At 33.1% G+C, this 54614-nt stretch overlaps 4 protein-coding genes across 8 annotated transcripts; all 4 read right to left on the bottom strand.

The window, feature by feature from the left end:
- Window positions 1–8608: 8608 nt before the first annotated feature.
- LOC111380765 (putative E3 ubiquitin-protein ligase RF298) lies at window positions 8609–12620 on the bottom strand. Of its 3 annotated transcripts, none has more exons than XM_023004400.1 (4): window positions 12472–12619; window positions 12174–12208; window positions 9767–11929; window positions 8609–9329 (listed from the first exon to the last, which is right to left on the bottom strand). In XM_023004400.1, exons 3-4 carry the CDS (start codon window positions 11927–11929, stop codon window positions 8805–8807), a joined length of 2688 nt encoding a protein of 895 aa, XP_022860168.1. In that variant the 5' UTR covers window positions 12174–12208; window positions 12472–12619; the 3' UTR covers window positions 8609–8804. The 3 variants fall into 3 exon arrangements, with proteins under 3 accessions (XP_022860168.1, XP_022860170.1, XP_022860169.1); XM_023004402.1 differs by having other exon boundaries at window positions 12178–12208; XM_023004401.1 differs by lacking the exon at window positions 12174–12208 and having other exon boundaries at window positions 12472–12620.
- Window positions 12621–18362: 5742 nt separating this feature from the next.
- LOC111380766 (putative E3 ubiquitin-protein ligase RF298) lies at window positions 18363–22372 on the bottom strand. 3 transcript variants are annotated; one of them, XM_023004403.1, is made up of 4 exons: window positions 22223–22370; window positions 21925–21959; window positions 19521–21680; window positions 18363–19083 (listed from the first exon to the last, which is right to left on the bottom strand). In XM_023004403.1, exons 3-4 carry the CDS (start codon window positions 21678–21680, stop codon window positions 18559–18561), a joined length of 2685 nt encoding a protein of 894 aa, XP_022860171.1. In that variant the 5' UTR covers window positions 21925–21959; window positions 22223–22370; the 3' UTR covers window positions 18363–18558. The 3 variants fall into 3 exon arrangements, with proteins under 3 accessions (XP_022860171.1, XP_022860173.1, XP_022860172.1); XM_023004405.1 differs by having other exon boundaries at window positions 21929–21959; XM_023004404.1 differs by lacking the exon at window positions 21925–21959 and having other exon boundaries at window positions 22223–22372.
- A 13701-nt stretch (window positions 22373–36073) lies between these two features.
- Window positions 36074–40164, bottom strand: LOC111380764 (probable protein phosphatase 2C 35). Its single transcript, XM_023004399.1, has 3 exons — window positions 38869–40164; window positions 37299–37430; window positions 36074–37003 (listed from the first exon to the last, which is right to left on the bottom strand). Exons 1-3 carry the CDS (start codon window positions 39778–39780, stop codon window positions 36998–37000), a joined length of 1050 nt encoding a protein of 349 aa, XP_022860167.1. The 5' UTR covers window positions 39781–40164; the 3' UTR covers window positions 36074–36997.
- A 4248-nt stretch (window positions 40165–44412) lies between these two features.
- Window positions 44413–48710, bottom strand: LOC111380768 (probable protein phosphatase 2C 35). The gene is made up of 3 exons (XM_023004406.1): window positions 47415–48710; window positions 46057–46188; window positions 44413–45761 (listed from the first exon to the last, which is right to left on the bottom strand). Exons 1-3 carry the CDS (start codon window positions 48324–48326, stop codon window positions 45756–45758), a joined length of 1050 nt encoding a protein of 349 aa, XP_022860174.1. The 5' UTR covers window positions 48327–48710; the 3' UTR covers window positions 44413–45755.
- Between the last annotated feature and the right edge of the window lie 5904 nt (window positions 48711–54614).

Genomic DNA, 54614 nt, shown 5'->3' with positions numbered 1-54614 from the left:
ATTCATTCTTTCATTCCACAAGAAGCAATCAAAGTCCTCTTCATCCATATTCAAATTTCCCTAGTGTTCTTCAAGTTTTGAAGAGTCACACAAGTGCTTAAGTGTCTGATTCTCTACAAGGCTTGATTAATCCTACAAACCATTTTCTGTAAGACCCTTTAAGCACCAAAATTATATACGAGATGGGGCAAATATCGATTTCGGACAGTGATATAATGTCGTGTTTGAGCCTTCATATTTATTTAGATTTTTTCTGTTATTTTCATCTTCTTGAATTTCCATTTCTCGGTTTCTTCTCCAAACCCCAGTGTGATAATTTTCCAACAATAAATTGCAACTTCCTTTTTACAAAGTAACTGCGAACAACCATCGTTGCTCACAAAAAATTTTACTTTTCTCTAGTCATCATAGCAAGAACCTAAGTATGATGTGCTTGATCTAACAATTAGTAAACAGAAATATAATTCACATTTGACCCATCCAATGTCTTTACAAATGAACATTAAAGTTCTTAGAACTAACCCGACTTAGATCTTGCATCCAAGCCTGAGAACGAACCGTGCATTTAAAATTGGCATAGTCAAACCCATTAATCCACTTCGAATTTTCAACAATTACATATTTACAAAACAAAGATACCCTATGTTATACAATTATAAAATAAAAATATAATTCACATTTGACCCATCCAATGTCTTTACAAATGAACATTAAAGTTCTTAGAACTAACCCGACTTAGATCTTGCATCCAAGCCTGAGAACGAACCGTGCATTTAAAATTGGCATAGTCAAACCCATTAATCCACTTCGAATTTTCAACAATTACATATTTACAAAACAAACATACCCTATGTTATATAATTATAAAATATCGTTTTGTTTAAAAAACAATATTACCCTTTTAGTTAACAAGTAAAAATAAAAAAACTTACTACTTAAAATTTCAAAATCAACTAACTTTTCTTATTTGTTTATTTCAACACAGATAAAAAAAAATTATTTTTCATCTGCTTGTAACCTCAAAATTTCATAAATTTATCAAACGTAGAGAGAAAATACATTTTTATATCTATCACTTCAAATAAGATAAATATATTTACATATGTTTAACTTCATTTTCATTAAATTAGTATACTTTTTTAATCTATAAATTTTATTTCAACATAGATTAATATGTAGATAGTTTTTAAGCTAAAATAAGAAGAAAAATTCATCTGCATGTATATGTTTTCAAATGAGATTCACAGCAATGTACTATTCCGGCTAGCCTTAACAACCAGTTGTTAATAGTCGACAACCAGCGATTAATAGCCAGTTTGACTTTTTAATTAAAAATTTTGTTGCCCAGTGGTTAGGCCAATTTTTCGATTATTTTTTCTTATAATTAAAAATTCTATTTCGTCATGCGGATATGGTTGTAATTCGATTTGTTACTTTAGTGATTTCGAATTGGATGAAAAAAGATTGATGGATATGAAAGTGAACGAGTGATATACGTGATGGTATTCTAATTTCCATAACATCAGGTATATCATATGTGAAAATGTACCATAATTTACAAAACGAGCTGAAAGTCGATCCCTTTTAGTATGATATCAAACTGAGATTTCAATTTAATAAGTATTCATCCATTCTGATTCCACCTATGAAGGTTATTTCTAATGTTGAAGTGAATTATTTATTTGAATTGAACAATATGCACACGACTCATTTTTGGGTGATTTTAGTGATGAAGATGTCGTTGAAGTTGAACACGAAGATTCGGAGGGAGTGGATCACAATAATAATGATTTTTGGGGCAAGTGGAGATGGCTCGTGAGAATGTAGTCATTATCGAGACAGTTGTTTCTCATCGTGATCTCGCTATTACGCACAGAATTTCCTCGATAGTTCATGACAACAAGATTGAAAATGAATTTACAAATGAAGATTTGATTGCTTTATCCCGAGAGTCATGAGCAGGGTGGGAGTTCAAGGGTTGAATCGAATGAATGGTCCTCCAATTCTTCGAGTGTGGTTCCCGATGATGAGGATTTGCATGTCGAGTAACAGCACCATATGACATTGAAATACAGTTCAAAGTAAAGAAATCAAACAAGTCATTGTTAACAATTGTCTGCATCAACGATGTTTTTTATTGGCATTTGTGAGCAATGAAAATGGACACGAATGAGTTATTTATAGCTCGCAAGTATACAGGAGAACATACTTATGAAGTAGATATTCGTTGAAATGATTACTAACAAGCTTGATCATGGTTTATTGTTGATAAATAATGCACAAATATCAGGACCCATGATAATCTACGGACCTTCGAACATCATTAACAACATTCGTCAAGAGAATAAAGTAGTCAAGAGCTACCAGAAGACCTAGGAGGCAAAAAATGTGTGATGAAGGATATAATGGGTTCGATCGAAATTGGCTAGGTATTACTATAACATGACAACAACTAATCCGGACTCAACATTTTTTATTAAGACAGAAAGCGATAGTTACTTCAAGTTTTTTTTTCATGGTTTTCGGACAATGCATTCGAGAATTTTAAAATGCAATGTGACCCTAATTTTAGTCGACAATACAACTATGAAAGCTAGATGCGGAAGCATGTTGATTATTGTTACATGTCAAGATGCTAACATCCAAATTTACAATTTTGCATTCAACATAGTTGATAGCAAGAATGATCTGCCGATGCGTTAGTTCCTCACAAAATTGAGGGAATTAATTGGGGAAGTCAAGAACCTTACCTTTGTAATTGATCGAGGATTGTCTATAATAAGAAAAATGCTATGGGTATATAATTTTTGGTACATAAGGGTGTCCACCCTCTCACATGGGTGGGGCCTGCTCGAATAAAATATTCGAATGGACCCCACGCCATATGAGAGGGTGGATACTTCTCAAGGCACATCATAGGTATTGTATGTACTATAGACAAGACAACTTAAAGAATAGGTATCGAGGCAAATACATCATTTTATTGTTTACAATGTTAAAAAATGTAACAAGTTCATGGTCGAAATAGGAAGGAAACCATTCTCGGCATGTGATAATCTAACAAAAATGGGGATTAAACATTGGGCGCAGTCATATTTTTCAAGACATCGATACAACATGATGGCATCAAACAATGAGGAATCTCTTAATGCATTATTCGAGAATGATCAAGAGTTATCAATCCCTGCAATGCTTGAGAACACTCATAACAATGGTTTCACGACTGATGTGCAAAATCACAAAGTTGTACAAGCGTGTTAGCCCCTATTCAATAGGACAAACTCTTTAAAGTTGTAGAGATTGCGAGAAAGTTGATTGCTAACACCTACAGTTGTAGTCAATTTCAGTTGGAGAGTTTTTCACATAAGCATACAATTGCAGTGGCTATGTATAGAGGCTTTTGCAGTAAGAAAACTTATTCTCTTCTTATTACGCACTGATTATTGAGGAGCAACGTATGCTGAGATTATATTTCCTCTATCGAATGAAGTCGAGTGGGAAGTTCCCGACCATCTCCTCCCACTTAATAGTTTGTTGTTGCTGAAGTTGAATTGCTTGGTCCTAGAACATCCACTTATGTCAAGAATACCATCTATCGGAGAGTTTTCTCTGTACCGCGTAAGTATGACAGGTGTAAAGTAACAGGGCATACTCGTCAATTTTGTACAAATTAGATTTCCTTAAATAACAATTAGACTGATGTGTAATCTATCAATGTTAATCTTTGACCACAATTTCATGTTCCAAATCAACTATTAAAAAGTTACAGTTAGGTCTCCATACTTTGTTTTCATACAGTTAAAATAATATACAATTTATTATGGATCACAATTAAAAGAATTGTATTTATATTTTTTAAATAAACAATATAAAATATGCAACGACTTTAAATTAAATAATCAATATTTTACATTTTCAACTGTAACAATATACAATATTCACATATCACAGTTGAATTCACACAAATCACACGCTAACTTTTTTCTCCAATTGTTTATCCAGGATTAGTTGATTTCATCAACTTTATATGTTATACTAGAAAATTCAATATATTTGATTGCAAACATGTCACAATCGCCCAGGTCGAAGTGGTCTCGATTGGCCTAAACACCTGACATAGTAATGTATCCATGATTTGCTCGTAGTATTGCACCTCTCTCAACTGATATAGGACATATCTCCATGCTGATCGTTAAACAACTCCAATACAGCGGTAAAAGTGTCAAAGCTTATGTTCCAAGTACATTTTCCCGCCATCTGTCTCAACTCATCATCGAGATGGTACTCCATCTTACAAAAATTAAAATGTTAGAACCTTCTGTAAGGGATAATGGAATAAAGAATGATTTCAGAAAATTAAGCGAATCGAATTGTAACTATTATACGTAAAAAATATATTCATTTTACATCGACGCTAATAATAAAAAAAGAAATGATTTAATAAATTAAAAGAGAAAAACATAAAAAAGAATTAGAGACAAAAATAAAAAAATAAATTGAAGATAATAATAATAATAATAATAAAAAATTTAATTAAATACAGTTTAATGACAAAAAATAAAATTTTAAAAAAAGAAAATTAAATAAAATTATAAAAAAATAAATCAAGAATATTAAAAATTAATTTAAATTTAAAAAATAAATTATAATAAGATAAAAACAATTAAGGATTTTTTTAAACTATTACCAAAAATAATAATAATAAAAGGAAATTATAAAAATTAAATAAGGAATATAAATATTATTTAAAATTTTAAAAATATAATTATTATAAAGAGAAAAAATTAATAAACAATAAAAAGATGAAAAAAAGTGGGACAAAAATAATTAAAGATTTGGGCCAGTAGTCGGCCCAAGTGATTTTTTTGTGACCCGACTATTAATTGGCCTAGGCCGGCTAACTTTTTTGTGATCTAATTGTTAATAGTCGAATAACAATTGGGTCCACATGACTATTGTACTGCCAACAGTTATCAACTCCATTTCTCTCGATTTTTTTTACAGGAGTAAGGTATTTTCGTTCAAAAAACTCTTAAATCACTACTATAGTCAATAATCTACCTAAACAATGAAAGATAAACATCATAAATGTTAAATTTAATGCATAAATTTTTGAAACATCATAAGAATCAAACTCATAATCCACAGAAAATAACCTTATTGAAGATAATGCCATCGACAATAGGCTGTGTGGTGGTCGGCCAATGAGGATGACGATGTCGACTAGATCTTAACTATTGCGTGAGTTTTTTTCTTTTTTCCTCTCCACTCAAATACTTTCACAAAAGATGAGGGTATTATTGGGTTTTGATATTTAAATTTTCAATTTTATTTTTTAACCTTAGTTTTAAATGGTCAAAGACCATAATGGAAATATGGTCGATCAACCGGCCATTTTCATTTATTTCCTTCAGTTAGATCTTATCTTGCTGAGCCAATAGGGTTTGTCTACTCATACACCCGATGTATCGACCCTTTTTCAGGAGGGAGGGCTCCCAACTAATAATCGTGGGCCCCCCTCTTATGAGGAGGGCGGTATATCGAGGTGTTAGTATGAATAGAAAAACCGAAGCCAGTGAGAGCTTGTTAGAGGTTTTCGATAGGGCAGCATTGAGGGAGTCGATCTGTGAGTGAAGGTCAGCAATCATAGCATCCCTGTTGGTTAGCTGCTACAGAAGAGTAGACCCCTCTAATTTAAGGGATGGAGACACATGTCGACAGCCTAATGGAGGTGATTTTCCTAGTCACATCAAGCTGTTCAAATGGGTTTGACGACAAAAATTTCCAACATCTCCTTGGGAGATCGAAATTTGAACCTGCTGATTCTTTGGACAGCATATTTTTCATCGAATTTTGGTCCCTTTCTTAGGATTTCATTTTGTGATTATAATTAGTGATTATAGATCCATGGCCCACGTATAATTAGGATAAAATATTCAGTAGTGTGGCCCACCACACACTCTCAAGGTGTGTGGGCCACTCGTTGAGATGGTGCCTCGACATTGGACGGTCACACCATATGGACGGTACGACCGCCCTACTGAAGATTTTCTCTATAGTCAGAGACAAATGAAGAATCTTGGATAAAGAATTTGTGTATTGGCAAATAAGCACTTCCCTTCCCTTTTTTATTTTTATTTATTTTTTCCTTGAGTATAGGCTATGAAATGGGTGAGACTCCAATTCTCTTTCTATAAAAGCCCTCTTCATCCTCTTAGGGGTGGCCATTCGAACCATCAATCGTAGTTAACCAAATCATATGAGGCGAAAACAATCGAATCGATGGCGCAATGGGATGGATATGATATTTGATTTTAATGACCTGGGGGGGTAGGGCGGGTATTTACGCCGTCGCCCATGCTCCGAACCGATTACCTGTTAAAAAAATAATAATAATTGGATAATTAGGCTTTTCTTTATTCTTTCTGTGATAATCTGTCTAGCCCAAAATTTTTGGCCCATTACCGACCTGTTAAGTACAATAAGGCAATAACCTAACCCAGTTACCAACTAGCGAAAAAAATTTCTTCTCCACATTGTGTTCTTTAGCTGCCATCCCCCAAATAGGAGGGTATTTTTCTTCGCTATTCAACAATAGTTGTCTACACTCTTTCACTGCTCGCTGTCTACACACTGTCTTCCCCAACAATCATCACTCGTTGTATCCATTTTTTATTTTATTTTTTTTGGTTGAGTTTGAGTATAGAATGAATATTGAATGAATCTCAATATCTTTACAACATATTACCTTATTCCCGTTCGTTTGCTGTTGTCGTAATCTATATCAATTTTATTTTATTTTTGTTGGGTTTGAGGATCTGATGAAATGTGGTTCTTATTCTTGGGTTTAAATTGATGATATTGTGATAATTTTATTACCTATTTATTTGTTGTCATACTTATTTTCTTACTTAATGTTATATGTTACATGTGAATATTTCTAGAACTTAATGAGTTTCTTACTTATTTTCTTAGTTTTACTATTTTTGAGCGTCATTTGTTGAGAATATAATTGTCCTTTGTCACATTTTGCAAAAATATAGGAGTGAAAATAAAAAATAATTTATTTTCATGCTTATTAACAACCGTAACCAAATTGAACCAACTTATATGGTTATGGTGCGATTATAGTATGGTCAAAAAATTGGTGGTTCAATGATGATTTTGATCGAACTGACCCCAAACCGAACAGTTGCCATCCCTACTCCCCTTTATTATTGTTGACTTTTTTATAATAAAAAACCCTAAATAAAATAATGATTTTGACTATCTTTAGAGGTGCCAAAAGGGTCGAGCAGTTCATCGGTTTGGCTCGTCAAAGCTCGGCCCATGGATGGCTAGAGCTCCTTTCATGATGAGCCCGAGCCGAACAAGGGATTTGTTCGAGGCTCGGCTCATTGAGCTCGCGAACGGCCTACGAGCCCATGAGCCGTGAGCTCATAAAAAATGTGAACAAAAAAGTCAAAAAAAAAAATATTGACCTCATGGGCTTGGCTCGGCTCAGCTCATGAGCTCACGAGAGCCGAACTCGTGGGTAGATGCTAGCTCAATCCATTGCCACCACTAACTATCATGGAATTTCGTTGTTGTGAGTTCAAGTCGTGTCTCTAAGCATATTTTATCAATATGTCGAAAATCTTAGACAATTTAGTTTTCTAAGTAATTGAAGTGTACAATTGAATTTGCTGCGATGATATCAATCGGAATGAATGTGCATTGAGTGGCCTAGTAATATTCTCCATTACCACTACCACAATGAAATAAAGTGATCGAATTTATGGGATTCAAGAAATACTGAATGTAAATTTCGTCTGTCGAAAATCTTGGACAATTGAATTTTCTGAGTAATTGAAGTATACAATTGAATTTACGCGATAATATCATTAAAAAAGAACGTGCATAGAGTGGCCTAGTAATATTCTCCATTAGCAATACCAAAGTGAAATAAAATGATCAAATTTATGGGATTCAAGAGCTAATAGGAAGATTTCATCTGCAGTCACCGAACTTCAGCAATATCATAATTGGGTCACAACAATTTTACTTTATCTCAATTGAGCAGCTCAACTTTAATTTATTTTCAAATTTCACTAAGGCACATCCCGTCACATATCATCCTCCAAATTGACAAGAACAAAATTTTGCAGCACTCAAGATTGTTCAATGGAAAAATTCTGGCTATCTCCAGCAGCATTTGACCGTCGAAAAAATGGCAATTGGATTGATATCAGAAGTATATATTACAAGAAAAAATTAACGGTCCACAAGAAAATGGGATGTTGCAACATAAGACCACAAATTTCAGGTCTTTTAAGAGAGGAAAATAGTCAGACTCTTTGAATTCAAATATAAATACTAACAACAAATCGGTGGCGGATGGTGGTTGAGGAGGAGGAGGAGGTAGTGGTGGTGGAGAGAGGTTTGTAAGGTGTATGATTATGATGAAAATGAAGATAATAGTAAGATGATAACAATTTAGGTGATAATTTGGATTCGACTGTGAATTTTTTTCCAGCACGAAGAAGGAATCCTACAATACATACTCGGACCATGCAATTTTCACTTAAAATGATTCATGCAAACAGAGAACACAAAAATTCAGCAAAAATTGTGAACCCAAATTAACTTATAGCTTCATTTGATGAGTCACACTGACAAATATATAACAAGAACACTGTTTTTTTCCCTGGAAAAGGAAACTGTCATTTACAACCTCACACCAACACAAACCTTCTGTAAAATGCATTATTCAATTTTTTGTTCCATAAAACATTATTCAAAAGCTCGTGTCATTTCAGAATTACTCAAGAGAGGGCATAACGTACACAAATGCGCCGTTGGATTTGGCACCTACAAGAAGGGCAGTCCTTCATTCCCCCCTTCTCATGCAGCTCGTTGCACATTGTACATACCACTTGATGGGCACACGGGAGGAAAATGACAGAGATCTCCTCGGACAGGCACATCACACATTCTCGTTCACGCTTCACACCTCCATTCGCGGTGATATCCTCGAGAATGTAAGGTATTGAAGAATCCTTTGGGACTGAAGAATTTCTCCAGTCAGCAAGTTTACCAGCATAACTCAAATCCATACCACATCTATGAGCAGCTATTTTCGATGAGTTATTCTTCAATCTAATCTGGGAAATTTCTTTTTGGAGCCTCTCAATATCATCTTTATACTTCTGCAGATTATTTGCTGCTTTCGATTTGATCATATTCTCTGTGGATTTAGCTGAATCTTGAATTTGTTCTCTTTCTTTTCTAAATGAACCGGCTTGTGCAAGTAATTCTTCTTTTGCCTTCTCTTCCTGTTTCCATCGAGCCTGTGATGTCATAACTTTTCTATGTCATGCCATAGTCAGCAGAAAATCCCGCAAGTAATGGCATATATTCCTAACTCGTTAACATATCATCAGTACATTATCTAGGGAGACATGTTAAAAGCTGATTCTTAAGAAATTACTTATTGATATATATGGCCTAAGTTTGAAAATTTTAATTGGATGAAATTTCATGATTAATCCAAATTTAATATTTTGCATAGATAAGTGACTGGTGAATATACCTCACGATTAATCCAAATTTAATATTTTAAGTACCAGTTTGTTACTGATTTAAATCAGATTTTAATACAAGTCAAAATCAAACAATCAATATTAACCATATCTTTCATAGATCCCACAATTTTTCAACCACACATTTCAAAAACTTTTATCAAAATCTACTAGAGGCTAATTAGATAAGTGAATGGAGAATTTACCTCTACTTGATCTTGCACGTCTTTAGCCTGCTTTAGTTCCTTTTGAAGCTGTATCAACTTGCGTTTTTCATCCCCAAGTTCCTCCTGAAGGAGAGTCTTTTGCTTCTCCCGTAACTGAAACTTCATGAGCGTCGACTTCTCCCTCTTTGATACTTCCTGGCACCTTGCGGCGGACTCTGCAGCGTGCAATTTCGCAGCTTCCATTTCCTGCCTTAATGCAGAATTCTCAACGTGGAGCCTACGAACAGCAAAATTAGCTCGCTCTACCTGTCCACTAGCCTTCACCATGGCATTCTCCATCTCTGAAAGCTTTTTCATAGTGTTTTCCTCCAATGTTTGCTTCTCTTTCTTGAGACGCTCGAATTCTTCTCTCTCTTGCCTAAGCGTCTTGAGCTCAGCTTTATCCTGGCTCAATCTGCCGGCAGCCTGCATGACCTTCTGATTTGCCCACTCTGTCCACTCGTGGAGCTGATTTTGTGATTCCCGCACTCTTTGAACCAGCTTCATAATCATTATATCCTTCTTGTACAGTGGAACCCACTGCCCAAGAGACTTATCATTTGACACACCAGCATAACTACAACTGACAGTCTCGACATCATAGCTAACCGGAATTGAATTGGAATCAGCATTGGCAGGCAAGGAGAGAGAAAGCTCGGTATCAGTAACAGGCAATGAGGATAAGAGACTTGATTTAGCCAATGAAAAACTGCCATTAGCACCTTCCAAGCTAAATGTTGGCATTGAAGTGAATTCAGTGCTTGTTGAAAGATTATAATTGACACTGTTTTGAGGCGCATCAAAGCAAACTGTCTCACTAGCCTTGAATGAGGGATTCTTAACATTCACACCTGTGAAATCTGCTACAGCCTTACGTTTCTCGTCCAAGACAAAACTACCAAAACTCCTTGGTTTTCTAGCTCTAGGTGCCCCTTTAGAACCCTGTGTACGGTAATGTTTCTCCAAGTGCATGGATTTCTGACGTAATATGTATTCCCTCTTGGTTATTCCAGAAACTTTTCTACTACCCACAAACTTCTCCTCAGCAATTGAGGGGCGGGATATTCCTGCAACACTAAAGAGTTTATCGTTAGTATTAGATACAGGGTTTTGACACACTTTGATTGGGTCTAGCCCATTAGGAACGAAAGAAGTTTCTAGTTTCAAGTTTGTAACATCTGCTGTAGCTGGTGCCTCAGATTGAAATATATGTCCACCATGACTTGAAACTGTATTAGGTGGTTCAGATGGAGAATTGTGAGTGTAAGCAACTGAAGGGTTTGGTGTATGGGTAATTGGGGTATTAGGTTCAGAAATTTTGGGTTCCGTTCTCAACTGAGGTTTCACAGAGTCGGAGGAATTTTCATTCGCAGTCGATTCATGGAGAAAACTACCCAAAGCGCCACTATCCATGGCACAAGCACGTGACACATTCATATCACATATCAACAAGCACCACATTGCATCCCCAGTGCTGAAAAAAGGTCTAACCTCTTTTAGAAGACAAACCAACTCGGCCAATATATACTTCTCCATTTGCTGCAAATCCTCAAAACAATGCTCCCTCGAGGGATCAACAACTTGATCACTTCTAAGAAATGCTAAAGTATTATCAACAATATTTGATGCAGTGTCCTTGCACCCATAGCAAAGCCCAGATCTCAAAACAGCCTTTGTAGCAATTTCTTCACTGTAACCGCTAGCAATTATTTTCTTAATAGCACTCTTCAAAATTGCATCCAAATCATTCAAAACAAGTTCCTCTAGCTGGGATTCTGTAAGATTACTCCAATCAGCACCATTGTGCTCATTTGATGATGCTTCTGTCTCCTCTTGAGGTTGTCTTGGCCCCATCTCCAATGTTTCCACCGCACATGACAATCTTAGATCGAGTTTCAAAGCATCAGATTTATCACAGTTCATGCAACACATGTCACAACTGTTTGCATGCCCGTGACTTGAGGGAATCTCCAACTTTTCAGCAGCGAATTCAAAACTTGTGCATTCATTTCGAGGTGAAGGGAAGATCTTATTAGGATCGGCTAAAGGCGGATCTGCTCGAAATTTTCTCTTGTTCCTACTTCCTTTTTCTTCCACTGTCATAACTGACGTTTGATTGGAACTATAACTACAATCCTTCACCTCCATTGACGCCATTTTCATCTGCAAAATAGAAGTATTCCAACACTTCAAGAAATCTTATATATTGCATGATCGGACGCTATCCCGAACAAGATTTTAACTCCATTTTCATCCTTAAACACGCCAAAAAAGAAGAGCAATAAAAACAATTATACCATTGCTATTTCATTTCTAAGCGAGCTCAATCAATATTAATTAATTTAACAACAATACAAATCAAGAACATACACAAAATCAAACAATCAGATAAACCAAAAATACTCACTAACTTCCGATTACAATGCAATCATCCAAAGTTTGCTGCATTAAAATCCAAAAATTAATCATCAAAATAAACAAAAGCCCAGAAAAAAAATATAAAAAAAATTAACCAAAAATGAAAAATTGAAATAATTCACTAACAAAACCAATCCTCAGATTGATATAACCAAAATTAACAAAGGCCCGCAACGAAAAGTCCTAAAAAATTCAATCTTTAATCATTTTTAAGAGATCCCACAAAAGAATGGGATCGTTCCCAGATTACTAATAAACCAAAGATTTATTACATGATCGTTACATACCAGATTTGAGCTTATAGATTCGGAGAAATCGAGGGTACGATGAATTGCAGCGTCAGAAGTAAGTAAAGAGATTATGAATAGTTGTGTCTGTTTCTTTCTTATTTTTCTATTTTTGTTTAGATCTCTTTTTCCTCTCCCCTCATGTATCTCTGTAATTTTGGGGAAAAAGATAAAAAACAAAATGTAGTTTTCTTTTAACAAAAATAATAGTAATAATAATTGTTTGAAACGTTTTTTTTTTTTTTTTTTTTTTTTGCGTCGTGAAATATCTTTTTGCAACTTTTTTTCACGGTGCGAATAAGCTTTTCACAACGTTTTGTTTGAGTCGCGAATAAAATTTTCGCAATATTTTTTGAACGTTGCCATTGACCTTTTGGCAACGTTTTTTAACTGTTACCAATGCTCATATCCATATTTTTTGTAACATTTTTTGACCGTTGCCGTATGTCATTTTATAATTTTTTCTTCAATTTTTCATTTTTTATTTGTACAATAATTTACATAAATCATCAACAAAACATGATAAAGATGACAATATCAAATAACTTTGATAATCATTATTAATTGAACTCCAAAATGTAATAATACCCGTACAAAATTCAAATATGAAATTCTAAAGCACCTAAAAATCTAATACATTTAAAAATAAAAACAAACTACAAATTCAACAGTGAGTAAAACAGCCTCATCACCCTCCATAATTTTCTTTTCAGCAATCTTCCACACGAGCTTAGCCTTAACAACCACCGACTAATTTTTCGACAGAACTCCATTATCCAAAACCTTAAAGTACCCGAATTGTATAACAATAATCATAGGCACTTTTTCCTCATTGGCAGAACTGTTTTTAAGGCATTGAAGAAATTGAGCAATTAATCAAATGGCAAGCCTAAGAATGTAAAATATAAATTTATGCATGTACAAAGACCAAAGAAGCAAGTACATTAATTTTTTGTACAATTGTATTTCCTCTGAATAATGCAACAAATTAATTCTACAGAAAGTAAAAAAAAAATGTTTTTAATTGTTACTCTTCCATGGATCCCACTTTTAACCATAAGCAAATAAGATTTAGTACCTATTGTAGGAAATATGATAAATAACACTTAATGGACAAAACCTATTGAACAACGACTTACATGAAACAAAAAAGTACATTATGCTACTTTTAATATGTAGCCTAAACCAAGTTAGTTAATATAAAAGTAGTTGAGTTAAAGTACATTAAACTTGAATATGTTCCACTTAGTGTTGTTTACTTGTCAACATTATATATACAAAATCTCATCTTTTGTGGATAGTGGATTTAAGAGCTAGAAACTCACTTTATAATGAAGATGGAGTGGAGTTTTATATACTAATATTGCAACTTAGTGTTCAAAGTGGAGAAATTTACCTCCTATTTGATATTAAGTTAGTATCAAGGACTTCACTAAACTTGATCTTAGTTATTGATCTTCAAAGAGTGATCTCTTACTTGAACTTATACATGGTAGTTTTTTTCATACTCATAGTAGCGATGGTAATTATGGTTTTAGATATTTGTGCAATAGCTTGAGTTTTTTTTTTGTTTTTTTTATTTTTTTTTTTTTGGTTAAGAAAACCATTTAAAGCTATAAGAACTAAACTGGTATAGAATAAATCCATCAACATTTCTTTGGGGGCTATGATTAAGAGAAATAGATATAGAAATTTATTTTTTGGTATATTTATAGGGAGATTCGAACATTCCAGATGTGCCTCTAATTTTCTTCAATTGAAGACATTGTATTGATTTAGGCTTTTTTGAAGTCGAATAGAAAATAAGGTTGTGAAATGAAAACTCTGAGAACTGTTTTAGAGCTAAATCTCTATCACGAGAGTTCAATGATCTAGGGAGTGAAAGAAAGATTCTTATTGGATTTACTATTCACTAATCACCAATAACTATATGGTCTACTGATGTGATGAGACTTGAGATAATATAGTCAAATTCACGTGTTTGATTAACTGCAGCCTATTACTTAATGGAGTTCTCTCAATATTGGTACATTCAGAATATCTTAGACTCATAATAGACTATATATGTTTTCGATAATGAGTTTCGGAATATGAGACATTAGGAGTAAGATGCATCTCTAAGATATATACATAACAGTCTGAAAAGATACTTAAGTGAGATTTTAGATAGATATTGATCATAAGATATGATATTTGACATTTTTTCCTAGCAAGGGAGAAAATTTTTGGAGAGTATTATTTAAATCAATATTATGTGCATTGATGAATTAATTTTAAATAAATAAGAGGGAAAATTGCAGCAACGATCCCTAACCATTCACTTTTTTGCATACTTTACCTTAACTTTCATTTTGTGCCAATCGCAGTCCCAAATCTTTCAAAAATATGTACTTGGGATCCAAATTGATGGAAACCGCCTGTTTGATTGTTAATTGAGTAATAAAATTGAACTTTGACCAATTTAAAAGGGTAGAAAGGTAATTTTGCAATTTTACCCTATAATAAAACAAATAAAATAAATAACTAAAACAAAATAAAAATAAAAGAAAAACTATTCATCTTCTTTTTCTTCTTCCTCCTCCCACCCACCCAACCTAACCCAACCCAAAAACTCAATTCCATTGCCAAAAGCCACCGCAATCTCTGGCCAAAAAACCACCCAAATCCACTGTCATTTACTTGTGAGAAATAATGGCGTTCTAGTTCCTTCATTATACTTCTTCACCAAACCCCCATTATAGGAAGCTGCATTTGGAATGGCAAATTTTGGCTCAAGAGTGTACCCTGCAGTAGCCCAACCACTGTTTGTAGAGCAATTTCCACATCGCCATAGCCTAATTTCTTCATGGAAGTGTAGACTCGATCGATTAACTGATGGAACATGTTCTTGTGTAATTTTTTTGTGCATTTACTGGTTATACCTGGATTTGGTTTGAAGAGTGCAAATCTATCTTTTTAGGGCTGTAATCGAACTGTAGATATGGATTACCATGAATAAAGATTTTTTTTGCCTTAAAAATTACAGGATAGGAGCAAGATCTCCCTTGTCCCAACCTGGTCGAAAATCGGCCAAACTCGACGGGTCAACAGATTTAAGAATACTCAAAGCAAGAGCCGTTGTGGCATTAACACCTTGAATCCCAAATCGGCCAAACTCAACGGGTTGAAAGATTTGGGTGGTGTTTTTGGCCAGAGACTGGTCCTCGTTTGGTTTTGGGTGGGGTGGGGTGGGGTGCGGTGGGGAGGAAGAATATTTTTTTATTTTTTTAGTTATTTATTTTATTATAGGGTTAAATAGCAAAATTACCTTTCTACCATTTTAAATTGGTCAAAATTTGGTCAAAGTTCAATTTTATTGGTCAATTAATGGTCAAACGGACGATTTCCATCAATTTGGACCCCAGGTGCATATTTTTGAAAGGTTTGAGACTGTGGGTGGCACAAAATGAAAGTTCGGGTAAAGTCTGCAAAAAAGTGAAAGGTTAGAGACCGTTACTGCAATTTTTCCAAGAGTTGGTTTAAACTTCCGATTCAATTATGAGTAATCTATTTCGGAGTGGGAGTCATCTAAGAATTATTTAATTTCAACGATTCTTGGTTTAAAGTGGGAGCTAAGATTATTTAGTTTCAATAATTCTTGGTTTAGAAAATTAGTGAAGAAATTTGAAATATAGTAGAAGTTCTAATTGGACACTATGTTTATTAAAACTGTGATAATCTGTCTAGCCCAAAATTTTTGGCCCATTACCGACCTGTTAAGTACAATAAGGCAATAACCTAACCCAGTTACCAACTAGCGAAAAAATTTTCTTCTCCACATCGTGTTCTTTAGCTGCCATCCCTCAAATAGGAGGGTATTTTTCTTCGCTATTCAACAATAGTTGTCTACACTCTTTCACTGCTCGCTGTCTACACACTGTCTTCCCCAACAATCATCACTCGTTGTATCCATTTTTTATTTTATTTTTTTTGGTTGAGTTTGAGTATAGAATGAATATTGAATGAATCTCAATATCTTTACAACATATTACCTTATTCCCGTTCGTTTGCTGTTGTCGTAATCTATATCAATTTTATTTTATTTTTGTTGGGTTTGAGGATCTGATGAAATGTGGTTCTTATTCTTGGGTTTAAATTGATGATATTGTGATAATTTTATTACCTATTTATTTGTTGTCATACTTATTTTCTTACTTAATGTTATATGTTACATGTGAATATTTCTAGAACTTAATGAGTTTCTTACTTATTTTCTTAGTTTTACTATTTTTGAGCGTCATTTGTTGAGAATATAATTGTCCTTTGTCACATTTTGCAAAAATATAGGAGTGAAAATAAAAAATAATTTATTTTCATGCTTATTAACAACCGTAACCAAATTGAACCAACTTATATGGTTATGGTGCGATTATGGTATGGTCAAAAAATTGGTGGTTCAATGATGATTTTGATCGAATTGACCCCAAACCGAACAGTTGCCATCCCTACTCCCCTTTATTATTGTTGACTTTTTTATAATAAAAAACCCTAAATAAAATAATGATTTTGACTATCTTTAGAGGTGCCAAAAGGGTCGAGCAGTTCATCGGTTTGGCTCGTCAAAGCTCGGCCCATGGATGGCTAGAGCTCCTTTCATGATGAGCCCGAGCCGAACAAGGGATTTGTTCGAGGCTCGGCTCATTGAGCTCGCGAACGGCCTACGAGCCCATGAGCCGTGAGCTCATAAAAAATGTGAACAAAAAAGTCAAAAAAAAAAATATTGACCTCATGGGCTTGGCTCGGCTCAGCTCATGAGCTCACGAGAGCCGAACTCGTGGGTAGATGCTAGCTCAATCCATTGCCACCACTAACTATCATGGAATTTCGTTGTTGTGAGTTCAAGTCGTGTCTCTAAGCATATTTTATCAATATGTCGAAATTCTTAGACAATTTAGTTTTCTAAGTAATTGAAGTGTACAATTGAATTTGCTGCGATGATATCAATCGGAATGAATGTGCATTGAGTGGCCTAGTAATATTCTCCATTACCACTACCACAATGAAATAAAGTGATCGAATTTATGGGATTCAAGAAATACTGAATGTAAATTTCGTCTGTCGAAAATCTTGGACAATTGAATTTTCTGAGTAATTGAAGTATACAATTGAATTTACGCGATAATATCATTAAAAAAGAACGTGCATAGAGTGGCCTAGTAATATTCTCCATTAGCAATACCAAAGTGAAATAAAATGATCAAATTTATGGGATTCAAGAGCTAATAGGAAGATTTCATCTGCAGTCACCGAACTTCAGCAATATCATAATTGGGTCACAACAATTTTACTTTATCTCAATTGAGCAGCTCAACTTTAATTTATTTTCAAATTTCACTAAGGCACATCCCGTCACATATCATCCTCCAAATTGACAAGAACAAAATTTTGCAGCACTCAAGATTGTTCAATGGAAAAATTCTGGCTATCTCCAGCAGCATTTGACCGTCGAAAAAATGGCAATTGGATTGATATCAGAAGTATATATTACAAGAAAAAATTAACGGTCCACAAGAAAATGGGATGTTGCAACATAAGACCACAAATTTCAGGTCTTTTAAGAGAGGAAAATAGTCAGACTCTTTGAATTCAAATATAAATACTAACAACAAATCGGTGGCGGATGGTGGTTGAGGAGGAGGAGGAGGTAGTGGTGGTGGAGAGAGGTTTGTAAGGTGTATGATTATGATGAAAATGAAGATAATAGTAAGATGATAACAATTTAGGTGATAATTTGGATTCGACTGTGAATTTTTTTCCAGCACGAAGAAGGAATCCTACAATACATACTCGGACCATGCAATTTTCACTTAAAATGATTCATGCAAACAGAGAACACAAAAATTCAGCAAAAATTGTGAACCCAAATTAACTTATAGCTTCATTTGATGAGTCACACTGACAAATATATAACAAGAACACTGTTTTTTTCCCTGGAAAAGGAAACTGTCATTTACAACCTCACACCAACACAAACCTTCTGTAAAATGCATTATTCAATTTTTTGTTCCATAAAACATTATTCAAAAGCTCGTGTCATTTCAGAATTACTCAAGAGAGGGCATAACGTACACAAATGCGCCGTTGGATTTGGCACCTACAAGAAGGGCAGTCCTTCATTCCCCCCTTCTCATGCAGCTCGTTGCACATTGTACATACCACTTGATGGGCACACGGGAGGAAAATGACAGAGATCTCCTCGGACAGGCACATCACACATTCTCGTTCACGCTTCACACCTCCATTCGCGGTGATATCCTCGAGAATGTAAGGTATTGAAGAATCCTTTGGGACTGAAGAATTTCTCCAGTCAGCAAGTTTACCAGCATAACTCAAATCCATACCACATCTATGAGCAGCTATTTTCGATGAGTTATTCTTCAATCTAATCTGGGAAATTTCTTTTTGGAGCCTCTCAATATCATCTTTATACTTCTGCAGATTATTTGCTGCTTTCGATTTGATCATATTCTCTGTGGATTTAGCTGAATCTTGAATTTGTTCTCTTTCTTTTCTAAATGAACCGGCTTGTGCAAGTAATTCTTCTTTTGCCTTCTCTTCCTGTTTCCATCGAGCCTGTGATGTCATAACTTTTCTATGTCATGCCATAGTCAGCAGAAAATCCCGCAAGTAATGGCATATATTCCTAACTCGTTAACATATCATCAGTACATTATCTAGGGAGACATGTTAAAAGCTGATTCTTAAGAAATTACTTATTGATATATATGGCCTAAGTTTGAAAATTTTAATTGGATGAAATTTCATGATTAATCCAAATTTAATATTTTGCATAGATAAGTGACTGGTGAATATACCTCACGATTAATCCAAATTTAATATTTTAAGTACCAGTTTGTTACTGATTTAAATCAGATTTTAATACAAGTCAAAATCAAACAATCAATATTAACCATATCTTTCATAGATCCCACAATTTTTCAACCACACATTTCAAAAACTTTTATCAAAATCTACTAGAGGCTAATTAGATAAGTGAATGGAGAATTTACCTCTACTTGATCTTGCACGTCTTTAGCCTGCTTTAGTTCCTTTTGAAGCTGTATCAACTTGCGTTTTTCATCCCCAAGTTCCTCCTGAAGGAGAGTCTTTTGCTTCTCCCGTAACTGAAACTTCATGAGCGTCGACTTCTCCCTCTTTGATACTTCCTGGCACCTTGCGGCGGACTCTGCAGCGTGCAATTTCGCAGCTTCCATTTCCTGCCTTAATGCAGAATTCTCAACGTGGAGCCTACGAACAGCAAAATTAGCTCGCTCTACCTGTCCACTAGCCTTCACCATGGCATTCTCCATCTCTGAAAGCTTTTTCATAGTGTTTTCCTCCAATGTTTGCTTCTCTTTCTTGAGACGCTCGAATTCTTCTCTCTCTTGCCTAAGCGTCTTGAGCTCAGCTTTATCCTGGCTCAATCTGCCGGCAGCCTGCATGACCTTCTGATTTGCCCACTCTGTCCACTCGTGGAGCTGATTTTGTGATTCCCGCACTCTTTGAACCAGCTTCATAATCATTATATCCTTCTTGTACAGTGGAACCCACTGCCCAAGAGACTTATCATTTGACACACCAGCATAACTACAACTGACAGTCTCGACATCATAGCTAACCGGAATTGAATTGGAATCAGCATTGGCAGGCAAGGAGAGAGAAAGCTCGGTATCAGTAACAGGCAATGAGGATAAGAGACTTGATTTAGCCAATGAAAAACTGCCATTAGCACCTTCCAAGCTAAATGTTGGCATTGAAGTGAATTCAGTGCTTGTTGAAAGATTATAATTGACACTGTTTTGAGGCGCATCAAAGCAAACTGTCTCACTAGCCTTGAATGAGGGATTCTTAACATTCACACCTGTGAAATCTGCTACAGCCTTACGTTTCTCGTCCAAGACAAAACTACCAAAACTGCTTGGTTTTCTAGCTCTAGGTGCCCCTTTAGAACCCTGTGTACGGTAATGTTTCTCCAAGTGCATGGATTTCTGACGTAATATGTATTCCCTCTTGGTTATTCCAGAAACTTTTCTACTACCCACAAACTTCTCAGCAATTGAGGGGCGGGATATTCCTGCAACACTAAAGAGTTTATCGTTAGTATTAGATACAGGGTTTTGACACACTTTGATTGGGTCTAGCCCATTAGGAACGAAAGAAGTTTCTAGTTTCAAGTTTGTAACATCTGCTGTAGCTGGTGCCTCAGATTGAAATATATGTCCACCATGACTTGAAACTGTATTAGGTGGTTCAGATGGAGAATTGTGAGTGTAAGCAACTGAAGGGTTTGGTGTATGGGTAATTGGGGTATTAGGTTCAGAAATTTTGGGTTCCGTTCTCAACTGAGGTTTCACAGAGTCGGAGGAATTTTCATTCGCAGTCGATTCATGGAGAAAACTACCCAAAGCGCCACTATCCATGGCACAAGCACGTGGCACATTCATATCACATATCAACAAGCACCACATTGCATCCCCAGTGCTGAAAAAAGGTCTAACCTCTTTTAGAAGACAAACCAACTCGGCCAATATATACTTCTCCATTTGCTGCAAATCCTCAAAACAATGCTCCCTCGAGGGATCAACAACTTGATCACTTCTAAGAAATGCTAAAGTATTATCAACAATATTTGATGCAGTGTCCTTGCACCCATAGCAAAGCCCAGATCTCAAAACAGCCTTTGTAGCAATTTCTTCACTGTAACCGCTAGCAATTATTTTCTTAATAGCACTCTTCAAAATTGCATCCAAATCATTCAAAACAAGTTCCTCTAGCTGGGATTCTGTAAGATTACTCCAATCAGCACCATTGTGCTCATTTGATGATGCTTCTGTCTCCTCTTGAGGTTGTCTTGGCCCCATCTCCAATGTTTCCACCGCACATGACAATCTTAGATCGAGTTTCAAAGCATCAGATTTATCACAGTTCATGCAACACATGTCACAACTGTTTGCATGCCCGTGACTTGAGGGAATCTCCAACTTTTCAGCAGCGAATTCAAAACTTGTGCATTCATTTCGAGGTGAAGGGAAGATCTTATTAGGATCGGCTAAAGGCGGATCTGCTCGAAATTTTCTCTTGTTCCTACTTCCTTTTTCTTCCACTGTCATAACTGACGTTTGATTGGAACTATAACTACAATCCTTCACCTCCATTGACGCCATTTTCATCTGCAAAATAGAAGTATTCCAACACTTCAAGAAATCTTATATATTGCATGATCGGACGCTATCCCGAACAAGATTTTAACTCCATTTTCATCCTTAAACACGCCAAAAAAGAAGAGCAATAAAAACAATTATACCATTGCTATTTCATTTCTAAGCGAGCTCAATCAATATTAATTAATTTAACAACAATCCAAATCAAGAACATACACAAAATCAAACAATCAGATAAATCAAAAATACTCACTAACTTCCGATTACAATGCAATCATCCAAAGTTTGCTGCATTAAAATCCAAAAATTAATCATCAAAATAAACAAAAGCCCAGAAAAAAAATATAAAAAAAATTAACCAAAAATGAAAAATTGAAATAATTCACTAACAAAACCAATCCTCAGATTGATATAACCAAAATTAACAAAGGCCCGCAACGAAAAGTCCTAAAAAATTCAATCTTTAATCATTTTTAAGAGATCCCACAAAAGAATGGGATCGTTCCCAGATTACTAATAAACCAAAGATTTATTACATGATCGTTACATACCAGATTTGAGCTTATAGATTCGGAGAAATCGAGGGTACGATGAATTGCAGCGTCAGAAGTAAGTAAAGAGATTATGAATAGTTGTGTCTGTTTCTTTCTTATTTTTCTATTTTTGTTTAGATCTCTTTTTCCTCTCCCCTCATGTATCTCTGTAATTTTGGGGAAAAAGATAAAAAACAAAATGTAGTTTTCTTTTAACAAAAATAATAGTAATAATAATTGTTTGAAACGTTTTTTTTTTTTTTTTTGTTCTTCTTTTCTTTTTTTAGGGATAAATTTACCAATGGCTATCAAACTTTATATTTAATATCATCATGGTCATTTAATTTGATTTTAGCTTACTATGATCATCCAATTTTATACTTCGTGTCATTATGACTTTCAAATATGATTTTATTTCACCATTGTTAATCAATTACATATAATGTTTCACCGTGGTCCTCTAATTTCATATAACCTTTTCCTTTGGCCGTCCAATTTTTTTCACCATTTTCACTAATTTTAAAAAATCTAAAACGGTAACTATGAATTATATATATATATATATATATATATATATATATATATATAATAAATGTTTTTTATTTTAAAAACATTTATTTTGAAATAAGTTTTCATTTTATTTTATTTTTCTAAGTGACTTTTTTTAAAATAAATTTTTTTTATTTTATTTTGTTAAGAAACATTTTTTTTTAAAAAAATAACTTTTTCTTTCATATTATTTTCCTAAATAAATTTTTTTAAATAAGTTTTTATTTCATTTAATTTTTTTTAAAATAAGCTTTATTTTATTTTTCTAAGTAATTTTTTAAGTAAATTTTTTTTAACTAATGTTTTCTTTAAATAAGTTTTTATTTCATTTTTAAAATAATTTTTTATTTTAATTTGGTTTTTAAAAATTTATTTTATATATATAATACAAAGTTATCATTTTATCCCTTGAAAATTTGTGAAAAGAAGTTGGATAATCATGATGAAACGATATATAAAATTGGGTGGTCATGGTGAAACATTAAAAAAAATTAGGTAACCATTGTGAAGTAAAGTTAAATTAGGTGGTCATAGTGACACTAAGTATAAAGTTGGGCTAGCCATGGTGAAACAAAATCAAATTGAATGACCATGGTGACACCAAGAATAAAATTAGGTGGTCATTGATGGATTTAACCTTTTTTTATGGTTTAAATTTTGGTTTGGTTTATAGGTGGTTATATTTATATCTAGGGGTATCAATGAGTCGAGTCGAGTCGGTTCAAGCTTTTTTAAGGTGTGTTTTTTTTTTTTTTTTTTTTTTTTTTGGTTCGAACTGAGCAAAAGTTCGGCCAAAAAATTAAGTTAGACTCAAGAGTTCGAATTGGGGCCTTAAGGGGCTAAGCTGTGCCGATTTTCTAGATTTATTTTTCTCTTTGCTGCCGTTTAAGACAGCTCTCGAGTCAGGTCAACTTGGGCTTTTTTCAAACGGAGCCATGGGTAGCTCGAGCTAGCGAGCCCGATTGTTACCCCTATTCGTGCTACATTTTTTTTTTTTTTTTTATAAATACATTTCAATTAATGTTATCACATTTATATCCTTAATTTTTTTGGTCATCACATTCTTATTTTTAACATTTTATTAATAAATAAAAAAATTGTCCTTAATCATGAATTTTGTCCAAAAATATGTTGTTAACGTAATGTAAAATTGGGGTCAAATAATTAATTGTATTTTCACAATATTACTTGTTTTATTTATTCAAAAATACAATGGACGAATGAGTTTTTTTTACTCTATTTTAAGAAATTTTTTTGAGAGAATCATAACAAAGAGAATTTAAGTTAATTTGAGAATAAGAATGCAATGAGTAAAATTTGAACATACATACGATAATATGTAAAGTTTATGAACCTTTCATGCAGCTAAAATAGAAAATACGGTCGCGTTTGATACACATTAATGTAAAAATGAGAATGAAAAATATAGTCGTTACAGGCCCACATAAAAAATAGAAAGTCAAATATAGTGGCTTAATGTGATGAATAACTGTTATATTTTTCATTTTAATGGGCAAATAATGAAAAACAAACGGGGGCTATATAATCTAGTTATTTAAAAATGTAGTGCGAATATATATAACCTCGATTTATACATGCACTATGCAAACGTGTCATAAACTCATAACTACATCATACGTGTGTTCTAGAACAGCGCCCGTTAAAGGGCTATATAATTTGGATAATGTTATAAAATGAGAGGAAAAGAGAATAGAAAAAACTCAATAAACTTTTTGTTTGTGTTATTGAAAATCAAAGCCCTATATTTATAGGTAAGAATCAAGGATACAATGGTAATAATTTCTAGGGCTATAGAGGTACAAATGTCATTCACCAATAAACTTTAATGGACTTTTCATTTACAATACTCCCCCTTGAATGACATATTACAAAATATCTGTCTCGTTAAAACCTTGTTTGATAAATATCTAATGGGAAAAAAAATCAAACGAAGGAAAAAGAATACAGTTATTTTGGAGTATTAAAATTAAATGCTGCCTCATTAAAACCTTGCTAGGAAAATCCAATGGGACAAAACCTAAGCGAAAAAAAAGAGAGTACGGCTACTCCCCCTGATGTTGATCGCTGAAAATCTTTGAGTCGACGCATTCCAATCTCATGAACTAATTTCTTGAATGTAGATGTTGGCAGCGCTTTTGTGAATAGATCAGCCACATTGTCACTTGAGCGAATTTATTGAATATCAATGTCACCATTCTTCTGAAATTCATGTGTATGAAAGAATTTTGGAGAAATATGTTTCATCCTGTCGCCTTTGATATAGCCTCCCTTGAGTTGTGCGATACAAGCTGCATTATCTTCAAACAAAATTGTTGGACTATCTTTTGTTGAAGTCAATCCACATGATGATTGGATATGATGGGTCATATTCCTCAACCATACACATTGTCGCCCTGCTTCATGGATTGCAATAATCTCAAAATGATTTGAGAATATTGCTGTCAAGGATTGCTTCACAGATCTTCATGATATAGCTGTTCCTCCACGTGTAAACACATATCCTGTTTGTGATTAAGCTTTATGTGGATCGGAGAGATAACCTGCATCTGCATATCCTACTAAAACGGATCCTGACTTTTGAGAATAAAACAGTCACATATCAATAGTACCTTATAGGTAACGAAAAATATGTTTAACACCATTCAAATGCTTTTGAGTTGGTAAAGAGCTATATCTTGCAAGGAGATTTACAGAAAAAGTTATGTCAGGTCGAGTACAATTTGCAAGATAAGTTAATACTCCAATTGCACTAAGGTATGGTACTTCAGAACCAAGAATCTTTTCTCCATCTTCAAGTGGACGAAATGGATCTTTTTTCACATCAAGTGATCGAACAACCATAGGTGATGGCAATGGATGTGCATTATCCATATAAAAGCGTTTCAAGACTTTTTCTGTATAAATAGATTGATGAACAAATAATCCCTCTGGAAAATGTTCAATTTGTAATCCAAGACAAAATTTGATTTTCCCCAAATCTTTTATCTCAAATTCATTTCTCAAATAATCTGCAGTTTTGTTGAGCTATCCAGGAGTTCCAATTAAATTTAAATCATCAACATAAACTACCACAATTGCAAATCCAATATTTGTTTTCTTTATGAAAACACATGGGCAGATATCATCATTTTTATAACCCTCTTTCAACAAATATTCGGTAAGGTGATTGTACCACATGCGTTCGGATTGTTTCAATTCATATAATGATTTTTGTAATTTAATTGAGAACATAGTTCTCGGACATGTATCCTGGCACCTTAAATCCTTCAGGGACTTTCATATATATGTCACTGTCAAGTGAACCATATAGGTAGGCAGTTACTATATCCATAAGGCGCATATCGAGCCTTTGTGACACGGTCAAACTAATTAAGAACTTAAAAGTGATGGTATCAATTACGGGAGAATATGTTTCCTCATAACCAATTCCCGGTCTTTGGGAGAAACCTTGAGCCACTAGTCGGACTTTATATCTTGTAATTTCATTATTCTCATTTCTCTTTCGTACAAAAACCCATTTATATCCAATAGGGATTACATTTTCAGGTGTTCGAACTACTAGTCCAAAAACTTTTCGTTTCTCCAAAGAATTCAATTCTGCCTGTATGGCTTCTTTTCATTTTGGCCAATCATTTCTATTTCGACAGTCATTAACAGACTGTGGTTCAGGATCCTCATTTTGCATAATATCAAGAGCCATGTTAAAGACGAAAATATTGTCTATAACAATATTATTTCGTTCCCATAATTTATGAGATATCATATAATTTATTGAGATCTCATTATTTTCGGACACCTCTGATTTTTCAGGAACCGTACATTCAATATTTGATTGATCAATCTTTTCTAATGTGATTTTTTCTGAAATTTTTGGTTGGTTTTTCTCCTGTACGCTTCTTTTTCGAGGTACAGAGTTTTTTGAACCAACTGGTCGACAACGCTTCTGGCGTATTTGAGATTCATTTGCCACAGCAAATTGTCCTGCAGGGACATTAATTTTTGCTGGAATATATGATTTCATCACTTTTCTCGTGTCAACAAATATATCAGGTAGTTGAATTGCAACTCTTTGCAAATGAATGATTTTTTCAACCTCTTGTTCACATTGATTGCTGCGGGGATCAAAGTGAGATAGAGTTGTCTCATTCCAAGAAATTCTATCTTGTTTTTCAGGATGTAGTTTTTCTCCTCCCAAAGTTGGGAAACGTCATTTCATCAAAATGACAATCTGCAAAACGTGCAGTAAATAAGTCACCCGTTAAAGGTTTAAGATATCTAATAATAAATGGTGAATCAAAACCCACATAAATTCCAAATTTTCGTTGGGGACCCATTTTAGTACGTTGTGGGGGTGAAATAGGAACTTGGACAGCACAACCAAAAACCCGTATGTGAGAAATATCAAGTTCATGACCAAATGCAAGTTGCAAATGTGAATATTGATGATAGACAGTTGGCCTTATACAAACCAATGATGCAGCATGTAATATGACATGACCCTAAACAAAAATTGGGAGTTTTGTTTTTATAAGTAATAGTTTAGCAATAAGTTGTAGACGTTTAATAAATGATTCCGCTAAACTATTTTGTGTATGAACATGTGTAATTGAATGTTCAATTTCAATCTCAATTAACATACAATAATCATCAAATGCTTATCTAAATTCACCAGCATTGTCAAGACGAATAGTCTTGATTGAGTAATCGGGGAATTATGCTCGCAATTTTATGATTTGAGCAAGTAGTCTAGCAAATACTACATTCCTAGTTGAAAGTAGGCAAACATGTGACCATCTTGTAGAAAAATCAATTAATACCATAACGTAACGAAATGGTCCACATGGTGGGTGTATTGGCCCACATATATCTCCATGTATTATTTTCAAGAAAGTTAGAGATTCAATATTGACCTTTGTAGTTGAAGGTCTAATGACTAACTTGCCTTGCGAATAAGCTACACATGGATAATCATTAGATAAAAGAATCTTCTGGTCCTTTAAAGTATGTCCATGTGAGTTGTTCATTATTCGACGCATCATTATGGCTCCTGGATGTCCAAGTCGATCCTGCCAAAGTATAAAACTTTTTGAATCAACGAACTTCTCGTTCGTAACATTATTTGATTCGACCATTTTTATAAATATAAAATACATGCTAGAGGGGAGTGCATAAAATTTTTCTTTTATCTGCTTCTTGCCAGATACAAAAGAAGTGATGCAAAGATATTCAACATTATTTTCTTTCATCGTCTCAATGTGATATTCATTACTGCGAATATCTTTAAAACTAGGCAAATTTCTTCTGGATTTGCTAGAATAAAGTGTATCGTCGATATATAATTTTGTATTATTTGGTAAAATAATACAAGCTCTTCCGAAGCCTTCAACGATATTCCACGCACCCGATATCGTGTTAACATTATTTTCAACTAATATTAAGTCCAAAAAGTATTTTTTGTCTTGAAAATAATATGTGTAGTTGCACTATCAATTAAGCAGCTGTTTTGACTATCCATCATGAATCTATAAATATAACAAAATAAACAAAATTTAAAAAAAAAACTTGAATTTAGATTTAAAAAAGTAAACATTACTTAATATCATGAAATAAACACTGCATAATAGAGTTTTATTTATTTATTTATTTTGCGGAAAAGTAAAAACATATTTCAAACTGAATTTTTAAAATGAAAGAAATACTAGTAAATTAATCTATATCTTCTATCACACCACCCACAATCAAATGGTCAATATTTTCATTTGGATCAGTAAAGAAATCGGAGACATCCAAATGAGTCACATCAATTGGACCATCATAATCAGCAAAATTAGTCTCCAATTTTTTTTCCCTTGATTGATCTCTGGTATTGATCCACAAGATATTTTGAGGTACGACACGTACGTGCCCAATGCCCTTTCATTCCACATCTGAAGCAACTTTCTTCATGCTCCTTTTTAGATTTGTCACTCTCGTTTGCTTTGTGCCTTTTGAATTTATTGTCTTGTTGTTGATAACTTTGTTGATTATTTATTCCATGATTTATTCCACGTATACGTCCGTGTCCGTGTCCATGTCCTTGTCTTGATATTGTATTTGTTTCAGACAATGTAGTACCATTTGCTTCACGCAATGGTACAGAACTATTTAGATGTAATCCATGATTTTTCATCAACAATTCATTATTTTGTTCAGCAACTAGTAGGCAAGATATAAGTTCTGAGTACTTTTTGAAGCCACGCTCACGATATTGCTGCTATAGGAGTACATTCGAGGCATGAAAGGTGGAGAAAGTTTTTTTCAGCATATCTTCATCGGTAATTTTTTCTCCACACAAAGTCAACTTTGAACGTATTCTGAACAATTCAGAACTGTACTCACTAACCGTTTTAAAGTCTTGCAAACGAAAGTGCATCCACTCATAACGAGCTTTGGGGAGGACTATAGTCATCTGATGATCAAATCTTTCAGTTAACTTTTTTCAAAGAACTTGTGGATCTTTCCCAGTGAGATATTCAATTTTTAATCCATCATGAAGATGGTGACGGAGGAAAATGAGTGCTTTTGCACGATCCTGTTGGGATTCATTATTTCCTTCTTTTATTGTCTCTCCCAGACCCTTTGAGACGAGATGGATATCAACATCCAGTATCTATGACAGATAATTTTTACCAAATATGTAAAGTGCAGCAAACTCAAGTTTCAAAATGTTTGCCATTTGTTTAACTACACAATAAAAAAATACAATTACTTTCGAAGAATATGATTAATTATCACATGTTAATCAAATAGTCAATATCAACATGACTTTAAGTTACGTGTTTTCCTCTAGGGATAAACACTAATTTGAAATAATATGTTCTTCGAAACATATGCTACTTCTGGAACACATTATATTTTGCTATTATTTCTTCAAGTGCAATATGTCAATATTCTTCTGAAATATTGAGAGTTATAATTTATGCTCTTCAGGAGCAAATAATATTCTTATAATGTTGTGCTACTTCTAGAGCAACAACGAATAGATCTATGATTAATATTCTTCTGGAATATTAATTATAATGTTGTGTTATTTCAAGAGCAATAACAATTAAAAATAAATTTAATGTAATATTTCATAACTAAATATAAAAAAAATGATAATATATTCAATTGCTCACCATTAATTAATATACAAATACATGTAAAATATTATTTTGAATTAATAATGTGAGTCGAGTGAAACAAAAAAAAATTGGTGACATGTAGAAACCTATTTACATATTATGGTACGAAATTCTAATTATGTACAATTAAAAGAATTGAATTAGTATTAACTAATTAAGGCATGAAATTTGCAGAAACCAATGAATTTGAGAGAGAAAAATGAGTTGGGTACAATTATTTGTTAATTGTATATTATATATATATATATATATGGAATCAGCCAAAATAGAGATCTGGAATTGAAGCTTGCTTACAAAGAACATTGACCAATTAAAAAAAAAATTATAAGCATGTGTAGAACGTAAAGGACTAATCTAAATATAAGGAGGGTATAGGAACATGAATTAATGTATATCAGTTGATTTAACATAAATATATCTCTATAAAAATGCACGTGGATTGATGTAAAGGAAAAAACATTAATTAATTCAAAGAGAGGTACAAAGAAAACATAATGATCGAGAAAGATGAGATCACGTATTGCAGATTCAACATATGTATATGTAAAATTCACGTATTATCAAATTAATTTTGATATACGTGATAGATGATTATGAAAAAAAATTACTATCTTCTAAGAGTTTCGTGCTAATAACGTGTTATAAAATGAGAGGAAAAGAGAATAGAAAAAACTCAATAAATTTTTTGTGTGTAATATTGAAAATCAAAGCCCTATATTTATATGTAAAAATCAGGGATACAATGGTAATAATTTTTAGGGCTATAGGGGTACAAATATCATTCACCAATAAATTTTAATGGACTTTCCATTTACAACAGATAAATAATTTTTAATTCTAACATTCTCGCTTGAAGAAAGAAAAATAAGATTACTGTCTACTCAAGAGATCGGGGAAAGAGTAGCAAAAGTAATAGGTCAATGTGTTTTGATACTTCAAAACCTTCAAAATAACAGCTACTATATAAGATAGAAGAGAAGCATTTGTACGAGTTAATCGTTCCAATAATTACTGAACTTAAGTCCATATCTTTGATTGATCATTGAAATTTAAAATGTCAAATTTTGATTATTAAATTTAGGTCAATGTCTTCGATTACTTACTAAACTTAAGTTCATATTTTAAATTGCTCACTAAAATTTAAAATGTCGAATTTTGACCACTGAACTTTGAAATATGTGGTACGTTACTCACTAAAATAACTGTCGAACTTTGAAAAATATCGAGTTTACAGTGAGTAATATACATCATTTTTTAAAATTCAGTGAGTAATGTACAATATTTTTCAAAGTTCAGTGAGTAATATACAACATTTTTCAAAGTTCAATGGCCAAAACTCAATATTTTAAACTTCAGTGAGCAATCGAAAACATAGACCTAAGTTCAGTGTCTAAAACTCGACATTTTAAATTTCAGTGACCAATCAAAGACATCTAAATCAAAGATATGGATCTAAATTCAATTATCATTGGAACAATTAATTCCATTTATACACTATTTTGAGTTTTTATTAAATTCTTTTTTCCTTGTCTTCTTTATTGAATTACAATAATATGCTTACAAATTTTTACGTGAGTTTACACGTGACATTCAATTAAAATTTCAAATGTTTCACTTCAACAGCTACCCAATATTCAAGTGATTCCTACATATTTCAACGGGTCTTATTGTAACTGTTTATGTTTCAAAAAAGATCTAAAGTGATAATACTAGAGATAGCGTCGAAATTGAAGTCATTGAGATTCAATTAGAGGACTTTAGTGTTCTTGTATAATGAAGCGTGCTCAAAATTACTACTTTTTTGAATCCCTACATGAACTTCGAAACTTGTAAATTCATATTTGAACTTGTTGATTCGCCACCAAGAAAGACACCTTCCCCGAGTAGCAATCCATTCATGACTTCGAAACTCCCCCAGACTTCTCAACCTGGCACTCCAATTGTGAGTAGCAACAACGAAAGGATGATTAAGTGTCACACCGTCGTCCCCAAAAATGCGCAGATAAGAATGTGATGAGCTTCTCCAACAATGAATAGTTAAAAGAGAAGCCACATCAACCGGCAAGTGAATTACCTGCACGGCTTGTTATCTGCTACACAAAAACATGTGCTTTTCGACTTAGCGATGAATGCATAGAGGCACTGTATTTCAGCGTTCACCGAAGCTGTGAAGCGATCTCCATGGAGGTAGAGGCTGCTGCAGCCCATGCAAATACTACCTGTCGCCCCTTTCCTGATCGCCAATCAAAGAGTGGGATCTATCCTTCAACTTCCATCCTAGTGCAGCATTGACTCTACTGCCCCAAATTTTGTTGTCCCAAGATAGATCAGAATAGTACATTCCGTCCGTCCATTGTTCATCCATAAAAGATGAACTTTGCTACAACCCTCTCAATTTAGGGACTAGGGTTGATCCAGTGATGACTGTGCGAGATTGAAGTGAATATTCGTGGAAGTCAGCTGCCAAGCCTACCAAAGAAGCTGATAAATTAATTTAATTGGTAGAGTAAAATACTGTGCCGAACCTGCAAAGAAAAGGTGTCAATTTATGTTTTTCCAATCAATCCATCAGGAAATATTATATTAACGAGTCAGAGCGGAAAAAAGGCAGCATTGAGTATGAATACAGTTCATTTTTGTAGCACATATAAATTCTTCAGAAAGTAAAGCAAAGGTGTACCGTTGGCAAGAAAAGCCTCAGCATGTTTAAGGGTTCTGTAATTTCTCGCCAGAGTGCACTTGGCGATTAGAGTGTTAATAGGAACAAGAAGTTTAGATGCTGAACCTTTAAGAGTAAGAGTTTATGTGGCATGTGATGTTCCCATATGGATTTATTAAGTTCATCCATAATGGGTAGTTTGGAAAGCTATACTTCACATTACTAGACAGTATTAAAGAAGACATAATGATCTAAAATATTGTCTATTTAATTCTCCAACCCAATACTACATACCAAGCATGCAGTAAGAGTTCATAGGAATGTTACTGAGCAAATAGGCGCAGAGATTGAAAAACAGGGTCATCACAACAATTTTTTTTTATTTTTTATTTTTTAATAGGTCAGTCATCGCTACTTATCAACCCATACATATAAGAATAATTTATTCTGAAGCAAAATACAGTTACCAGGCACCATACTGAGAGAATTCCCTGCACAATAATCAAAGACATCTAAATTTACTGGTATCAAGTTATCAAAATTGGGTATGTTCAATGTGAAAAGTTACCATTCTCAACAACTCCATTGACGTATACAGCTCTATGCATAAAACATAGAGCCAATTCTTGGGATGCAGAATTATATGGAATAAGGCCTTAAGAATCTCTTCCACTGCCTCATTCCTATGCACCTGCTACTCTATCAAATTACTTGCAGTACAGTATCAAATCGGACGATGGATTTGTAATATAGCACTTTACCATCCACATGGAATGCTTTTCTTTTGAAACATATCTCTACCAGCAAAACTGATGCAGCACAGTATAGAGAACACTAAAATAGAGAAGGGAGAGGGAAAGAGAGAAGTCCAGAGAGGAAGATTTCAATATATCTCAATATTCAATATTCAATTCAATGGTCAGTACAATGAAAAACCCTACACTTGTAATTAAAATCTCAAGTAATCAAGGAAAGCTACTGAACTATTCGTTCTTTTGCCTTGACTTAATGTATAGTTTATGGCAGTCTTTCCAAGAATATCCACAAGGATCTCCATTGAAAACCCTTGAACAGTCCAACAAAAACACAAATTCACAAAAGATGATAAGTAGCATTTCAGGTGATTGAAAATGGATATAGGGAAACTTGTGCTTTATCATTTTTCCCTGTTTAGTTACTGCAAAAAGAGAGAAAAATGCTTACAGAGAAATTTGGGAATAACAAATGCTAAAATATTTCAATTGTTCTTGAAGCGGGTTGGGGTTAGAAGCAAAGAACCTAAATCAAAGAATCAAGCAACTGATATAGATAGACTAATAATATCAACGATCTACTGGAATGACATGCCAAGAGTACTGCATTCCAATTTCCAGAAAATACACTTCTAATTGAACCAACAATTTCTGATCCAGAACTAGTAAAGCACAACATAGATGGAGTTCCTTGACCTAGCATTTTCTTCACCACATCCATCTTGGGCATTAACTGATGCAGCTGGAAATTATCAGAGATTTAGGATAAACAAAAGCATATAATTTATCAAATGGCATATCAGCTAGACTCCGATTAGCTAATAGCAGAAGATGCAGCAGAAACGTGTTGGGCTTTTCTTTTTTTTATTGAAAGGTAATCAAGTATTTTATTAATCAAACCATAATACACAGGAAGTGTATTATCAATACAAATCCGAAAGAAACGACATAAAATTGGGCAGTCCATCTATATGACTAGTAGCCATCACATTAAACCAAGTGTACAATGTGAAATAAAACAATTCTCTAAGTTGCTCTATTGTTCTTGTTCGATCGTCAAAACATCGGCTGTTCCTTTCTCTCCACACACAAAAAACTATGCAGCCCGGAATAAGCTCCTATGCAAGTTTGCTATCCTTGTCACGAAATTTTCTCCCCCATGCCTTTAACACGTCTTCCATACACCTTGGCATCGCCCAATCTATGTGTTGCAATGCGAAAATCTCATTCCACAGTAAACTAGCGTCATCACAATGGAGGAACAAGTGATCAATCGGCTCGCCATCCCTCCTATACATAAGGCACGACTCTGTAATACAAAAACCCCCTGTCCGTAGGTTTTCCGCCGTTATCACCTGTCCTCTGACCACAGTCCATAGTAAAAATGCTAATCGTGGTAGCAATTTACTCTTCCACACCGCCTTCTAAGGGAAAGAGCTATTCTCAACCCCCAATAAAGATTTAAAGAAAGTGCCGACTAAAAACATGTCATCCCGTGCCAACCTCCACCTACTGCAATCACCATATCCTGCCCTGATTTGTACCTCATTTAAAGATGTCAAAAACAGCGCGTAGTTGTGTAAACCCCGTGCACAAGCAATGTTCCAACTGATACTCCCATTATGAATATCTAAAACATCATTCACCATGACAGACGGCAACAATGCAATACGATACAAGGAAATTTCAATCTTAGTGGTTGATCTCAACACCAACAATCATCCCAAAAATTGATAGTATGACCATTCCCCACTACAAACGTCAACCCTCACCGGATATATCGCCACAGACTTACCCCATAAGAGCCTCGACTCTCGACTAAACACCATCCCCTCTCCATAACAACATATTTTGCTCCTATAATTTCTCTCCCAAAACTCCCCTCACCATTCCAAATAGCCACAACCATTTACCCAACAAAACTTTATTAAACAGTATGAAACTCCTCAATCCGAGACCACCCAACCTCATGGGAGAACATACGATACCCCAATTAATCAAATGTAATTTCATCTCCTGCATTAATCCTCCCTAAAGAAAATTCCTTTGGATCCTTTCCAATTTTTTTGCCACTGCAATAGGAATAGAAAACGACATGAAGTAAGAAGGGAGGTTCGACAACTTGGATCTTATGAGAGTAAGACGACCTCCCTTTGAGAGGTACATACGCTTCCACCCCGCTAGCCTTCTCTCCACCCTTTCAACAATACTATTCCAGATATGTGTGCTTTTAAACCAAGCGCCTAAAGGTAGCCCAAGATATGTCATAGGTAATCGCGCAACCCTGCATCCTAGTATAGTAGCCAACTCCACCATGTTATCCACCTCCCACTATGATAGCTTCAGATTTCCCCAGACTTATTTTCAATCCAGATACTGCTTCAAAGCATAAGAGCAAACGCTGCAAATTCCTGATTTGCTCTACCTCTGCATCACAGAAAATCAGTGTGTTGTGTGTTCATTAACAGTTTCTCAATATAGCAATACTTGGCAAGTTGCACCGATCCCTTTTTAGTGAACTTATCAAGCCTTGATGACAAAACGGACATTATTTCCACTCACTGTGGTAAGCACAAAAATATTTAAGGATAAAATTATGTGTTGTAACAACACTACATGTCGTATAAATCCATGGAAAGAAACAATATTTCACTGGTGGTTAAGGAAAAATGATTATCAAATAAGAAAAGCCGTGAACAACTAAGAATCAAATCATTCAATCCCGTGCCAACCTCCACCTACTGCAATCACCATATCCTGCCCTGATTTGTACCTCATTTAAAGATGTCAAAAACAGCGCGTAGTTGTGTAAACCCCGTGCACAAGCAATGTTCCAACTGATACTCCCATTATGAATATCTAAAACATCATTCACCATGACAGACGGCAACAATGCAATACGATACAAGGAAATTTCAATCTTAGTGGTTGATCTCAACACCAACAATCATCCCAAAAATTGATAGTATGACCATTCCCCACTACAAACGTCAACCCTCACCGGATATATCGCCACAGACTTACCCCATAAGAGCCTCGACTCTCGACTAAACACCATCCCCTCTCCATAACAACATATTTTGCTCCTATAATTTCTCTCCCAAAACTCCCTCTCCATTCCAAATAGCCACAACCATTTACCCAACAAAACTTTATTAAACAGTATGAAACTCCTCAATCCGAGACCACCCAACCTCATGGGAGAACATACGATACCCCAATTAATCAAATGTAATTTCATCTCCTGCATTAATCCTCCCTAAAGAAAATTCCTTTGGATCCTTTCCAATTTTTTTGCCACTGCAATAGGAATAGAAAACGACATGAAGTAAGAAGGGAGGTTCGACAACTTGGATCTTATGAGAGTAAGACGACCTCCCTTTGAGAGGTACATACGCTTCCACCCCGCTAGCCTTCTCTCCACCCTTTCAACAATACTATTCCAGATATGTGTGCTTTTAAACCAAGCGCCTAAAGGTAGCCCAAGATATGTCATAGGTAATCGCGCAACCCTGCATCCTAGTATAGTAGCCAACTCCACCATGTTATCCACCTCCCACTATGATAGCTTCAGATTTCCCCAGACTTATTTTCAATCCAGATACTGCTTCAAAGCATAAGAGCAAACGCTGCAAATTCCTGATTTGCTCTACCTCTGCATCACAGAAAATCAGTGTGTTGTGTGTTCATTAACAGTTTCTCAATATAGCAATACTTGGCAAGTTGCACCGATCCCTTTTTAGTGAACTTATCAAGCCTTGATGACAAAACGGACATTATTTCCACTCACTGTGGTAAGCACAAAAATATTTAAGGATAAAATTATGTGTTGTAACAACACTACATGTCGTATAAATCCATGGAAAGAAACAATATTTCACTGGTGGTTAAGGAAAAATGATTATCAAATAAGAAAAGCCGTGAACAACTAAGAATCAAATCATTCATACATTAGTCAATTCTTTAATTTGTACAAGGATGATGGTTATATCATCTGTCCGATTTTCATGCTCTAACCATAATTTATATGATTCTGTGGCAATGGCGGAACATGCATCCCTGGGATCAGGATATTTTGTAACCTGCAAAGATAGACGGAAATTACTGCCAGATATAAGTGGGAAAAAAATATCACTGCTGCACTCTGTTGTTACTTGGTAGCGTCAATTAATAAACTATACGCATAAGAAAAGCATGAAGCCATATTGAGCACAATAATCGATCAAGGTCAATGCTAAATTTACAAATCAAAAACATAACACGTGATTTCTAAAAGGTAAACTAAATTCATGATCAGTCCATATGCAAACTGAGGAGGAAGAGGAGGGGGTACTTGTGATAATGCTATTTATTTATTTTCTTTGGAGTTTATCCAATTTATCATGAAAGGTAAGAGGGGATAAAGGAACCGTGTGTTGATTGTCCTCTAAAGGTAAGTTTTCTTCTTCCTTATGTAAAAAGGGAATAAATCAATCAATCAAATTCCCATGCCATTTGTGTAGGTATATGGGTCAATCAAAAGCAGGCCACATTTCAGTAACCATATGTTACATTGAGCAGTAATTGTAAGCAATGCTTACCTGCACATTTATAGGAATAACTCAAGATGATACTAGAAATAAGGAGCTAACACATGTGCAAGAAGTACCAATTACAATGATATAAATGTTTCTTTACTTCTTCAAACATTGATATAGACCAAGATCTCAAAGTCCAAGGGCAATTATAGTTTTCACAATCATATGAAATGTACTCGAGTCCATTTAGTAACATGATCAATAAAATATTTTGTATGCACCGCAAGTAAAAGAAGAATAATCCTTTCTACAACCATTGGTGTTATAATACTAGTCTAGGTGGCATTAAATGATAAGCCCAATTAAATGCAAAGAATATGGAAGCCATTTAATTAGGCTTATCATTTAATGCAAATTAGACCACTACTAATGTTAGATAAATGGTCGATTTGTAAAATGTACTCGAGTCCATTTTAACATGGTCAATAGAATATTTTGTAAGTGCAGTAAGGAAAAGAAGAATGAAGTCTTACTACAAAGCTTCCAGTTGGGCTCTAGTTTCACATGAATGTTCGTGTGTTTTACATTTATGGAGTTTAATATTTCCATAAAGTTGAACTTCGCAAATTAGACCACTACTAATGTTAGATAAATGGTCGATTTGTAAAATGTACTCGAGTCCATTTTAACATGGTCAATAGAATATTTTGTAAGTGCAGTAAGGAAAAGAAGAATGAAGTCTTACTACAAAGCTTCCAGTTGGGCTCTAGTTTCACATGAATGTTCGTGTGTTTTACATTTATGGAGTTTAATATTTCCATAAAGTTGAACTTCTCAAATTATACATATGCATGCATATCAATTATAGATAAAATCAACCCTAATAGCAAGGCAAACAAAAGCGACATTATTTATGCATAAACTTCCAAAATCTTAATGGTGAAGGAGTAAATGAAAAAGAACAACAGATGAAATATTTCTGATCATTAAATGTGTCATGTACCATGTCCACAACAGTTTGGCTAGGTAGGAACTCAAACACCCCATCACTTGCAACAACAAAGAATGGGTGCTTAGCTGAAAGCTCTACCATGGACACTTCCGGATCAGCAACAACACCAATCTTCTCCGCCAGTCTATCCCCTACACTACGCGTAAATGCAGTTCCTGGATACATCCCATCTTGAACCCATAATCTAGGTGGATCGCCACCCTCAGTTTCCTCATCTCCCCAAGATTGTATTCCTGGATCCTTAAGCCCTTCCACTTGATCAACACTCAAAACCCTAGCCCCACAAAGCTTCACTCTCTCACATTCATCTACCCGGAATGGCGTCTGGTCACGAGATAAATCTTGACCGACAATTTTATTCCCTTCCTTGACAGCTAACACTGCTCTCGAGTCGCCAACATTTGCAACATAAAGCTTATCCCCAATCAAAAGAGCTGTTATGGCCGTAGTACCACTCATGGAATCATCTATATCACTATTATGAAGTTCATCATTTGTTGCCAAAAATGCAGCACTATAAGCCTTGACCGGATCAACTAGTAATGCAGCATCAATTGATAAAATCTCAACGAGCCTATCCTTAACAAAATTCGAGCACTCGGTTCCAAACTGTCCATGCCCATCAAACACACCAAAGAAATGAACATCAGGGTTGCCCTGAATATTCGTTCTGATACAATAACTATCTTGATTTTCCTTACCAGGTGTTTCAGGATAATGACCACGTTGTGTAAGAACAGAATACTCTAACCTGAAATTGTGTGAAGGAACATTCACAATCTCTACCAACCGGTTAGCAAGTATATGTGTATTCTGACCAGGATACACCCCCAATTCTTCCTTGTTATCACCACCTGAGGTTCGTCGAAATCTGCTACAGCACTTACCACAAACACAACCCATACTCGTGTGCAATTTCAAGACACGCAAAATGTTTGCCACGAGTTTTGAAAGAAACTTAGGGTTAACCAGACCCAGTCCTACAAATAAATTTCGATTCTAGGAGAAATTGCCAAATGGGTTCTCTTCGAATCAAACATTGATAATTCCCGATTCAATTTCTCCCCGAACGTGTGAGCCCTCGGAATGGTATTTTGGATTATCAAATAACAAAGCTTTGATTTCTTCCAAATGGGGTTTCCATCTTTAAACAAAAATTAGAAAATCCCAATCAAGATTTAAACAAAGTGAACCAATAAACAATAATTTTTGAGTCGATAGAACGGAAATAAAGCACTAAAATGAACCCTATTTGAGCAAGAGGTAGGAAACTGGCAAATACATGGAAATTAGCCAAATAGAAAGGTATAAAGCTCGGCTAATTTTGATACCCAAAATACCCCTTTTATAATATTACATAATAAATTAATAAAAAATAAAAAATACCCCTTTTATAATATTACATAATAAGTTAATGAAAAATAAAAAAATTTCATTTTAGTTCTTAAAAAATTAAATACTGCTTAAATTTTAATAGATTACCAATTTATTTGATTTATTATATTTATTTGAATTTTTTTGATTTATTTGATTTTTGTTTGCTGTAAGTAGCACCATTTTTTTTGGTATCAGAGACATAGTAATCATGAAAATAACAATAAGAAAAATAGATAATTATTAGTGTTTAGAAGAAGAAAAATGTAATTATATATTTTTGGAATCTATTCATAATAGATTAAAAATAACGAAATTAACAATAATTAAAGAACTTCCTCAAGAAATAAAGGAACAAATATTAGAAAAATTAATAATAGAAAAAATAAAGATATATATACATATGAAAAAATTATTAATATATATGAAGATGAAGAAAATAATTTATATTATAAAGAAAAGTAAAAGTACAAGTAATAATATACATTTAAAATTAAATAAATTGCTTATAAAAATGGAAAAAATACTAGAGGAAATACGAAATATAATGTTAATACCAGAAGAAATGATAATACCAAATAATAGACAATTAATAAAATTAAGATGTGAAAAATTAAAACTTGAGAGTAAATATTTTACTATAGTAAAAGAAGAATTAGTAGATCTAGATACATTTGAGAGAAGATTTAGAAAAATAATAGATAAAATATGTAAATTAACCTATGAGTTAAAAATAAGAAAAAAATTAAGATGTCAATAAGTGAATATATGGAAGAATTACAATCATTAATAAAAATGTTAATAAATGATGTACAAGATTTAAGAAATGAAGTAAAAGAAACAAGAAATGATATAAATATATTAAAAATTGAAATTAGAGAATTAAAAGAAAATAATAAAAACAAAGATAAGAAAATAGATAAAAAAAAAAAAACTTATAGAAAAAGAAATGACTCGAATAGGAAAGAAACATATAGAAAAAGAAATAGAAACATGAAGTATGGATGATAAATTAAGAAAGAAAATATTACCAAAAATAATAGAAGAGGAAGAAGAATCTAGAAAAAAATCATTATGAAAATTAAAAATAGAAGAAAAAGAAAATGAGTGAAGAATTAGATTTGCCAATAGAAAATTTTGATCAATTAAGTTTAACTGGTATAAGTGAATACCAAGTTTTAATAAATATTGGATGAGGACCTAATTCAGCAGGAATCTCTAAACAAGAAGTACATGATACAGATGAAAGTTATGCACATACATATAATAAATCATATAGACAATTCTATGATAAAGTAATAGATAGACAATCACCTAAAGAAAATAAATGTAAAGATAGGTTTGAATTAAATGGTAATTATGATAAACCAATTAATCATGGATAAACAAAACTAGATTTAAACTGCAAAATAGATACTAAAAAAGGCTTATTAATTTGGGCAGATTCAATGATATTGTTCTTTTTGTATAACAAAGATAACACATGAAAAAATATTGAAAGAAGAATAAATTTTTTAATAGCGTCCTTTGAAGAGGATGTTAGAAATTGGTGGGAAGGAATAAGCAATGATACAAAAATACTAATAAAAAGAAAGGTACAAACAAAAATAATCAAGTCAGATAGACAAGGTATAAAAAAATTAGTAGAATATATTTCAGATGAGTTTTTAGAAGAAAATTGGATAAGAAATGCTGAAAAAGAATCAATAAGAGAAAAAGATAATGCTAGAATAAAATTAATAAATTTAACAATATACGATATGTGTAAAATTAAAAAATATACTTGTGAATTTAAAAATTACTATTATATTCTATTTTATAGTAATGAAAATCAAGAAGTATACCAAGACAAGTATTATAATAAGTTACCAGGTTCATGGGGAATATATTTTCAAATAGAATTCGAAAAATATGTTAGAGATAATACTGGAATACCTAGGACTTTAGGTTCGAGAATAAAATTTTTATTTGAAAAACTTGCATACATATGTCAACAAAGACAAATAATGAAAAAATAGGAAAATTAACTAAAATACGTTGTGAAGATATGGAAACCCCTATGCAATGGGGATGTAATCTTGAAAGAAAAAAATAAAAGAAAGTATAAAAATAAAAAATTTAAAAAAATTAGGAATTTTATCAAAAAATACATAAAACCTAAAAGAAGATATTACAAAAGAAAAAATAACTCATATAATCAACAAAAGAACAAAAAGAAAAATAAAAGCCAATGTAAATATTGAAATTGTGGAGAAATAGGTCATATAAGTCCTGATTGTGATAAAAAGAAAGTTAGAATGTTACAAAAATAATATTTAGAAATAAAGGATGAATTAAGTGAAATATCAGATATTGAAGAATACTATGATCAAGAAGTATATATAAGTGAAACAGAAGATGAATCAAAATCTGAATAGAGAAATTGAAGAAATAGAAAGTAATAACATAAATATACAAGAATACGAAGGAATTGAAGGATATGAATTAAAAGTCACTTTTGATAACAACAAATTTGAAAAATTGCAAAAATTATCGTTAGACTTAAAAATAGGAAAATGGAAAGTCTTTGATAAAATTTGAAAAAGAGAAAGAAGAGCAATAAATGAATATCACAAAATATAAAAAAGCCATCAGTGTAAGAATAAGGAGCTCCACCAAAATCTAAACCCAATGCATCTAAAGTGGCTGCTATGATAGCTTGGCCGCGACCAAAATCCCTTAGAGAACTAGGGGGTTCGTTTGTCTAACTAGGTACTATCGGAGGTTTGTAGAAGCATATGAGATGAAAGCATGGCCACAAACGCAACAATTAAAAATGGATAACTTTGGGTGGAATGATAAGGCGAAGGCTGCTTTTGAGAGTTTAAAGAAGGCTATGGCTTCGGTTCCAGTATTGGCACTTCCAGATTTTTTAAAACCGTTTGTGATTGAAATCGATGCGTCCAGCCATGGTTTGGGGGCAGTTTTGATGCAACATCAGAGGCCCATTGCCTATTCTAGTCAAGTTCTCCCATCTCGAGCCCGTAGCAGGTCCATTTATGAGAAGGAATTGATGGCAATCTTATTTGCTATACAAAAGTGGAGACACTATCTGATTGGGAGGCGTTTTGTAGTCCGGACTGATCAGAAGAGTCTCAAATTTCTGCTGGAACAGTGACTAGTAAATGCAAAATATCAAAAGTGGTTAACAAAGCTGCTGGGATTTAATTTCGACATAGAGTACAAGCCAGAGCTACATAAGGCAGTCAATGCCTTATCCTGCATTGAGTTATCTTCAACCTTGACTACACTTAGTATGCCATGTGTTCTACTGCAAGATGAATTATCAAAAGCAGTAAAAGAGGACCCAGAATTGAGCCAGATTCTCACGGCATTGTAAGCTGATTCGTCGTTGTGCCCAGAGTTTGCTTTGGTACGGGGTGCTCTATTATACCATGACAAACTCGCCCTACCCAAGGATTCTCCATTTGTGTTATTGGCATTACAAGAGGGACACGATAGCGAAATAGGGGGCATGGGGGTTTCCTCAAGACATACAAAAGGATTGCTGAAACATTCCATTGGAGAGGCATGAAAGAGGACATTCAGGACTGTGGCAGCTTGTGCCTCCTGTCAACAGAACAAATATTACACTCTCATGCCTGCAGGGCTGCTTCAATATTTACCTGTGCCAGAGAAGGTTTGGGACGATATGTCCATAGAATTTATTGAAGGGTTGCCAAAATCAGATGGTTTCGACTCAATCTTGGTAGTTGTGGAAAGCTTGAGTACGTATGGCCACTTTGTGGGCCTTAAACACCCTTTCTCAGCACCTTCTGTGGCTGCAGTTTTTATTAAAGAAATAATTCGATTGCACGGTACGTCGATATTGATAATCACTGATCGTGACCAGGTGTTTGTTAGCAAGTTTTGGAGTGAACTCTTTCAGCTGCAAGGCACTAAACTAAGGCTTAGTTCGGTCTATCACCCACAAATCGATGGTCAAGCAGAGGTAGTCAACGGGGGTATCGAGACATATTTGTGTTCCTTTACTTCTGGCAGGCCCAAGGAGTGGTTTCGTTTTCTATCATGGGCTGAACTATCTTTTTTTTTTTTTAAAAGGTAATCAAGTATTTTATTAATCAAACCATAATACAAAGGAAGTGTATTATCAATACAAATCTGAAAGAAACATCATAAAATTGGGCAGCCCATCTATATGACTAGTAGCCACCGCATTAAACCAAGTGTACAATGTGAAATAAAACAATTCTCTAAGTTGCTCTGTTGTTCTTGTTTGATCATCAACGCATCGGATGTTCCTTTTTCTTCACACATACCAAACTATACAGCCCGGAATAAGCTTTCATGCAAGTCTGCTACTCCCCATCCCTCTGACACATAAAGCACCACTCTGTAATACAAAAACCCCTTGTCCGTAGGTTTTCCGCCGTTATCACCTGTCCTCTGACCACAGTCCATAGTAAAAATGCTAATCGTGGTAGCAATTTACTCTTCCACACCGCCTTCTAAGGGAAAGAGCTATTCTCAACCCCCAATAAAGATTTAAAGAAAGTGCCGACTAAAAACATGTCATCCCGTGCCAACCTCCACCTACTGCAATCACCATATCCTGCCCTGATTTGTACCTCATTTAAAGATGTCAAAAACAGCGCGTAGTTGTGTAAACCCCGTGCACAAGCAATGTTCCAACTGATACTCCCATTATGAATATCTAAAACATCATTCACCATGACAGACGGCAACAATGCAATACGATACAAGGAAATTTCAATCTTAGTGGTTGATCTCAACACCAACAATCATCCCAAAAATTGATAGTATGACCATTCCCCACTACAAACGTCAACCCTCACCGGATATATCGCCACAGACTTACCCCATAAGAGCCTCGACTCTCGACTAAACACCATCCCCTCTCCATAACAACATATTTTGCTCCTATAATTTCTCTCCCAAAACTCCCTCTCCATTCCAAATAGCCACAACCATTTACCCAACAAAACTTTATTAAACAGTATGAAACTCCTCAATCCGAGACCACCCAACCTCATGGGAGAACATACGATACCCCAATTAATCAAATGTAATTTCATCTCCTGCATTAATCCTCCCTAAAGAAAATTCCTTTGGATCCTTTCCAATTTTTTTGCCACTGCAATAGGAATAGAAAACGACATGAAGTAAGAAGGGAGGTTCGACAACTTGGATCTTATGAGAGTAAGACGACCTCCCTTTGAGAGGTACATACGCTTCCACCCCGCTAGCCTTCTCTCCACCCTTTCAACAATACTATTCCAGATATGTGTGCTTTTAAACCAAGCGCCTAAAGGTAGCCCAAGATATGTCATAGGTAATCGCGCAACCCTGCATCCTAGTATAGTAGCCAACTCCACCATGTTATCCACCTCCCACTATGATAGCTTCAGATTTCCCCAGACTTATTTTCAATCCAGATACTGCTTCAAAGCATAAGAGCAAACGCTGCAAATTCCTGATTTGCTCTACCTCTGCATCACAGAAAATCAGTGTGTTGTGTGTTCATTAACAGTTTCTCAATATAGCAATACTTGGCAAGTTGCACCGATCCCTTTTTAGTGAACTTATCAAGCCTTGATGACAAAACGGACATTATTTCCACTCACTGTGGTAAGCACAAAAATATTTAAGGATAAAATTATGTGTTGTAACAACACTACATGTCGTATAAATCCATGGAAAGAAACAATATTTCACTGGTGGTTAAGGAAAAATGATTATCAAATAAGAAAAGCCGTGAACAACTAAGAATCAAATCATTCATACATTAGTCAATTCTTTAATTTGTACAAGGATGATGGTTATATCATCTGTCCGATTTTCATGCTCTAACCATAATTTATATGATTCTGTGGCAATGGCGGAACATGCATCCCTGGGATCAGGATATTTTGTAACCTGCAAAGATAGACGGAAATTACTGCCAGATATAAGTGGGAAAAAAATATCACTGCTGCACTCTGTTGTTACTTGGTAGCGTCAATTAATAAACTATACGCATAAGAAAAGCATGAAGCCATATTGAGCACAATAATCGATCAAGGTCAATGCTAAATTTACAAATCAAAAACATAACACGTGATTTCTAAAAGGTAAACTAAATTCATGATCAGTCCATATGCAAACTGAGGAGGAAGAGGAGGGGGTACTTGTGATAATGCTATTTATTTATTTTCTTTGGAGTTTATCCAATTTATCATGAAAGGTAAGAGGGGATAAAGGAACCGTGTGTTGATTGTCCTCTAAAGGTAAGTTTTCTTCTTCCTTATGTAAAAAGGGAATAAATCAATCAATCAAATTCCCATGCCATTTGTGTAGGTATATGGGTCAATCAAAAGCAGGCCACATTTCAGTAACCATATGTTACATTGAGCAGTAATTGTAAGCAATGCTTACCTGCACATTTATAGGAATAACTCAAGATGATACTAGAAATAAGGAGCTAACACATGTGCAAGAAGTACCAATTACAATGATATAAATGTTTCTTTACTTCTTCAAACATTGATATAGACCAAGATCTCAAAGTCCAAGGGCAATTATAGTTTTCACAATCATATGAAATGTACTCGAGTCCATTTAGTAACATGATCAATAAAATATTTTGTATGCACCGCAAGTAAAAGAAGAATAATCCTTTCTACAACCATTGGTGTTATAATACTAGTCTAGGTGGCATTAAATGATAAGCCCAATTAAATGCAAAGAATATGGAAGCCATTTAATTAGGCTTATCATTTAATGCAAATTAGACCACTACTAATGTTAGATAAATGGTCGATTTGTAAAATGTACTCGAGTCCATTTTAACATGGTCAATAGAATATTTTGTAAGTGCAGTAAGGAAAAGAAGAATGAAGTCTTACTACAAAGCTTCCAGTTGGGCTCTAGTTTCACATGAATGTTCGTGTGTTTTACATTTATGGAGTTTAATATTTCCATAAAGTTGAACTTCTCAAATTATACATATGCATGCATATCAATTATAGATAAAATCAACCCTAATAGCAAGGCAAACAAAAGCGACATTATTTATGCATAAACTTCCAAAATCTTAATGGTGAAGGAGTAAATGAAAAAGAACAACAGATGAAATATTTCTGATCATTAAATGTGTCATGTACCATGTCCACAACAGTTTGGCTAGGTAGGAACTCAAACACCCCATCACTTGCAACAACAAAGAATGGGTGCTTAGCTGAAAGCTCTACCATGGACACTTCCGGATCAGCAACAACACCAATCTTCTCCGCCAGTCTATCCCCTACACTACGCGTAAATGCAGTTCCTGGATACATCCCATCTTGAACCCATAACCTAGGTGGATCGCCACCCTCAGTTTCCTCATCTCCCCAAGATTGTATTCCTGGATCCTTAAGCCCTTCCACTTGATCAACACTCAAAACCCTAGCCCCACAAAGCTTCACTCTCTCACATTCATCTACCCGGAATGGCGTCTGGTCACGAGATAAATCTTGACCGACAATTTTATTCCCTTCCTTGACAGCTAACACTGCTCTCGAGTCGCCAACATTTGCAACATAAAGCTTATCCCCAATCAAAAGAGCTGTTATGGCCGTAGTACCACTCATGGAATCATCTATATCACTATTATGAAGTTCATCATTTGTTGCCAAAAATGCAGCACTATAAGCCTTGACCGGATCAACTAGTAATGCAGCATCAATTGATAAAATCTCAACGAGCCTATCCTTAACAAAATTCGAGCACTCGGTTCCAAACTGTCCATGCCCATCAAACACACCAAAGAAATGAACATCAGGGTTGCCCTGAATATTCGTTCTGATACAATAACTATCTTGATTTTCCTTACCAGGTGTTTCAGGATAATGACCACGTTGTGTAAGAACAGAATACTCTAACCTGAAATTGTGTGAAGGAACATTCACAATCTCTACCAACCGGTTAGCAAGTATATGTGTATTCTGACCAGGATACACCCCCAATTCTTCCTTGTTATCACCACCTGAGGTTCGTCGAAATCTGCTACAGCACTTACCACAAACACAACCCATACTCGTGTGCAATTTCAAGACACGCAAAATGTTTGCCACGAGTTTTGAAAGAAACTTAGGGTTAACCAGACCCAGTCCTACAAATAAATTTCGATTCTAGGAGAAATTGCCAAATGGGTTCTCTTCGAATCAAACATTGATAATTCCCGATTCAATTTCTCCCCGAACGTGTGAGCCCTCGGAATGGTATTTTGGATTATCAAATAACAAAGCTTTGATTTCTTCCAAATGGGGTTTCCATCTTTAAACAAAAATTAGAAAATCCCAATCAAGATTTAAACAAAGTGAACCAATAAACAATAATTTTTGAGTCGATAGAACGGAAATAAAGCACTAAAATGAACCCTATTTGAGCAAGAGGTAGGAAACTGGCAAATACATGGAAATTAGCCAAATAGAAAGGTATAAAGCTTGGCTAATTTTGATACCCAAAATACCCCTTTTATAATATTACATAATAAGTTAATGAAAAATAAAAAAATTTCATTTTAGTTCTTAAAAAATTAAATACTGCTTAAATTTTAATAGATTACCAATTTATTTGATTTATTATATTTATTTGAATTTTTTTGATTTATTTGATTTTTGTTTGCTGTAAGTAGCACCATTTTTTTTTGGTATCAGAGACATAGTAATCATGAAAATAACAATAAGAAAAATAGATAATTATTAGTGTTTAGAAGAAGAAAAATGTAATTATATATTTTTGGAATCTATTCATAATAGATTAAAAATAACGAAATTAACAATAATTAAAGAACTTCCTCAAGAAATAAAGGAACAAATATTAGAAAAATTAATAATAGAAAAAATAAAGATATATATACATATGAAAAAATTATTAATATATATGAAGATGAAGAAAATAATTTATATTATAAAGAAAAGTAAAAGTACAAGTAATAATATACATTTAAAATTAAATAAATTGCTTATAAAAATGGAAAAAATACTAGAGGAAATACGAAATATAATGTTAATACCAGAAGAAATGATAATACCAAATAATAGACAATTAATAAAATTAAGATGTGAAAAATTAAAACTTGAGAGTAAATATTTTACTATAGTAAAAGAAGAATTAGTAGATCTAGATACATTTGAGAGAAGATTTAGAAAAATAATAGATAAAATATGTAAATTAACCTATGAGTTAAAAATAAGAAAAAAATTAAGATGTCAATAAGTGAATATATGGAAGAATTACAATCATTAATAAAAATGTTAATAAATGATGTACAAGATTTAAGAAATGAAGTAAAAGAAACAAGAAATGATATAAATATATTAAAAATTGAAATTAGAGAATTAAAAGAAAATAATAAAAACAAAGATAAGAAAATAGATAAAAAAAAAAAAACTTATAGAAAAAGAAATGACTCGAATAGGAAAGAAACATATAGAAAAAGAAATAGAAACATGAAGTATGGATGATAAATTAAGAAAGAAAATATTACCAAAAATAATAGAAGAGGAAGAAGAATCTAGAAAAAAATCATTATGAAAATTAAAAATAGAAGAAAAAGAAAATGAGTGAAGAATTAGATTTGCCAATAGAAAATTTTGATCAATTAAGTTTAACTGGTATAAGTGAATACCAAGTTTTAATAAATATTGGATGAGGACCTAATTCAGCAGGAATCTCTAAACAAGAAGTACATGATACAGATGAAAGTTATGCACATACATATAATAAATCATATAGACAATTCTATGATAAAGTAATAGATAGACAATCACCTAAAGAAAATAAATGTAAAGATAGGTTTGAATTAAATGGTAATTATGATAAACCAATTAATCATGGATAAACAAAACTAGATTTAAACTGCAAAATAGATACTAAAAAAGGCTTATTAATTTGGGCAGATTCAATGATATTGTTCTTTTTGTATAACAAAGATAACACATGAAAAAATATTGAAAGAAGAATAAATTTTTTAATAGCGTCCTTTGAAGAGGATGTTAGAAATTGGTGGGAAGGAATAAGCAATGATACAAAAATACTAATAAAAAGAAAGGTACAAACAAAAATAATCAAGTCAGATAGACAAGGTATAAAAAAAATTAGTAGAATATATTTCAGATGAGTTTTTAGAAGAAAATTGGATAAGAAATGCTGAAAAAGAATCAATAAGAGAAAAAGATAATGCTAGAATAAAATTAATAAATTTAACAATATACGATATGTGTAAAATTAAAAAATATACTTGTGAATTTAAAAATTACTATTATATTCTATTTTATAGTAATGAAAATCAAGAAGTATACCAAGACAAGTATTATAATAAGTTACCAGGTTCATGGGGAATATATTTTCAAATAGAATTCGAAAAATATGTTAGAGATAATACTGGAATACCTAGGACTTTAGGTTCGAGAATAAAATTTTTATTTGAAAAACTTGCATACATATGTCAACAAAGACAAATAATGAAAAAATAGGAAAATTAACTAAAATACGTTGTGAAGATATGGAAACCCCTATGCAATGGGGATGTAATCTTGAAAGAAAAAAATAAAAGAAAGTATAAAAATAAAAAATTTAAAAAAATTAGGAATTTTATCAAAAAATACATAAAACCTAAAAGAAGATATTACAAAAGAAAAAATAACTCATATAATCAACAAAAGAACAAAAAGAAAAATAAAAGCCAATGTAAATATTGAAATTGTGGAGAAATAGGTCATATAAGTCCTGATTGTGATAAAAAGAAAGTAAGAATGTTACAAAAATAATATTTAGAAATAAAGGATGAATTAAGTGAAATATCAGATATTGAAGAATACTATGATCAAAAAGTATATATAAGTGAAACAGAAGATGAATCAAAATCTGAATAGAGAAATTGAAGAAATAGAAAGTAATAACATAAATATACAAGAATACGAAGGAATTGAAGGATATGGATTAAAAGTCACTTTTGATAACAACAAATTTGAAAAATTGCAAAAATTATCGTTAGACTTAAAAATAGGAAAATGGAAAGTCTTTGATAAAATTTGAAAAAGAGAAAGAAGAGCAATAAATGAATATCACAAAATATAAAAAAATCATAGATGTAAGGACAACTTATGGGCAATATAAATTAAATCTTTTAACAAAAAATACAGTTAAAGAACTATTGACAAAAGATCGGTAAAAAATAAAGTGAAAAAAAAGCAATATGTTTATTTAGCAGGAATACAAATAATGTTTAAATCACTATTTAGAGAAGGGATAGATTCACCCTTAACTATAACTTTACATGATGGAAGAATAATAAACTTAAATGATAGTCATTTAGGAACAATATAATGAAATTTAGCATATCAAAAAATTATGTTTACATGTTATCCAAAATATTGTGTATCATTAAAAGATAGAAATTTTAATGAAGTTTTAGGACTACATTTTAAATTTCATAGAGATGATATCATGCAATCAGGTGATCAAATTATGACTATAGAATATAGAACTTTATATACATTTACTAATTCTAATTATGGAAATATTTATTCCAATAAGCCATATATTGAAGTTCATAAAGAATGTAAAGATATTAGTAAAATAATAGAACCGAATAAACAAATAAGTTTAATTCCAGAAGAATATGAATTTAGTATAACAAAAAATAAACCTAAAATAACATAATTAAATGAATGAGAATGTTCTAGTAATATTATATTTAAGGATTAATTAAAAGATCAAAAAGTTTTAAAATACCTAATAAAAACCAGTTAGAAGAGATCAACAAAATAAACGAAATAAAATTGTATATGAATGCTGGAAACATGAAAATAGAAGGAGAATATTATAATGGAAGAGAAAATATAAATGGAACAAATATATTAATAAATACAGGAGCTAGTGAACGTCATATAGCTTCGATTAGAAATAAAGGACTAATAACTCATAAAATTGAACTATATAAGTATGTAAATTTTGATGAACAAGTACATATAACAGATTTAGAAGTTAAGGTATTAATAAAAATAGGAGGAATAGATCTTTTAGTACAATGTTACATAGATAAGAGTATGGATATAAATCCCTATATACTTTTAGGAATGAATTTTCTAAATGGATTAGAAAATTATAGTATAAAAAGAGAAGGATTATATATTGTTCATAATGGACAAACTACATTATGTAAAAAGAATTAGATGAATAATCAGATAAGTTTTCCATCAGCTGTGTATATATAAATTACTATTGTAAAAACAAATACAACAACTTGTGCTTTAATAGATACAGGAAGTGATATAACAATATTTAAAAGTTTTTTAATAAAATCATGGAATAATAATAGTAATATAAAAATAACTGAATTTACAGAAGAAAGTACTCAAATAATTAATAGTGCTGATAAAACTAATATAATTATTGGAAGTAAACAAGTAAGAATAAATAAAATTTATAAATATTATAAATTAGAATGTGATATATTGTTAGGAAATGACTTCATACAACAATTTCAATAGTATAAACAAAATAATTATATGATAATGCTACAAATACCTTGTGGAAACTTATTAAAAATTCATAGAGAATTTAAACTTAATAGAGTTCAGCCAGCCCACCATGGTGATAAATGGGAGAAAAAAACCAATTATATTTAATGAAATAAAAAATAAAAGAATATTATATAAAAAAAGTTCTAAAAACAGGAATAGAAATGAATATAGAAAAAATTATTGAACAATTAGAAAATGTTTATGGAGAAAATCCATTATTATTTTGGAAACCACATCACTCAAAAGTCAAAATAGAATTAACAGAAAACGTTATAATAAGAGTTAGACCAATGATGTATACAATAGAAGATACACAAGAATTTAAACATCAGATAAAAGAATTGTTAGAACAAAAACTTATTACACTTAGTAATGGACCTCATAGTAGTCCAGTCTTTATGTTTATGAAACATTTTGAACAAGTTAGAGAAAAAGCTAGAATGATCATAAATTATAAAGAACTAAACAAATATATTAAATTTGATGGTTATTTCTACCAAATAAAGAAGTGTTAATAAATCTTGCAAGAGGAAAACAAAATTATTCTAAATTTGATTGTAAATGAGGATTTTGGCAAATAAAAATGGAAGAAGATAGCATACAATATACTACATTTAGCACACCTCAAAGAAAATATGAATGGCTAGTTATGTCATTTGGCCTAAAAAATGCACCACAAATATATCAAAAAAGATGGATAACATATTTAAAAATTTTAATGAATTACTAAGAGTTTATATAAATGATATATTAATATATTCTAATAGTAAAGAAGAGCATAAAAATCATTTAATCAAATTTATTAACAAATGTAAAAAAGAAGGAATTGTACTATCTAAAAAGAAATTTATAATAGAAAAATAAGAGATAGACTTTCTTGCATTATCAATAGATAAAAGAGGGATAAAATTACAGACTCATATATCTAAAAAGATATAAAGTTTTTCAGATAAATTAGAATCCAAAAAACAAATACAAAAATTCTTAGGATGTTTAACCTATGCAGAAGGATTTATTGAAAATCTTTCTAAGAAAAGACATAAAATTCAAGTTTTATTTAGAAAAACAAATACTAAAGGATGAAATGAAGAACATACAGAAATAATTAAATCATTAAAAAAAGAATGCAAAAATTTACCAAAATTAAGATTATCATATGAAAAAGATAATTGGAATGTTAATACAGATGTCTCAGATAAATATTGGGCAGCAATATTAAAATAGATCTAAATGAAATTTGTAGATATTCAAGTGGAACCTTTAACCAAGCAGAAATAAATTATACTACTCATGAGAAAGAATTACTAGCAATTATTAGAGGAATAAAGAAGTTCTCATTATTCTTATTGTCCAAAAAATTTATTGTTGAAACTGATAATTCTCGAGTTACAGGATTATTCAAGAATAAATTATCATCAGAATCTCAATACAAAATGCTCCATAGATGGCAAGTTTATTTAATATTTTATAATTTTGATATAGTCCATATTAAAGGAGTTAATAATTTTCTTGTAGATTTTCTCAGCAGAAACATAGAATTTGATGATGGATAAAGACAATGTCATGGAATTATACCAATCTATTATATATATACAAAAAAGGATAGATTTTCTTAAAGAAGAATCCGAAAATATAAACTTTGGAGCAACCCAAATCTCAGAGATGTTCAACTCAAATATAAAAATACTGTTGAATATCACTATTGAGCATAAAAAATATGCCATAGAGCTCAAAAATCAAGTTGATGCTATTGCATCATAACTAAAAATATATTGTCTGATTCAAATATAC

The sequence above is a fragment of the Olea europaea genome, unplaced genomic scaffold, assembly GCF_002742605.1.
Source record: "Olea europaea var. sylvestris unplaced genomic scaffold, O_europaea_v1 scaffold2207, whole genome shotgun sequence".
NCBI classification, from domain to species: domain Eukaryota; kingdom Viridiplantae; phylum Streptophyta; class Magnoliopsida; order Lamiales; family Oleaceae; genus Olea; species Olea europaea.
Note: the sequence above shows the minus strand (reverse complement) of the source record. Positions and strands in the feature narration are given on the sequence as shown.

Bases quoted from the DNA above. Each gene is read 5' to 3' on its own strand.
- LOC111380765 (XM_023004401.1), bottom strand. From the start codon at position 11,929: ATGAAAATGGCGTCAATGGAGGTGAAGGATTGTAGTTATAGTTCCAAT. The intron at 9,330-9,766 runs GTAAATTCTCCA...ATGACATCACAG, and splicing joins ACGTGCAAGATCAAGTAGAG to GCTCGATGGAAACAGGAAGA.
- LOC111380766 (XM_023004404.1), bottom strand. From the start codon at position 21,680: ATGAAAATGGCGTCAATGGAGGTGAAGGATTGTAGTTATAGTTCCAAT. The intron at 19,084-19,520 runs GTAAATTCTCCA...ATGACATCACAG, and splicing joins ACGTGCAAGATCAAGTAGAG to GCTCGATGGAAACAGGAAGA.
- LOC111380764 (XM_023004399.1), bottom strand. From the start codon at position 39,780: ATGGGTTGTGTTTGTGGTAAGTGCTGTAGCAGATTTCGACGAACCTCA. The intron at 37,431-38,868 runs GTACATGACACA...CTATCTTTGCAG, and splicing joins GCCAAACTGTTGTGGACATG to GTTACAAAATATCCTGATCC.
- LOC111380768 (XM_023004406.1), bottom strand. From the start codon at position 48,326: ATGGGTTGTGTTTGTGGTAAGTGCTGTAGCAGATTTCGACGAACCTCA. The intron at 46,189-47,414 runs GTACATGACACA...CTATCTTTGCAG, and splicing joins GCCAAACTGTTGTGGACATG to GTTACAAAATATCCTGATCC.